At 34.8% G+C, this 72,089-nt stretch overlaps 3 protein-coding genes and 1 long non-coding RNA gene across 4 annotated transcripts; 1 reads left to right on the top strand and 3 right to left on the bottom strand.

The window, feature by feature from the left end:
* Window positions 1-28,949: 28,949 nt before the first annotated feature.
* Window positions 28,950-31,209, bottom strand: LOC139852407 (inositol diphosphatase DSP3-like). Its single transcript, XM_071841695.1, has 5 exons — window positions 30,889-31,209; window positions 30,711-30,804; window positions 29,894-29,945; window positions 29,759-29,802; window positions 28,950-29,514 (listed from the first exon to the last, which is right to left on the bottom strand). Exons 1-5 carry the CDS (start codon window positions 31,107-31,109, stop codon window positions 29,257-29,259), a joined length of 669 nt encoding a protein of 222 aa, XP_071697796.1. The 5' UTR covers window positions 31,110-31,209; the 3' UTR covers window positions 28,950-29,256.
* A 2,127-nt stretch (window positions 31,210-33,336) lies between these two features.
* Window positions 33,337-41,378, bottom strand: LOC139855855 (uncharacterized). The gene is made up of 4 exons (XR_011761584.1): window positions 41,160-41,378; window positions 40,598-40,645; window positions 36,720-36,874; window positions 33,337-33,676 (listed from the first exon to the last, which is right to left on the bottom strand). It is a non-coding gene; the product is annotated as an uncharacterized lncRNA (long non-coding RNA).
* Window positions 41,379-48,029: 6,651 nt separating this feature from the next.
* Window positions 48,030-48,686, bottom strand: LOC139855264 (agamous-like MADS-box protein AGL62). The gene has a single exon (XM_071844501.1). The coding sequence runs from the start codon at window positions 48,684-48,686 to the stop codon at window positions 48,030-48,032; it is 657 nt and encodes a 218-aa protein (XP_071700602.1).
* Window positions 48,687-60,763: 12,077 nt separating this feature from the next.
* LOC139855263 (uncharacterized) lies at window positions 60,764-62,592 on the top strand. Its single transcript, XM_071844500.1, has 2 exons — window positions 60,764-60,843; window positions 60,933-62,592. The coding sequence occupies exons 1-2, from the start codon at window positions 60,764-60,766 to the stop codon at window positions 62,590-62,592; spliced, it is 1,740 nt and encodes a 579-aa protein (XP_071700601.1).
* The last annotated feature ends 9,497 nt before the right edge of the window (window positions 62,593-72,089 follow it).

The following is a 72,089-nucleotide window of genomic DNA, read 5'->3' as shown; positions in this document are numbered from 1 at the left end:
GCTGAAAATGGCAGCAGCAGGGTGGCGGTGATGGTGGTGCTTGGTGGCCTTCGGTCGATCGGAAAAGGGAGAGGGGGAGGGGGGTTTCGGCCACAAGAGGGAGAGGGAGAAGAGAAGAGGTTTTGTGTGTGTTTTTGTGAGGAATGAGGTGAGGGTTAGCTCTCCTTATATAGGGTAGGTGATTAGAGTTAGATTATAACTCAAACTCTTTAAAGAATGATCTAGAATTGTGATTAGCATTAGGATGGATAAATTTGAGTTAGTTTAGGATTAGGATTAACTTAGGATTAGTCTTTATCTTTTATGATTAGGATTAGATTAGTTTTGAACTTGGATAAGGATTGGAGTTAGATTAGGATAAGTGTTTAAGTTTAAATCTAAGCTTTATTTTATTTTAAATTTTAATATATTTATTTATTTATATTTTTTTCCGGTTATTATATATTTTAATTTTTACTAAATTAATTATTGTGCATTTTGGTCCCTGCACATTTTATTCGCATTAGTCCTTCGTTAAATTTTTATTGATGATGACGAGCCATGATCGTTAGTTTAGGTAACCTCGTTACCCATTTCGTTACTTTCAATAGTTTCGGTTTTCTAACCGAGTTTGTTTGCTTTGGACAACCTATGTTTCAAGTTCGTTTGTTATGTATAAAAATGATCGAAAAAGTTGGGGTGTTATAGTACCTACCCGTTATTAGAAATTTCATCCCGAAATTTGGTCGTAGCCGTTAGCTGGCGTTTCATTCGCAAATAGATGAGGATATTTTTCCTTATACTTGGTCTTTACGTTCCTTACATGAACTTAGGTCCTTAATGGGCAAGCTAACAAAGTTTGACAATAGGAATTGTTCTATGTTTGAGTCGTTTGACCTCACGGTCCATATCTTTTCTAGGCTATTCTATGAAGTTCAATTACTCATCAGTTTGTAGTTCATCTAGAGGAATAGCAAGATCCTTTTCCGCTAGGTGTTTCCTTAAAGTTAGATACATGAAACACATCATGTATTCCCACGAGTTGTTGAGATGGTTGTAGTTGATAGGCTACTGCCTAACACATTCGACGATCTTCGAATGTCTCTAAGTATCTCGGACTTCGTTTTCTTCGTTTGCCAAAGCGTATCATACCTTTCCAAGGTTACACCTTTAGCATGACCATGTCATTGGTTTGAAACTCTAACGGTTTTCTTCGGACGTCGGCATAGTTCTTTTGACAACTTCGGGCCATCTTAAGCCTTTCCTTGATTTGCATAATTGTTACGGTGGTTTCATGAATGATCTCGGGACCAACCAGTTTTTGGTCACCTACCTCGTTCTAACATATCGGTGATCTACACTTTCTCCCATAAAGTGCTTCAATTGGTGGAGTGTTAATGCTAGAGTGACAACTATTGCTGTAAGAGAATTAAGCTAATGGTAAGAGTCGATCCCATCCTTGTTTGCTGATGGTATACAGTACTCATGTATAGTTGCATTCTCAAGGCTTCTTGTGAGGATCTCCATAATCGCGAGATAAATCGGCTGTCACGATCAGTTATAATAGATATAGGCACTTCATGCCTTGGCACAACTTTCTTCAAGTATGTTTGTGCCATTTTCTCCATGCTTGTTAGTTTCTTTAATAGTTAGGAATGAGCAAACTTGGTGAGACGATCAACTATCACCCGAATAGTATCATAACCGCTCACAATCTTTGGTAACTTCGTGATGCTACAACATAGGTAGCAATATCCGCTTCCATTCCAGGCCACCAATATAACAATTTCAAGTCATGGTAAATTTTTCGGCACCTGGGTGAATCGAATATCTTATGTGCTTCATCTAGCACCAACTTCCTTAATCCTCCAGCTGTTAGCTGTTAGTACCCAAATTCGTCCAGTGTATTATCGAGTTTCATCACTTTTAACTTCGAATTTCTTCTCCAATCCTTTGATAGATTCATCCCTTTCATTCTCCTTCTTGAGTGCTTCGAGCTGAGCATCTCGAATTCGTGAAGTGAGGTTTGTATAAACTACCACGTTTAGTGCTAGTACTCGTAGTGGTTTTACTCTCTAAAGTATCGGCAATTGCGTTCACTTTTCTAGGGTGAGCCTTTCCGTCTTAAATCATGAGATGTGTAGTTTTGCTCATGAATCTTTGATTGACGTGATGCATAAGCAATGACCTTCTGTCGTTGTATCAATACACAACCAAATCCTTGGCGTGAAGTATCATAATGGAGTCATCATTCCCTTCTGGCAATGATAAAACAGGTGCGAAAGTTAACTTTTTCTTCAGTAGCAGTCTCTTGCTCATTGTAGCAGTCTCTTGCTCATTGGACCATGTATACTTCTTGCCTTTGTGAGTTAAGGCAGTTAATGGTCGAACAATTCTTGAGAAATCTTCAATAAATCTTCTATAGTAACCAATGAGTCCTAAAAATTGTCGTACTTGTGTCGGCATCTTGGGAACTTTCTAATTCTCGATAGCTTCAATATTCGTTGGGTCTACTTGGATTCCTTGATTACTAACTATGTGATCGATAAATTGCACTTTCGATAGCCAAAACTCGCACTTAGAGAATTTAGCGTACACTTTCTCTTTCTCGCGTAGCTCCAATAGTAATCTCAGATGCTCGTCGTTTTTCTTCTCTATTCATTGAGTATACCAAGATGTCATTTATAAATACGATTACAAACTTGTCCCATTAAGGTTTTACATTCTTGGTTCATGAGATCCTTGAACTCAGCGGGTACGTTTGTTAAACCGAATGGCATCATTGAAAAACTCGTAATAACCATAACGTGTTCTAAACGTTGTCTTCAAAACATCTTCCTCACTCACCCTCCATTGGTGATATTCGTATCTTAAGTCTATCTTTAAATAAACAGAAGATCCTTGTAGTCGATTGAACTGATCATCAGTCCTCGGCAACATGTATCTATTCTTGATTGTCGTTTTGTTCGATTCTCTATAGTTGATACACATACGTAGAGAGCCATTCTTCTTCCTAAGGATTGGAGCTTTTCAGGGTGATGAACTTTGTATGAACCCTCCATCCAACAACTCCTTTAATTTTAACAGTGTTATCCTAAAAGGTGATCGAGCAACAGTTGCAGCAGTTGCCGTTCTGGGCATTAATTTCCTCCGATCGATGAGGTGAAAGGCCGGGAAGATCTTCAGGGAAAACATTAAAAAATTCTCTGATGACTGGTACATTCTTAAAGGCGACATGTTTCTTTCAAACAGCACATTACATCAACGTTCACAATCCCGATGAAATTCAAGTATTTATGGAATTTGGAGTAGTTATGAGAAGCAACGAATCGTAACAACTGGTAGTAAATAGTACGGGATAGTGTCAGAGAAACGTATAGTCGTTTAATAAGAACTCTCAGTAGTGCGTGGCAGTGAATAGTGTCAAACAGAGTGGGGTAGTATCGAGTAGTGTTGAAGTGAAAGAAATGTATACAATTAACAAAAAGAATTAAATTTTGACGCACAATTTTAATTATACACAAGTTTGTAAGTTACTATACACAAAACAGTGCCTATTAAATTCCATTCTGCTTTCCATTCCTTATGTTATAATGTCGGAACTTCTATATGAGTCACCGTAATATAATCCCGGTCATTATATTACCCTAACTCATACTTTCATCTCGGCATTACCCCATAAGTTCAAGTCGGCGAGATCCGCCTATGATTAACGACTTATAAGTATCGAAAAACATATGCTTTTATAGACACAAACTGTAAATATGAGGCTCTATGTTATAGATAACTTCATTTTGACACTTTTGACGCGTATTTTAAAACAAACAGGGTTGTACTTATTCTAAAAACATTTTCGAAGTTGACTGAACTTTATTAAATAAAATATATATACTGGAAAAAAATACATATAATTAATAATATATTCTTATAATAATATAGTGTAGTTTCCATTTGACGTTGGTATAATATAAATATCCCACGACTTAGTTTAAATAAATAACAATAGTAGTAATAATAATAATACCAATTGAAATCATGTATTAGGAAAATAAGAAAAACGTAATATCCCAAAATATAAAGAAAATATAAACCTCCCTAAGTGGTAGAGTACCTATCTCAAAAATGAAGGACTAACCGCGTCCGCTAGACCTAACGTAATATCAGGTAAAATAAAGACCTATATGATTGATCCCTATTGGTCGGAACTATTTTCTCCGGAAAGCCTCTACTCTAGGCTGAGTAACCTCATCATAACTAATGACTCGAGTGCAGTCATCTTATCGTGTAGATCATAATTATGCCTTAAACATTTCTACGATCAGTCGATGCAGCCTTACAATTCCTCTCTAAGATAGCGACTTTAAATAACAATTTCTTCACAAACTTCTTCAATTCTTTAACCTCGTTAGTAGGTGAGGTTTTTGTAGCGCTAGTGGATGGTGTATCAAGATGGCGACGAATGACACGGGGTGGTGAAGCATCCAAAACATAATACCGCACAACGTCCTTGTTACCCTGAGGCGCACAAGGGCTAGGTACAACCTTACGCTTACATGGGTTTTCAGGGAGTGAAGGTATACGGGGAAAAAAAGATGTATTAGGTGGAGTAATAGGTGAAATCGAGTCTTGTGGACTTGGTACAGCAGTATGTGCTTCCTCGGATTCTTCTTTATCCTCGGATTCCTCTCGGTCAGGATAATCGCACAAAGGGTTATCCTCTCGTGGAGTAATAGGCTCTTCTTTGGAAGATTCGCTTTCAGAGTCAGAATGACCTCTACATTCGGAGGAACTCATGGGATGATACGCGGGTGAGCGAATAGGACTTTCATTCTCAATGTCCAAAATGACGTTAGGGTTTAGTTGCGACATTTTATCTAAGGAAACATATTAAAGTTCAAGTATAAGCAAGAACAAGTAGTTAGGCAATTTTCTAGATTCTAAGTTATAGATTAGGCTTTCTAATGCATCCTATAGGCAGACACACTAATGCAACCTAATTCCCTATAACTGAGGCTCTGATACCAACTGTAATACCCCGTCAAAATGAAGCTATGACGTGCTGTATTACCAGAGGTAAAAGTCCAGTCTTCGTACTCTATATGCTTTAATCCTTAGTTTCCATGCTTGACCTCTAACATTTATTTTATTGCGGAAGCGTAGCTAAAGTAGATTACCTGAGAATAACATGCTAAAAACATCAACACAAAGGTTGAGTGAATCATAGGTTTAGGTAGTATAAAGTGTAGAGTGTAGACCACAAGATTTTGTTTGCATGCTCGCAAGCACCTTTAAAATTTTAAAAAGATTCTATAAGTTTGAGCACCCAGTAACTAAGCCTTAACGTTTGTTTAGTACCCCTGTTGTTACGTACACCTAACCAAAATGTAGCACCTCAAATAGCATACGCCCGTTAAGTTTAGGTTAGTTTCTAACCCAGACGGACGGGGATGTCAAGCCCTATGGATCCATATACACCTATTTGCGCCCACCAGTTCTTAAACTGATAGTTACTAGTTACCAAAGCTAAGGGATTTTCGGTTATAACTCAACATAGAATGTAAGTTTAGCACTTGTGTCTAAACAGAAAAAGACATGTATTCTCACCCCGAAAACAGTTTATAAAACAATTAAAAAGTTGGGGCTATGACTCACCTTATAAGCACAGTAACAGTGTGATAGCAAATAGCAGCGGTAGTCCAAAGTTGTCAACCTATCATCATTAGGTTTAAGTTAGTTGGATCATCATGGTCTTCATCATCATTATAGTTATGTGTTTGTTATATATGTTCATATATATTACCAGTGTTCCTTTTAAGAGTTTTCAATATTAACTATTCTCACAGTTTAGATGTTGTATAACTCAAACGATCCTCTTTGCTATCAAGTAAGTCAATGGACAGCCAGATGTAACCGGGGGCCAGGACTCTTGATCCGACTTTAAGTCGTGACATTCGAGATCTATAACCATATCCCAAACTGGAAACCTAGACACCATCCATGACCGTAAGTAGCGTTGAGACTCGTGAAAGTCATACATTATCTGTTTGAGATTATGGTTCGTTATATAACTATATAATTCATATGTTTTAATTCTTTTAAATGTGTGTATAAGAATACAACACGATATGTTATATTATAAGTATATAATATTATGATATTATCTTTTAATATTATCACCTCTTTAGTAATATCATATTATTAAGTAAGTTTTTATTCACTTTTAAGTTATTCAAACTTTATCCTACCTCTAATTTAAATTCATCCTTATCATCTTGTAATACTTATCATATTACTTTTATTCTTTTAACTAGGTTTTATATTTTTCATAATCATAATCTTTTCATCTTAGTATTTACTTATTCATACTTATCAAAAGATTATCTTCATTATTGTGTTTAGTAAATCACTAATGTTTATCAAAATCTCATAATCAAAATACTTTCATTCATATCCAAATTACCACTCAATATTATGATTCAAGTTTTATCCTTAAAGTTTCATGTCTTTCACCAACTTTTAATCTACCTAGTTTATTCATGTTCGTAGCTATCATAGTTCATATTAATACTTATCGTCTTTATATTAACCATATTTATATGCATAAACATAAAGAATTTAAATACATGAAAGCATAATTAAATCATTAGGTTTATGGAGTACCTTAAGAGTGTTTTAACAAGGAAAAAGTGATGTTTGATGGTGGTGATAAAACCGACAGCAGCAACAGCAAAACAGGAGCAGTTCGGGACCCAAAAGGTGGCGGTTTGGTGGTGTTTTTGTGGTGGACAGCAGCAGCAAAACAGGCGGCTGCAGGTGGTGTTTTGCGGGCTGTTTTGGGTGGGTTTGGTGGTCGAAAAACAGCAGCAAAGGGCTGCAAAAAGTGGCGGATGTGGGGCTGAAAATGGCAACAGCAGGGTGGCGGTGATGGTGGTGCTTGGTGGCCTTCGGCCGATCGGAAAAGGGAGAGGGGGAGGGGGGTTTCGGTCACAAGAGGGAGAGGGAGAAGAGAAGAGGTTTTGTGTGTGTTTTTATGAGGAATGAGGTGAGGGTTAGCTCTCCTTATATAGGGTAGGTGATTAGAGTTAGATTATAACTCAAACTCTTTAAAGAATGATCTAGAATTGTGATTAGCATTAGGATGGATAAATTTGAGTTAGTTTAGGATTAGGATTAACTTAGGATTAGTCTTTATCTTTTATGATTAGGATTAGATTAGTTTTGAACTAGGATAAGGATTGGAGTTAGATTAGGATTAGTGTTTAAGTTTAAATCTAAGCTTTATTTTATTTTAAATTTTAATATATTTATTTATTTATATTTTTTTCCGATTATTATATATTTTAATTTTTACTAAATTAATTATTGTGCATTTTGGTCCCTGCACATTTTATTCACGTTAGTCCTTCGTTAAATTTTTATTGATGATGACGAGCCATGATCGTTAGTTTAGGTAACCTCGTTACCCATTTCGTTACTTTCAATACTTTCGGTTTTCTAACCGAGTTCGTTTGCTTTGGATAACCTATGTTTCGAGTTCGTTTGTTAAGTATAAAAATGATCAAAAAAGTTGGAGTGTTATAGTACCTACCCGTTATTAGAAATTTCGTCCCGAAATTTGGTCGTAGCCGTTAGCTGGCGTTCCATTTGCAAATAGATGAGGATATTTTTCCTTATACTTGGTCTTTAAGTTCCTTACATGAACTTAGGTCCTTAATGGGCTAGCTAACGAAGTTTGACAATAGGAATTGTTCTATGTTTGAGTCGTTTGACCTCACGGTCCATATCTTTTCTAGGCTATTCTATGAAGTTCAAGTTCTCATCAGTTTGTAGTTCATCTAGAGGAATAGCAAGATCCTTTTCCGCTAGGTGTTTCCTTAAAGTTAGATACATGAAACACATCATGTATTCCCACGAGTTGTTGAGATGGTTGTAGTTGATAGGCTACTGGCCTAACACGTTCGACGATCTTCGAATGTCTCTAAGTATCTCGGGCTTCATTTTCTTCATTTGCCAAAGCGTATCATACCTTTCCAAGGTTACACCTTTAGCATGACCATGTCATCGGTTTGAAACTCTAACGGTTTTCTTCGGACGTCGGCATAGTTCTTTTGACAACTTCGGGCCGTCTTAAGCCTTTCCTTGATTTGCATAATTGTTACGGTGGTTTCATGAATGATCTCAGGACCAACCAGTTTTTGGTCACCTACCTCGTTCTAACATATTGGTGATCTACACTTTCTCCCATAAAGTGCTTCAATTGGTGGAGTGTTAATGCTAGAGTGACAACTATTGCTGTAAGAGAATTAAGCTAATGGTAAGAGTCGATCCCATCCTTTATCAAAGTCAACCGCAAATATGTGCATCACGTCTTCCAATGTTTGCTGATGGTATACAGTACTCATGTATAGTTGCGTTCTCAAGGCTTCTTATGAGGATCTCCATAATCGCGAGAAAAATCGGCTGTCACGATCAGTTATAATAGATATAGGCACTTCATGCCTTGGCACAACTTTCTTCAAGTATGTTTGTGCCATTTTCTCCATGCTTGTTAGTTTCTTTAATAGTTAGGAATGAGCAGACTTGGTGAGACGATCAACTATCACCCGAATAGTATCATAACCGCTCACAATCTTTGGTAACTTTGTGATGCTCCAACATAGGTAGCAATATCTGCTTCCATTCCAGCCACCAATATAACAATTTCAAGTCATGGTACATTTTTCGGCACCTGGGTGAATCGAATATCTTATGTGCTTCATCTAGCACCAACTTCCTTAATCCTCCAGCTGTTAGCTGTTAGTACCCAAATTCGTCCAGTGTATTATCGAGTTTCATCACTTTTAACTTCGAATTTATTCTCCAATCCTTTGATAGATTCATCCCACACATTCTCCTTCTTGAGTGCTTCGAGCTGTGCATCTCGAATTCATGAAGTGAGGTTTGTATAAACTACCACATTTAGTGCTCGTACTCGTAGTGGTTTTACTCTCTAAAGCATCGGCAATCGCGTTCACTTTTCTAGGGTGAGCCTTTCCGTCTCAAATCCTGAGATATGTAGTTTTTGTAGTGACCCGAACTTTTCCATGTTTATATATATTAATTGAGATTGATGTTTACATGATTAAATGTTTCCAACATGTTAAGCAATCAAACTTGTTAAGACTTGATTAATTGAAATAGGTTTCATATAGACAATTGACCACCCAAGTTGACCGGTGATTCACGAACGTTAAAACTTGTAAAAAAAAACTATATGATGACATATATATGGTTATATATATAGTTAACATGATATTATGATAAGTAAACATATCATTAATTATATTAACAATGAACTACATATGTAAAAACAAGACTACTAACTTAATGATTTTGAAACGAGACATATATGTAACGTTTATCGTTGTAACGACATTTAATGTATATATATCATATTAAGAGATATTCGTACATCATAATATCATGATAATATAATAATTTAAAATCTCTTTTGATATTATAAACATTGGGTTAACAACATTTAACAAGATCGTTAACCTAAAGGTTTCAAAACAACACTTACATGTAACGACTAACGATGACTTAACGACTCAGTTAAAATGTATATACATGTAGTGTTTTAATATGTATTTATACACTTTTGAAAGACTTCAATACACTTATCAAAATACTTCTACTTAACAAAAATGCTTACAATTACATTCTCGTTCAGTTTCATCAACAATTCTACTCGTATGCACCCGTATTCGTACTCGTACAATACACAGCTTTTAGATGTATGTACTATTGGTATATACACTCCAATGATCAGCTCTTAGCAGCCCATGTGAGTCACCTAACACATGTGGGAACCATCATTTGGCAACTAGCATGAAATATCTCATAAGATTACAAAAATATGAGTAATCATTCATGACTTATTTACATGAAAACAAAATTACATATCCTTTATATCTAATCCATACACCAACGACCAAAAACACCTACAAACACTTTCATTCTTCAATTTTCTTCATCTAATTGAACTCTCTCAAGTTCTATCTTCAAGTTCTAAGTGTTCTTCATAAATTCCAAAAGTTCTAGTTTCATAAAATCAAGAATACTTTCAAGTTTACTAGCTCACTTCCAATCTTGTAAGGTGATCATCCAACCTCAAGAAATCTTTGTTTCTTACAGTAGGTTATCATTCTAATACAAGGTAATAATCATATTCAAACTTTGGTTCAATTTCTATAACTATAACAATCTTATTTCAAGTGATGATCTTACTTGAACTTGTTTTCGTGTCATGATTTTGCTTCAAGAACTTTGAGCCATCTAAGGATCCATTGAAGCTAGATCCATTTTTCTCTTTTCCAGTAGGTTCATCCAAGGAACTTAAGGTAGTAATGATGTTCATAACATCATTCGATTCATACATATAAAGCTATCTTATTCGAAGGTTTAAACTTGTAATCACTAGAACATAGTTTAGTTAATTCTAAACTTGTTCGCAAACAAAAGTTAATCCTTCTAACTTGACTTTTAAAATCAACTAAACACATGTTCTATATCTATATGATATGCTAACTTAATGATTTAAAACCTGGAAACACGAAAAACACCGTAAAACCGGATTTACGCCGTCGTAGTAACACCGCGGGCTGTTTTGGGTTAGTTAATTAAAAACTATGATAAACTTTGATTTAAAAGTTGTTATTCTGAGAAAATGATTTTTATTATGAACATGAAACTATATCCAAAAATTATGGTTAAACTCAAAGTGGAAGTATGTTTTCTAAAATGGTCATCTAGACGTCGTTCTTTCGACTGAAATGACTACCTTTACAAAAACGACTTGTAACTTATTTTTCCGACTAGAAACCTATACTTTTTTTGTTTAGATTCATAAAATAGAGTTCAATATGAAACCATAGCAATTTGATTCACTCAAAACGGATTTAAAATGAAGAAGTTATGGGTAAAACAAGATTGGATAATTTTTCTCATTTTAGCTACGTGAAAATTGGTAACAAATCTATTCCAACCATAACTTAATCAACTTGTATTATATATTATGTAATCTTGAGATACCATAGACACGTATACAATGTTTCGACCTATCATGTCGACACATCTATATATATTTCGGAACAACCATAGACACTCTATATGTGAATGTTGGAGTTAGCTATACAGGGTTGAGGTTGATTCCAAAATATATATAGTTTGAGTTGTGATCAATACTGAGATACGTATACACTGGGTCGTGGATTGATTCAAGATAATATTTATCGATTTATTTCTGTACATCTAACTGTGGACAACTAGTTGTAGGTTACTAACGAGGACAGCTGACTTAATAAACTTAAAACATCAAAATATATTAAAAGTGTTGTAAATATATTTTGAACATACTTTGATATATATGTATATATTGTTATAGGTTCGTGAATCAACCAGTGGCCAAGTCTTACTTCCCGACGAAGTAAAAATCTGTGAAAGTGTATTTTTGGGATGAGAATACATGCAGGTTTTATAAATGATTTACAAAATAGACACAAGTACGTGAAACTACATTCTATGGTTGAATTATCGAAATCGAATATGCCCCTTTTTATTAAGTCTGGTAATCTAAGAATTAGGGAACAGACACCCTAATTGACGCGAATCCTAAAGATAGATCTATTGGGCCTAACAAACCCCATCCAAAGTACCGGATGCTTTAGTACTTCGAAATTTATATCATATCCGAAGGGTGTCCCGGAATGATGGGGATATTCTTATATATGCATCTTGTTATTGTCGGTTACCAGGTGTTCACCATATGAATGATTTTTATCTCTATGTATGGGATGTGTATTGAAATATGAAATCTTGTGGTCTATTGTTACGATTTGATATATATAGGTTAAACCTATAACTCACCAACATTTTTGTTGACGTTTTAAGCATGTTTATTCTCAGGTGATTATTAAGAGCTTCCGCTGTCGCATACTTAAATAAGGACAAGATTTGGAGTCCATGCTTGTATGATATTGTGTAAAAACTGCATTCAAGAAACTTATTTTGTTGTAACATATTTGTATTGTAAACCATTATGTAATGGTCGTGTGTAAACAAGATATTTTAGATTATCATTATTTGATAATCTACGTAAAGCTTTTTAAACCTTTATTGATGAAATAAAGGTTATGGTTTGTTTAAAAATGAATGCAGTCTTTGAAAAACGTCTCATATAGAGGTCAAAACCTCGCAACGAAATCAATTAATATGGAACGTTTTTAATCAATAAGAACGGGACATTTCAGTTGGTATCCGAGCGTTGGTCTTAGAGAACCAGAAAATTTGCATTAGTGTGTCTTATCGAGTTTGTTAGGATGCATTAGTGAGTCTGGACTTCGACCGTGTTTTCTTTAAAAATGATTGCTTAACATTTTTGTTGGAAACTATATATTTTTAACATATGAATATTATGTGATATATTAATCTCTTAACGTGTTTGATATTATGTGATAGATGTCTACCTCTAGAACAAGTCCCATTGACTCACCTAATAATAATGAAGAGTCAAATGTAAATTGGAATGATTTGTGGACTGATTCACAAGTTCCCGAAGAGGAACCGGAAGAAGAGTCGGAACCGGAAGAAGAATCGAAACCGGAAGAAGAATCGGAACCGGATGAAGAAATAGAACCGGTGGGGGAAATAATAAAACGGTTAAGTAAAAGAAAATCCTCAACCAACCGACCAAAGTTAATTATGGTCAATGGTGTTTCCGCCAAGGAAGCAAAATATTGGGAGGATTACCAATTCTCCGATGAATCGGATTCCGACGAGAATTCCGATGATGTTATAGAAATTACCCCAACTGAATTTAAAAAGGCAAAAGAAAATAATAAGGGAAAGGGCATAAAAATAGAGAAATCTAATTCCAACCCCGATGAACTTTATATGTATCGTCAACCCCCGAAGTCCTTAAGTTGTAACAATGACCCGGGAACCTCTAAACCACCAGGTTTTTCTAAACCAATGTGGACAACGACTGCTCGTATTAGGGGAACATCATATATCCCTAGAAACTTGGCAAAACGAACCAAAACCGAAGAAGAAGAAACGAGCGAGTCGGAATAAGATAGTTGTATTCGTATGGTGTAATATATGGAATATAGTGTTCTTATGCTTTATGATATATGTAAAAATTGCTTGTATTAATAAGTATTTTTTTATGAATCTAACTCTTGTCTATTTTACAGTTTAAAAACACAAAATGGATAGACAACCCAATATTTTAAGAGACCTACCCGGAGACATGATTGATGAAATCTTGTCTAGAGTCGGCCAGAATTCTTCTGCACAACTATTTAAGGCGAGATCAGTTTGTAAGACATTCGAAGAACGTTCCAAGAATGTCTTGGTTTATAAGAGACTTTCATTTGAAAGATGGGGGATATCACATTGGGAAACCCATAAGTTACGATGTGTTTACTTTGACGCATATATTGCGGGGAACCCAAATGCTATTTTACGCAACGGGTTAAGAAATTATTTTGACTCAATATATCCGAATATTGGACTTCGTGATTTAGAAAAAGCGGCTAACATGCAACATAAAGAAGCATGTTATGCTTACGGATTAGTAATGTTCGCTTCTCACCAAAGTGAGAACAAGAACATCGGGCTACAACTATTAAACAAAACATTTCCACAAGTGACGGAGTCGGTAATTGGGGTAAGAAATGAGGTTTTTAGATTATTACGGGACTGTTGGACATTACGTAACCCTCGTCCCTTTGATGACGTTACAACACGCTGTCTTATCAACGGCCATAACGGTTATGTTGCACAAGACCAAGGATGGGAAGTAGTCCTAGTAAAACCAGAATGCATGACTTGTTTCTGGACGTATGAATTACGTGTCTTTATTGCCTTTGCTGAACGACTTGTGTACTAGCTAGAATTGTCTTCACAACTATCTTGTATCAAAGTTATTGTGTGCTATATTTCATGCTTTATGTAAAATAAGCGGTATTGTAAGTTTGTAAAATATTGTATAAAAGTTTGAACGCGAAATATTATTATAATCAGTTTTTCATATAGAATTGTAGTAGTTGAATTGTATATTAGCTACTAAGTATGAACTTAACGGGTAGGTACTACCCGAATTTAAACTTATAAAACGCTAATATGAAGAAAAAGCTTTTATAAATGAGTTCATATTATGCTACGAAATACTATTAACTACTCTTAATATTCTGTATGATTAACTTGTTCCATTTAACTATTTTGAAGGAAATGGCACCGACTACTCGACACACCGTGAATATGAATGAAGAGGAATTCCGTACTTTTCTAGCTTTAAACATAGCCGCAGTACAGGCTGCGCTACATACCAACAATAACCTTGGATCTAGCAGTACAGGAAATCGTGTAGGATGCACCTACAAAGAATTCGCTGCCTGCAAACCTTTGGAATTTGATGGAACCGAAGGACCGATCGGATTGAAACGGTGGACCGAGAAGGTTGAATCGGTGTTTGCCATAAGTAAGTGTACTGAAGAGGACAAAGTGAAGTACGCTACGCATACCTTCACAGGTTCTGCGTTAACATGGTGGAATACCTATCTAGAGCAAGTGGGACAAGATGATGCGTACGCACTACCGTGGTCAGCATTCAAGCACTTGATGAACGAGAAGTACCGTCCCAGAACCGAGGTCAATAAGCTCAAGACAGAACTTAGAGGGTTACGAACCCAAGGATTTGATATTACCACGTACGAAAGACGATTCACAGAATTGTGCCTATTGTGTCCGGGAGCATTCGAAGATGAGGAAGAGAAGATCGACGCGTTTGTGAAAGGATTACCGGAAAGAATCCAAGAAGATATAAGTTCACACGAGCCCGCCTCCATACAACAGGCATGTAGAATGGCTCACAAACTAGTGAACCAGATTGAAGAAAGAATTAAAGAACAGACTGCTGAAGAGGCCAATGTGAAGCAAGTCAAAAGAAAGTGGGAGGAAAACGGTGATAAGAATCACCAATACAACAACAACAGCAATTACAACAATAATCGCAACAATTATCCCAACAATCGCAACATCAATCGCAACTACAACAAACGGCCCAACAACAACAACAACAACAACAACAACAGCAACTACAACAATCATCCCAACAACAATAATAACCGCAACAACAACAACAATCAGAAGCAACTATGCCAAAGGTGTGAAAAGAATCACTCGGGGTTCTGCACCAAATTTTGCAACAAGTGTAAAAGAAATGGTCATAGCGCGGCGAAGTGTGAGGTCTACGGACCAGGGGTTAATAGAACGAAAGGAACAAATGGTGTCGGAACGAGTAATGGAGGAGCAAGTAGTGTCGGAGCAAGTTATGCCAATGTAGTTTGTTATAAATGTGGAAAACCAGGCCACATTATTAGAAATTGCCCGAACCAGGAGAACACGAATGGACAAGGCCGTGGAAGAGTTTTCAATATTAATGCGGTAGAGGCACAGGAAGACCCGGAGCTTGTTACGGGTACGTTTCTTATTGACAATAAATCTGCTTACGTTTTATTTGATTCGGGTGCGGATAGAAGCTATATGAGTAGAGATTTTTGTGCTAAATTAAGTTGTCCATTGACGCCTTTGGATAGTAAATTTTTACTCGAATTAGCAAATGGTAAATTAATTTCAGCAGATAATATATGTCGGAATCGAGAAATTAAACTGGTTAGCGAAACATTTAAGATTGATTTGATACCAGTAGAGTTAGGGAGTTTTGATGTGATAATCGGTATGGACTGGTTGAAAGAAGTGAAAGCGGAGATCGTTTGTTACAAAAATGCAATTCGCATTATACGAGAAAAAGGAAAACCCTTAATGGTGTACGGAGAAAAGGGCAACACGAAGCTACATCTTATTAGTAATTTGAAGGCACAAAAACTAATAAGAAAAGGTTGCTATGCTGTTCTAGCACACGTCGAGAAAGTACAAATTGAAGAAAAGAGCATCAATGATGTTCCCATTGCAAAAGAATTTCCCGATGTATTTCCGAAAGAATTACCGGGATTACCCCCACATCGATCCGTTGAATTTCAAATAGATCTTGTACCAGGAGCTGCACCAATAGCTCGTGCTCCTTACAGACTCGCACCCAGCGAGATGAAAGAACTGCAAAGCCAATTACAAGAACTTTTAGAGCGTGGTTTCATTCGACCAAGCACATCACCGTGGGGAGCTCCTGTTTTGTTTGTCAAGAAGAAAGATGGTACATTCAGGTTGTGTATCGACTACCGAGAGTTGAACAAACTTACCATCAAGAACCGCTACCCACTACCGAGAATCGACGACTTATTTGATCAACTACAAGGCTCGTCTGTTTATTCAAAGATTGACTTACGTTCCGGGTATCATCAAATGCGGGTGAAAGAAGATGATATTCCAAAGACTGCTTTCAGAACACGTTACGGTCATTACGAGTTTATGGTCATGCCGTTTGGTTTAACTAATGCACCAGCTATGTTCATGGACCTTATGAACCGAGTGTGTGGACCATACCTTGACAAGTTTGTCATTGTTTTCATTGATGACATACTTATTTACTCAAAGAATGACCAAGAACACGGTGAACATTTGAGAAAGGTGTTAGAAGTATTGAGGAAGGAAGAATTGTACGCTAAGTTTTCAAAGTGTGCATTTTGGTTGGAAGAAGTTCAATTCCTCGGTCACATAGTGAACAAAGAAGGTATTAAGGTGGATCCGGCAAAGATAGAAACTGTTGAAAAGTGGGAAACCCCGAAAACTCCGAAACACATACGCCAGTTTTTAGGACTAGCTGGTTACTACAGAAGGTTCATCCAAGACTTTTCCAGAATAGCAAAACCCTTGACTGCATTAACGCATAAAGGGAAGAAATTTGAATGGAATGATGAACAAGAGAAAACGTTTCAGTTATTGAAGAAAAAGCTAACTACGGCACCTATATTGTCATTGCCTGAAGGGAATGATGATTTTGTGATTTATTGTGACGCATCAAAGCAAGGTCTCGGTTGTGTATTAATGCAACGAACGAAGGTGATTGCTTATGCGTCTAGACAATTGAAGATTCACGAACAAAATTATACGACGCATGATTTGGAATTAGGCGCGGTTGTTTTTGCATTAAAGACTTGGAGGCACTACTTATATGGGGTCAAAAGTATTATATATACCGACCACAAAAGTCTTCAACACATATTTAATCAGAAACAACTGAATATGAGGCAGCGTAGGTGGATTGAATTATTGAATGATTACGATTTTGAGATTCGTTACCACCCGGGGAAGGCAAATGTGGTAGCCGATGCCTTGAGCAGGAAGGATAGAGAACCCATTCGAGTAAAATCTATGAATATAATGATTCATAATAACATTACTACTCAAATAAAGGAGGCGCAACAAGGAGTTTTAAAAGAGGGAAATTTAAAGGATGAAATACCCAAAGGATCGGAGAAGCATCTTAATATTCGGGAAGACGGAACCCGGTATAGGGCTGAAAGGATTTGGGTACCAAAATTTGGAGATATGAGAGAAATGGTACTTAGAGAAGCTCATAAAACCAGATACTCAATACATCCTGGAACGGGGAAGATGTACAAGGATCTCAAGAAACATTTTTGGTGGCCGGGTATGAAAGCCGATGTTGCTAAATACGTAGGAGAATGTTTGACGTGTTCTAAGGTCAAAGCTGAGCATCAGAAACCATCAGGTCTACTTCAACAACCCGAAATCCCGGAATGGAAATGGGAAAACATTACCATGGATTTCATCACTAAATTGCCAAGGACTGCAAGTGGTTTTGATACTATTTGGGTAATAGTTGATCGTCTCACCAAATCAGCACACTTCCTACCAATAAGAGAAGATGACAAGATGGAGAAGTTAGCACGACTGTATTTGAAGGAAGTCGTCTCCAGACATGGAATACCAATCTCTATTATCTCTGATAGGGATGGCAGATTTATTTCAAGATTCTGGCAGACATTACAGCAAGCATTAGGAACTCGTCTAGACATGAGTACTGCCTATCATCCACAAACTGATGGGCAGAGCGAAAGGACGATACAAACGCTTGAAGACATGCTACGAGCATGTGTTATTGATTTCGGAAACAGTTGGGATCGACATCTACCGTTAGCAGAATTTTCCTACAACAACAGCTACCATTCAAGCATTGAGATGGCGCCGTTTGAAGCACTTTATGGTAGAAAGTGCAGGTCTCCGATTTGTTGGAGTGAGGTGGGGGATAGACAGATTACGGGTCCGGAGATTATACAAGAAACTACCGAGAAGATCATCCAAATTCAACAACGGTTGAAAACCGCCCAAAGTCGACAAAAGAGTTACGCTGACATTAAAAGAAAAGATATAGAATTTGAAATTGGAGAGATGGTCATGCTTAAAGTTTCACCTTGGAAAGGCGTTGTTCGATTTGGTAAACGAGGGAAATTAAATCCAAGGTATATTGGACCATTCAAGATTATTGATCGTGTCGGACCAGTAGCTTACCGACTTGAGTTACCTCAACAACTCGCGGCTGTACATAACACTTTCCACGTCTCGAATTTGAAGAAATATTTTGCTAAAGAAGATCTCACTATTCCGTTAGATGAAATCCAAATCAACGAAAAACTCCAATTCATCGAAGAACCCGTCGAAATAATGGATCGTGAGGTTAAAAGACTTAAGCAAAACAAGATACCAATTGTTAAGGTTCGATGGAATGCTCGTAGAGAACCCGAGTTCACCTGGGAGCGTGAAGATCAGATGAAGAAGAAATACCCGCATCTATTTCCAGAAGATTCGTCAACACCTTCAACAGCTTAAAATTTCGGGACGAAATTTATTTAACGGGTAGGTACTGTAGTGACCCGAACTTTTCCATGTTTATATATATTAATTGAGATTGATGTTTACATGATTAAATGTTTCCAACATGTTAAACAATCAAACTTGTTAAGACTTGATTAATTGAAATAGGTTTCATATAGACAATTGACCACCCAAGTTGACCGGTGATTCACGAACGTTAAAACTTGTAAAAAAAAACTATATGATGACATATATATGGTTATATATATAGTTAACATGATATTATGATAAGTAAACATATCATTAATTATATTAACAATGAACTACATATGTAAAAACAAGACTACTAACTTAATGATTTTGAAACGAGACATATATGTAACGTTTATCGTTGTAACGACATTTAATGTATATATATCATATTAAGAGATATTCGTACATCATAATATCATGATAATATAATAATTTAAAATCTCTTTTGATATTATAAACATTGGGTTAACAACATTTAACAAGATCGTTAACCTAAAGGTTTCAAAACAACACTTACATGTAACGACTAACGATGACTTAACGACTCAGTTAAAATGTATATACATGTAGTGTTTTAATATGTATTTATACACTTTTGAAAGACTTCAATACACTTATCAAAATACTTCTACTTAACAAAAATGCTTACAATTACATTCTCGTTCAGTTTCATCAACAATTCTACTCGTATGCACCCGTATTCGTACTCGTACAATACACAGCTTTTAGATGTATGTACTATTGGTATATACACTCCAATGATCAGCTCTTAGCAGCCCATGTGAGTCACCTAACACATGTGGGAACCATCATTTGGCAACTAGCATGAAATATCTCATAAGATTACAAAAATATGAGTAATCATTCATGACTTATTTACATGAAAACAAAATTACATATCCTTTATATCTAATCCATACACCAATGACCAAAAACACCTACAAACACTTTCATTCTTCAATTTTCTTCATCTAATTGAACTCTCTCAAGTTCTATCTTCAAGTTCTAAGTGTTCTTCATAAATTCCAAAAGTTCTAGTTTCATAAAATCAAGAATACTTTCAAGTTTACTAGCTCACTTCCAATCTTGTAAGGTGATCATCCAACCTCAAGAAATCTTTGTTTCTTACAGTAGGTTATCATTCTAATACAAGGTAATAATCATATTCAAACTTTGGTTCAATTTCTATAACTATAACAATCTTATTTCAAGTGATGATCTTACTTGAACTTGTTTTCGTGTCATGATTTTGCTTCAAGAACTTTGAGCCATCTAAGGATCCATTGAAGCTAGATCCATTTTTCTCTTTTCCAGTAGGTTCATCCAAGGAACTTAAGGTAGTAATGATGTTCATAACATCATTCGATTCATACATATAAAGCTATCTTATTCGAAGGTTTAAACTTGTAATCACTAGAACATAGTTTAGTTAATTCTAAACTTGTTCGCAAACAAAAGTTAATCCTTCTAACTTGACTTTTAAAATCAACTAAACACATGTTCTATATCTATATGATATGCTAACTTAATGATTTAAAACCTGGAAACACGAAAAACACCGTAAAACCGGATTTACGCCGTCGTAGTAACACCGCGGGCTGTTTTGGGTTAGTTAATTAAAAACTATGATAAACTTTGATTTAAAAGTTGTTATTCTGAGAAAATGATTTTTATTATGAACATGAAACTATATCCAAAAATTATGGTTAAACTCAAAGTGGAAGTATGTTTTCTAAAATGGTCATCTAGACGTCGTTCTTTCGACTGAAATGACTACCTTTACAAAAACGACTTGTAACTTATTTTTCCGACTAGAAACCTATACTTTTTTTGTTTAGATTCATAAAATAGAGTTCAATATGAAACCATAGCAATTTGATTCACTCAAAACGGATTTAAAATGAAGAAGTTATGGGTAAAACAAGATTGGATAATTTTTCTCATTTTAGCTACGTGAAAATTGGTAACAAATCTATTCCAACCATAACTTAATCAACTTGTATTATATATTATGTAATCTTGAGATACCATAGACACGTATACAATGTTTCGACCTATCATGTCGACACATCTATATATATTTCGGAACAACCATAGACACTCTATATGTGAATGTTGGAGTTAGCTATACAGGGTTGAGGTTGATTCCAAAATATATATAGTTTGAGTTGTGATCAATACTGAGATACGTATACACTGGGTCGTGGATTGATTCAAGATAATATTTATCGATTTATTTCTGTACATCTAACTGTGGACAACTAGTTGTAGGTTACTAACGAGGACAGCTGACTTAATAAACTTAAAACATCAAAATATATTAAAAGTGTTGTAAATATATTTTGAACATACTTTGATATATATGTATATATTGTTATAGGTTCGTGAATCAACCAGTGGCCAAGTCTTACTTCCCGACGAAGTAAAAATCTGTGAAAGTGTATTTTTGGGATGAGAATACATGCAGGTTTTATAAATGATTTACAAAATAGACACAAGTACGTGAAACTACATTCTATGGTTGAATTATCGAAATCGAATATGCCCCTTTTTATTAAGTCTGGTAATCTAAGAATTAGGGAACAGACACCCTAATTGACGCGAATCCTAAAGATAGATCTATTGGGCCTAACAAACCCCATCCAAAGTACCGGATGCTTTAGTACTTCGAAATTTATATCATATCCGAAGGGTGTCCCGGAATGATGGGGATATTCTTATATATGCATCTTGTTATTGTCGGTTACCAGGTGTTCACCATATGAATGATTTTTATCTCTATGTATGGGATGTGTATTGAAATATGAAATCTTGTGGTCTATTGTTACGATTTGATATATATAGGTTAAACCTATAACTCACCAACATTTTTGTTGACGTTTTAAGCATGTTTATTCTCAGGTGATTATTAAGAGCTTCCGCTGTCGCATACTTAAATAAGGACAAGATTTGGAGTCCATGCTTGTATGATATTGTGTAAAAACTGCATTCAAGAAACTTATTTTGTTGTAACATATTTGTATTGTAAACCATTATGTAATGGTCGTGTGTAAACAAGATATTTTAGATTATCATTATTTGATAATCTACGTAAAGCTTTTTAAACCTTTATTGATGAAATAAAGGTTATGGTTTGTTTAAAAATGAATGCAGTCTTTGAAAAACGTCTCATATAGAGGTCAAAACCTCGCAACGAAATCAATTAATATGGAACGTTTTTAATCAATAAGAACGGGACATTTCAGTTTTGCTCATGAATCTTCGGTTGACGTGATGCATAAGCAATGACCTTCTGTCGCTGTATCAATACACAACCAAATCCTTGGCTTGAAGTATCACAATGGAGTCATCATTCCCTTCTAGCAATGATAAAACAGGTGTGAAAGTTAACTTTTTCTTCAGTAGCAGTCTCTTGCTCATTGTAGCAGTCTCTTGCTCATTGGACCATGTATACTTCTTGCCTTTGTGAGTTAAGGCAGTTAATGGTCGAGCAATTCTTGAGAAATCTTCAATAAATCTTCTATAGTAACCAATGAGTCCTAAAAATTGTCGTACTTGTGTCGGCGTCTTGGGAACTTTCCAATTCTCGATAGCTTCAATATTTGTTGGGTCTACTTGGATTCCTTGATATGTGATCGATAAATTGCACTTTCGATAGCCAAAACTCGCACTTAGAGAATTTAGCGTACACTTTATCTTTCTCTCGTAGCTCCAATAGTAATCTCAGATGCTCGTCGTTTTTCTTCTCTATTCATCGAGTATACCAAGATGTTGTTTATAAATACGATGACAAACTTGTCCCATTAAGGTTTTACATTCTTGGTTCATGAGATCCTTGAACACAGCGGGTACGTTTGATAAACCGAATGGCATCATTGAAAAACTCGTAATAACCATAACGTGTTCTAAACGTTGTCTTCAAAACATCTTCCTCACTCACCCTCCATTGGTGATATTTGTATCTTAAGTCAATCTTCAAATAAACAGAAGATCCTTGTAGTCGATTGAACTGATCATCAGTCCTCGGCAACATGTATCTATTCTTGATTGTCGTTTTGTTCGATTCTCTATAGTGATACACATACGTAGAGAGCCATTCTTCTTCCTAAGGATTGGAGCTTTTCAGGGTGATGAACTTCGCATGAACCCTCCATCCAACAACTCCTTTAATTTTAACAGTGTTATCCTAAAAGGTGATCGAGCAACAGTTGCAGCAGTTGCCGTTCTGGGCACTAATTTCCTCCTATCGATGAGGTGAAAGGCCGGGAAGATCTTCAGGGAAAACATTCAAAAATTCTCTGACGACTGGTACATTCTTGAAGGTGACATGTTTCTTTCAAACAGCACATTACGTCAACGTTCACGATCCCGATGGAATTCAAGTATTTATGGAATTTGGAGTAGTTATGAGAAGCAACGAATCATAACAAGTGGTAGTAAATAGTACGGGATAGTGTCAGAGCAACGTATAGTCGTTTAATAAGAACTCTTAGTAGTGCATGGCAGTGAATAGTGTCAAACAGAGAGGGGTAGTATCGAGTAGTGTTGAAGTGAAAGAAATTTATACAATTAACAAAAAGAATTAAATTTTGACGCACAATTTTAATTATACACAAGTTTGTAAGTTACTATACACAAAACAGTGCCTATTAAATTCCATTCTGCTTCCCATTCCTTATGTTATAATGTCGGAACTTATATATGAATCACCGTAATATAATCTCGGTCATTATATTACCCTAACTCATACTTTCATCTCGGCATTACCCCATAAGTTCAAGTCGGCGAGATCCGCCTATGATTAATAACTTATAAGTATCGGAAAACATATGCTTTTATAGACACAAACTGAAAATATGAGGCTCTATGTTATAGATAACTTCATTTTGACACTTTTGACGCGTATTTTAAAACAAACAGGGTTGTACTTATTCTAAAAACATTTTCGAAGTTGACTGAACTTTATTAAATAAAATATATATACTGGAAAAAAATACATATAATTAATAATATATTCTTATAAAAATATAGTGTAGTTTCCATTTGACGTTGGTATAATATAAATCCCACGACTTAGTTTAAATAAATAACAATAGTAGTAATAATAATAATACCAATTGAAATCATGTATTAGGAAAATAAGAAAAACGTAATATCCCAAAATATAAAGAAAATATAAACCTCCCTAAGTGGTAGAGTACCTATCTCAAAAATGAAGGACTAACCGCGTCCGCTAGACCTAACGTAATATCAGATAAAATAAAGACCTATATGATTGATCCCTATTGGTCGGAACTATTTCCTCCGGAAAGCCTCTACTCTAGGCTGAGTAACCTCGGCATAACTAGTGACTCGAGTGCAGTCATCTTATCGTGTAGATCATAATTATGCCTTAAACATTTCTACGATCAGTCGATGTGGCCTTACAATTCCTCTTTAAGATAGCGACTTTAAATAACAATTTCTTCACAAACTTCTTCAATTCTTTAACCTCGTTAGTAGGTGAGGTTTTTGTAGCGCTAGTGGATGGTGTATTAAGATGGCGACGAATGACACGGGATGGTGAAGCGTCCAAAACATAATACCGCACAACGTCCTTGTTACCCTGACGCGCACAAGAGCTAGGTACAACCTTACGCTTACATGGGTTTTCGGGGAGTGAAGGTATACGGGGAACAAAAGATGTATTAGGTGGAGTAATAGGTGAAATCGAGTCTTGTGAACTTGGTACAGCAGTATGTGCTTCCTCGGATTCTTCTTTATCCTCGGATTCCTCTCGGTCAGGATAATCGCACAAAGGGTTATCCTCTCGTGGAGTAATAGGCTCTTCTTTGGAAGATTCGTTTTCAGAGTCAGAATGACCTCTACATTCGGAGGAACTCATGGGATGATACGCGGGTGAGCGAATAGGACTTTCATTCTCAATGTCCAAAATGACGTTAGGGTTTAGTTGCGACATTTTATCTAAGGAAACATATTAAAGTTCAAGTATAAGCAAGAACAAGTAGTTAGGCAATTTTCTAGATTCTAAGTTATAGATTAGGCTTTCTAATGCATCCTATAGGCAGACACACTAATGCAACCTAATTCTCTATAACTGAGGCTCTGATACCAACTGTAATACCCCGTCAAAATGAAGCTATGACGTGCTGTATTACCAGAGGTCAAAGTCCAATCTTCGTACTCTATATGCTTTAATCCTTAGTTTCCATGCTTAACCTCTAACATTTCTTTTATTGCGGAAGAGTAGCTAAAGTGGATTACCTGAGAATAACATGCTAAAAACGTCAACACAAGGGTTGAGTGAATCATAGGTTTAGGTAGTATAAAGTGTAGAGTGTAGATCACAAGATTTTGTTTGCAAGCTAGCAAGCACCTTTAAAAATTTAAAAAGATTCTATAAGTTTGAGCACCCAGTAACTAAGCCTTAACGTTTGTTTAGTACCCCTATTGTTACGTACACCTAACCAAAATGTACCACCTCAAATAGCATACGCCCGTTAAGTTTAGGTTAGTTTCTAACCTGGACGGACGGGGATGTCAAGCCCTATGGATCCATATACACCTATTTGTGCCCACCAGTTCTTAAACTGGTAGTTACTAGTTACCAAAGCTAAGGGATTTTCGGTTATAACTCAACATAGAATGTAAGTTTAGCACTTGTGTCTAAACAGAAAAAGACATGTATTCTCACCCCGAAAACAGTTTATAAAATAATTAAAAAGTTGGGGCTATGACTCACCTTATGAGCACGGTAACAGTGTGATAGCAAATAGCAGCGGTAGTCCAAAGTTGTCAACCTATCATCATTAGGTTTAAGTTAGTTGGATCATCATGGTTATCATCATCATTATAGTTATGTGTTTGTTATATATGTTCATATATATTACCAGTGTTCCTTTTAAGAGTTTTCAATGTTAACTATTCTCACAGTTTAGATGTTGTATAACTCAAACGATCCTCGTTGCTATCAAGTAAGTCAATGGACAGCCAGATGTAACCGGGGGCCAGGACTCTTGATCCGACTTTAAGTCGTGACATTCGAGATCCACAACCATATCCCAAACTGGCAACCTAGACACCATCCATGACCGTAAGTAGCGGTGAGACTCTTGAAAGTCATACATTATCTGTTTGAGATTATGGTTCGTTATATAACTATATAATTCATATGTTTTAATTCTTTTAAATGTGTGTATAAGAATACAACACGATATGTTATGTTATAAGTATATAATATTATGATATTATCTTTTAATATTATCACCTCTTTAGTAATATCATATTATTAAGTAAGTTTTTATTCACTTTTAAGTTATTCAAACTTTATCCTACCTCTAATTTAAATTCATCCTTATCATCTTGTAATACTTATCATATTACTTTTATTCTTTTAACTAGGTTTTATATTTTTCATAATCATAATCTTTTCATCTTAGTATTTACTTATTCATACTTATCAAAAGATTATCTTCATTATTGGGATTTGTAAATCACTAATGTTTATACAAATCTCATAATCAAAATACTTTCATTCATATCCAAATTACCACTCAATATTATGGTTCAAGTTTTATCCTTAAAGTTTCATGTCTTTCACCAACTTTTAATCCACCTAGTTTATTCATGTTCGTAGCTATCATAGTTCATATTAATACTTATCGTCTTTATATTAACCATATTTATATGCATAAACATAAAGAATTTAAATACATGAAAGTATAATTAAATCATTAGGTTTATGGAGTACCTTAAGAGTGTTTTAACAAGGAAAAAGTGATGTTTGATGGTGGTGATAAAACCGACAGCAGCAACAGCAAAACAGGAGCAGTTCGGGACCCAAAAGGTGGCGGTTTGGTGGTGTTTTTGTGGTGGACAGCAGCAGCAAAACAGGCGGCTGCAGGTGGTGTTTTGCGGGCTGTTTTGGGTGGGTTTGGTGGTCGAAAAACAGCAGCAAAGGGCTGCAAAAAGTGGCGGATGTGGGGCTGAAAATGGCAGCAGCAGGGTGGCGGTGATGGTGGTGCTTGGTGGCCTTCGGCCGATCGGAAAAGGGAGAGGGGGAGGGGGTTTCGGCCACAAGAGGGAGAGGGAGAAGAGAAGAGGTTTTGTGTGTGTTTTTGTGAGGAATGAGGTGAGGGTTAGCTCTCCTTATATAGGGTAGGTGATTAGAGTTAGATTATAACTCAAACTCTTTAAAGAATGATCTAAAATTGTAATTAGCATTAGGATGGATAAATTTGAGTTAGTTTAGGATTAGGATTAACTTAGGATTAGTCTTTATCTTTTATGATTAGGATTAGATTAGTTTTGAACTAGGATAAGGATTGGAGTTAGATTAGGATAAGTGTTTAAGTTTAAATCTAAGCTTTATTTTATTTTAAATTTTAATATATTTATTTATTTATATTTTTTTTTCCGGTTATTATATATTTTAATGTTTACTAAATTAATTATTGTGCATTTTGGTCCCTGCACATTTTATTCGCGTTAGTCTTTCGTTAAATTTTTATTGATGATGACGAGCCATGATCGTTAGTTTAGGTAACCTCGTTACCCATTTCGTTACTTTCAATAGTTTCGGTTTTCTAACCGAGTTCGTTTGCTTTGGACAACCTATGTTTCAAGTTCGTTTGTTAAGTATAAAAATGATCGAAAAAGTTGGGGTGTTATACATCAAACTTATCAATCTTCACATCACTCTTTTCCGCCATCGTTCCCGTGAAACCGAACCGAGGCTTTGATACTACTTGTTAGGAATAAAACGTGAGCCTTAATAAGACTTGATAACCCAAGGTTATCAAACCCATTTACAATAAACGAAAATAGTTGATGTATACGAAGAAACTAGCAAAAACGATAAAGACAAGAGAATTTAACGAGGTTCTATGTAATCACGAATGATTACTTTAATCCTCGGCCACCAAAGAGATTTCTTTTATTGATAATTTTCGTGGATACATGTATGTGTTACAATATGATGCTTAAATTGGCAAAACTCAACAAAGAAATAGCTTTGGGAACAAGAAAACGCGATTCTAGAAACTTATCCCTGTCAGACCCGAGTCGCAGTCGCAACACATGCATCGCTGTCACGATGCAGGCTTCTCCAGAACATTCTTTTTGTTGTCCTCCCATCGTTGTTGCAATGACCCTGTTGCGGTCGTGATGCAGCTGTTTTCAGCAACCTTCAATTTTCGTTTTCCGATTCCTAGTTTAACTCGCTTCACACTCCTAACAATATCTAATTGCACACCTCCCGATTCGGAGAATCTTAAGAAACAAAAGAAGGATGAGAAGAAAAAGTTAGTTCAAAGGGGCGGAAATGATGGCTTTGGTGTTTTTATTAAAAACGTTTGATTCCTCGGTCGAATGTAGTTTGGCCTTCTTCCGTTCGTCTTTGTTAGTATGATATGTAGATGAGCTTTAATCTTCCGTTTTCGTCGATTAGATTGTAGAACTTCTCTGTCATGTTTGTTGTGAACTTAGTACTTTTTGTTTTGGTCTTATATAGTTTAGCTCGGTAATTCGATTTGTACGTTTCTTGATGGTTTCATCTTTTAGATGAACTTCCTCGTGTTTCTAATGTTAATTCGTTTTTTTCGCTAAAAGAAAAATACCACGCCTTTTTACCACCTTTTGCTGACACACTACTACACGTGGTTTTAGCCGTATGTTTTGTTTCAGCCATGGTTTCAGTGTCACCGAATAAGAAGTGTTAAACTATGTGTGGTTTAAAAAACTGTGAACTACCAAGAAAAATACTTGGTATCAAATCACAAGCTGTATTGAGTTTTTTGTCGGTCACGTGGACGGATCTTGTAGACAAACCGGACCTAGTGTTCCTTAAACATATATACGGAGTACATTCTAATTCCGGAATCTATTGTTATAAATTTTAGATTAATCAGGTTCAATTGCATTATATTATTATTGTCATGTCATATTAGTTGTTGCATTATAATTAAAAACACATAGGTCTATTTTTATTCCTATCTGTATTCGTATTAGTATACGAACGAAACCAAGCATGAAGGAGAAAGATATATGTCCTGTTGATCGTATATGAATTCATTCAAATTCAATTCACCTAACAATAAATAAGTTCTTGAATATCTTGTATCATTCAATGAACTTGATCTCTTATAAGGAAGTATATGTTTATACAAATATAGGCAAATTGACCGATTACACGGTTGTAAATTCACATGTCCTTCTAAAACACTAGACGACTTCTCTTAATAAACCAAGTGAAAAACCGATATTGATGATCGCGAAGTATTTATCTTTCAACAAAAACTACACAACGTCCTACAAACAGAAAATGAAGAGAAAAAAAAAAAAAAAGAACTTAATGGGTCACAAAAAGAATCGGTGCATGACAAATCTGTTTAAAAAGGATGATTAGATCTAAACAGAAGTAATTCGCGGTTTATGCTGAACGTCTTCTTTGTAGAGCAAACGTCTCTTCTTATAACCATATCCATGATACTGATATATGATGCTATAAAGGCATTGTCTTAGGTATGAAACATCATACGTCTCCAAAAACCTCAAATCCATCTCTCTTGATTTTTCACCTGCGTAAAGCTTGTATTCCTCCAAAACCGAAGATAAACACCAATTTTGTAGCTTCCTTAAGCAGCCAACAAAACACCCTGTTCGATGCTGCCAAAGGTGAAACATTATGTGAGATTTTAAAATCAAGATACTTACCATATAATGCTAGAAAATCAAATAATCATATAGATATAGACTTTTAGTAATTCTAGTCGTTTATTTATAATGCAATAAATCCGATAAGTACTTCAGAAGTCATGTCCAAACAACGCCTAAATGAGTGACTTAAGTGATGCCGATTTGGCCTACTATGCAAAATGAATTTGTATAGATAAGAGGATATGTGACATACTTTTCCTCGTTTGCAGTGTATCAAAACGGGATGATTTCTAACGTCTGCAATACAAGTATATGGTAAAAGATTAGTGTCTTGAAAAACAAAAGGTAGGAAATTAACGTTATAGCATAACAAAAGGTGATCCATTACCGATTAAAACTTTCAGAGCATCCGTAATAACACTCTTGGGAATGGGTGTATCCTGCATATAAATAAAAATTTCAGTTTAATGGAAGGTTTTCGAAAGGAACATAAATTAAACAAAATGGGAACCCTAAACCAAAAACAGGGGCAGTACATCCAATAGTTTAGCCCAAATGGCAATAACAGACCTTAACAGTAACCATTTCATACAAAAACTTTAAACCATCTATTGTTGCAGGACCTTTAATATGCAATCGAAACCCTAATCCCAAAGTTTTATGATCATTTACACCTGCAGAATATGAGAATATCTCATCCTACATTTTAGTGATAAACATCCATTACTTTCTCTTGATGATTCTAAAATCGTTGACTTCATCTTCAATCGAACAAAAATTAAAAAAAAAAAAAAAGTTGACCCACAACCTCATGATTGTAAGGGTAAGCACGATTTATTCTTTATTGCCTAATTCACACTTTTCTATCTTTATTTAGTTCGAAATACTTGCAAATAGCAAGAAAACAGAAATTTACAAAACCAGTTAGCAAAATAAATAAGTAATTTATTCAGAACAACAATGAAGTAGAGTACAAATTAAAATCCGCAGAATACTTAAACTATGCATGACTGGATATACATATAAGGTTAGATCAACTAGGCCATATCAAATATTCAAAAGCATGCACCTTTTATCAATAATCAATAACCAATAACTTTCAAAAGTATGCACCTTTTATCTAACAATAATCAATAACTTGCATAATATAAGATACCCGCATTTCAATTTTAATTTTACAAAATAAGGTAAACAAAAACAAATACCTTAGTGCCATCAATTCCAAATTGAAAGAGGCGAATATTATGAGAATTCAAAAACTCCAAATTCTCTTCTGGGTATGATTCCGTACACAAATATCTACACCAAGATTTCAATTCAAACATCAATTCAGTGAATTACCAACACCAATTAAAAATTTATCACAATTATAAAAAAACCCACATGACAGATCGAAGATTTAGGGTTTCAAGAAAGGGGAAATTAATAGGTTTAGGAAACCCGGATCTATAAATTCGATCTTCAACAGTGGCGAAGTTGATCGGCGGACGGTTGTCCACTGTGGCCACCGGATCACCACCGATGCCGTCGCCGTTCCCGGTGCCGGCGCTGTTGGTTAGTTGTTTGTGTTGTATAGGGAGGTTCATGATCATGTGAAGAGTCATTAAAGAATTGATGATGAGTGAATGTAATGTTGCATGTTTCTTTGGGGGTATTTGTGGGGGAAGTTTTGAAGGAACGAAAGTGGAAGGAGAAGGAGACACAAATTTGTTTTTGCACGACTTCCAAAAAGATTTGATGTTGAATTCAACTGAAGTTTGCTTTTCTTTTCTTTCTCTTTTTTTAATTTTATTTAATTATTTAACTTATTAGACCAAAATTTAACCCCGATAGACAAGGAGTTTACTTTTTGGTTAAAAAGTGCAAAATTGCACTCTGTATATAACGTGTCAATGACAAAGTTTGATCATCAATAATCCAAAATGTTAAGCCTTTGTGTCAAATTCGAGTAAGTCCACATAATAAACACTAATAATTTAATATTCATAAAATAATTTTAAAAAAATACATATAACTTCGAAAAAAATGCAAAAAAATAAAAAATAAACAGAACATAAAAAAAAAAAAACTGCAGAACATAAAAAAATGCATTCGGAAATAAATAAAAAATATTTGTTCTTTTCGCATGAATCATTTTGTTGTGGCGGCGGTGGTTCGACCAAAAACTTGTATTTGTCGAGGAAAACCTTTTTGAAGCCCTTCAATCAATTCTTTGCGAACTTGGTCATTGATTTTCGAGGGATAGATGGCTAAAGTGCTAGCACCTTGAAAAGCGGTTCAGAGCCTTTCTTCTTGTTTCAAATCTCTAATACCCGATGTTCTTTCCGCCTTATGATTTCAAATAGCTTCCAAAATCTCATTCGCTTTTGATGAACGAGATGAAGAACGAGTTGTGTCGGTATTTGATCATACCTTCTTTTTTGCCCTATCTCAGCCCACTGGCCTTGAAAAATGATTGTCCTCAAAAAGATCGTTTTGAGAAAGTGGAATCTCAAACCCCTCATCGTCGACATCTAAAGAAGCATGACTACCCGAGCCGGGAACGTACCACTTTGACTTGTCTTTCAAAACTCGTCAAGCATCAATCATATTAAATTTTTTCCCATTGTTATTTAGTAGAAATATTTCATGGACTCTATTCTCAACGTCGAGATCGCTCGCTCCACTTCCCCAATTGCGTTGGGCTAAGCGGCTTGAAACTCCATACAAGCTTTGTTGACGTTTCTCTATTTTGAGGACAATTGGTCGCCGTCTTTTAGCCACCCGTTGTTGTAGTTATTAAATTTCTCGTAAATCGTACCCCACAACGAGGCAAACTTCTACGAATTCCCCTTTCAGGAATCCTCAAACGAATCGACCCAACGATGCACCAACCACGATTTGCAATTTTTATGAATCGGTTGTTCGGTACCTACTACAAAATATATACATATTTTATATATAAAATGACTTATGTATAAAAAAATATTGTACCTTGTTTTTTTATGTTTTCGTTGTTTACGTTCTTGGATTTTCGAAACAGTATCAACTTGAGTTTTCGGACGCGGTGTCATCAGAGTTTGGAAATTATTTTGTCTAGCTTTTTCCAAAATTTGGTTTTGTGGCAACCATACTTGATGTTGTTTTTCGGGTGTCATAGGACGATAATGAGGCAAAACTATAGGAATCTGTTGTAGATGGCTCGGGTTTGATAAACCTTGACTGAGATAGATTCCGTACCTCATCCAATCGTTGAAATTTCCAAATTCTTTTGGATTTGGTGTTCTTTGATTCGGGTTTCCGAATTCGTTTGGAGTTGGTGGTCTTTGATTTGGGTCCGACTTTCTTTAAAAAAAATAATAGAAGAGAAAATATTGATAAAAATGGAGTTTGATGATGAAGATGAAAAGAACGAAGTGGATGTGTATATATAGAGTTAAAATAATTTAAAAATAAAGTAATTTTCATTTTTTTAATATACAAAAAACGTTCATATAGCCATTCTGGTTCGCCCTAGCCAATTAAATAGTGCCACATGTCCTTTGATGTTTTTCCCTGAAACGCCCTTAAACTCGTACCATAAAACGACAATTTTTTTTTTACACTGGCACGTCGTGCCACATTTTAGCATGTCGTGCCAAATCAGGTCTGATCAAATCATAGGTCAAGTGGCACGCCGTGCCACATTTTTGGCACGCCGTGCCAGTTCAGGACTGACGAAAAACAAGTTCAAGTGGCACGCTTGGCCACCCTTTTGGCACGTCGTGCCATATCTGGTGAATCGCAACCCTTTTCATCCGGTTAACTGCTTAATTATAATCATTCAAATACAATCGCAATATATATCTTGGTCATGAAAGACCCCCTTTACACAAACTTAAACAAGTAGTCAAACTCGACCCATTTCACCTTATATGTCAATCTTGACCCATTTCATCTTATATGTCAATCGACCCATTTCAACTTAATAACATTACAATCACCAATAATCCTTTCAACAATTTTATAACTTGACACATCTTATTTCATGATTGATCATAACCTTATTTTGAACTTACTTAAATCCTTGAATAATCGGTACTTTCTTGACATTTGCTATATACCTTTAGGAAGCTTGCGAGATTCGTTTCCTTTACTTCATCCAATACTTTCGAGTGAGTCCACTTGCAATCTCACGCCGCTTCCCAAGAATCTACAACATATCAACAACTAAAAAGGGTAAGCATTCTGCTTAGTGAGGAACACAAGAGTTAATATACTGTTAATCATAATTATGGCATAAAATGAATAGCAATGAATTCCATTTGTGACTCGTCTTCTTGGTAACTAATCTCTTTAGCGGAGATAGTAACCCTTGATCTTTTCTGCATGCCGCATGACATATCATACTACATTATATCTAAACGTACTAAATAATAGATCCCATAACGTAATTACATGTATGTAAACGATACAATATTTCTTATATCAATATTCATGAAAACTTACCTCACTTACCCATTTTAAGAGCTACATAAGATGTATTCCCACATACCTCCTTTGGTCTCCTTAATTGGCATGTCCTCTCGGTACTACTTCGATATTTAGTCTATCCTAGACTCATGATTCATTAATACACCCTGAAGATCTTCGTGTCTCAATTCTTTAAAGAATCCTCCATCATCTTAACGATTTAATTAGTAAATACAATACACATAAATATCTTCTAACATATTCTTCACTAATTTTACGCTATCAATCGTACCTTAATAATTTAAGTATCTTAATATCCATCTATGAACACACGAGTTCGTCGGTAAAATCATTTACAATTGCCTTAACCGCACTTAAAACTCTACATAACGATATCACAATCATACTACACATTCGTATCATACTAGAACTACACATAATAATCTTCAAACAATATTGTCATATTCATTCATCAATAAAAGAACTAAATAAACAAATATTACAATAGACATGAAACACATAACACATTAATTCTTAATTTGTCAAAGAAGCGTTTCTTTCTCAAATTCACAATCTTACTTAAACTAACCAATTAAATTTTCAATAAAATCTTCACCTTATTCATTAACCATAGAATTACTTATTTAGTTCAACAATAATATTTATGAGCATATGATCAACACATCATAATAACAAAATACAATTATCACATTAATTTAGTATATAAAATTACCTATGAAACTCACCTTGCGACGATGGACTAGCTACCATGATCTCTCGTACCCGAATAACACCTATCAAAATATCGATATTCCATAAATCATTTATAAACAACTAAACATACATACACTTTAACTCATAAGAGTTAATCACTCCATACTTCTTTTACTTAACAGTTTAAATTCATCATAAATATTAGCTAACCAACACTTCTATTTGTTAACTAGCTTCAAAATCATACTTCTACTTTCATTGTGACATTAACACAAACACCTTGTGTGCATTAGCTAATTTTTACCATTATCAACATTAAAAACCATCATCTCTTCCATAATACTTGTTCTTTAACAAGTTCATACATAAACACACATCTTATCATTATACAATCTCACTTCATACAAGAATTTTAGCACTAACCCATTTTAAATCAAACCCCCACTTCATGTATTTACTAAAATTCAACTTTGATTTATGCCATAGCTTCTAGATCCGAATTTTGACAAGTAGTAACCATAAACCATACATAAAAACATGAATTAAACACATATTAAACCTTAACCAATTTCAAGTATTCAAGTCATACCTTAATTTCTCTTAGAAACTCTATCTCGAATTCGAGCTAAAAGATGATGAAAGTGATGATACCCTTGCTTCCACTATGGTGCATATACTCCTAATTGCCTAAATTTCGATTTGCATGAGGTTTAAATCACTAGATTATAAAAACCCTAGCTTCTTGTTTCTTCACAATCGTTATTCTCTTCTTCTCTTTTCTTTCTTCAATTTTTGTCTCTAAACAAAATGAACTAGAAGTTCCATCTAACTTATTTTATTAAAATAACTATGGCATAATGGCAACTTAAGTCCCTCCCCATCATAATATGATAAAGAGAGTCCTAATTTTAACTTTCAATTGAAGTCCTTTGTTAGTTCCAACCAACTATCTTATTTCTTTTTACTTAAAATATATATAAAACTTTAACAATTAAAATAATTAATTAATACCTTTAATTTTGGGGTGTTACAACTCTCCCCCCGTTATTTTCGTTCGTGTCCTCACGAACAAATCATAACACCGGTTAAAACTATCCGTTATTCACTAAACATAATCTAAATAAAATTATAGCTCTTTTTGTACATAAATATTCGTTCGTCAAGATAGTAGCAACCCTTCAGTGTGCTAGATATGATTTATCCGCCTTAAATGTTTCTTCTTATCCTTCCTCTTTATCTATCTCTAATCTTATTTAGCAGTTTATTTTCATCATTAATGCATTTCCTAGGAAAAACACATGGAATGTGTCATAAAAGACGTTTGGTAAGGTCATACCTTAAACAACTTATCACCATGTGATTATAGCTTTAACAACTCTATATAACTTAGTTTGTGACTTTTCTTACTTTTGGAAGCGTGCATTCATCTCACTTTACCTTCTAGCAATTATTCGCGTATAATTGGTTTACAACTCTTTGGTCTATCATCCTTGAATTCGTTTTATGAAAATAGAATCGTTAAAGTGACTTCTTGCCTACTCTTACTTATCTTCAACTCATTACATCTAACCATATTTAATTATGGAACCATTGTTTTCTTTTTGGCTTCATCATGTGGCCTTTCGTGACAATGTCAACATTCTTATTTATCAAAGAAAATCTATCGAGCTACTTCCACGTCATCTAAACACTAAATGTGTAGACATAAAATAAGGGCACTTATCATAGCATCTTGTCATACTTACTCACGTATTTATTTTAATTTCATCATTGTCGTTAATCACACTAAATCTTTTTAACATTTGTAACCTATAACACTTGTGGAATAACATTCATCATAATCACAATTCCCAGTTTTTTTTTTTTAATCAACATAAACATATAATCAACATTATATATAAAATAAATATCACTTATCTTGTCAGTACATTGATTGTACCAAGCATACATATTCACCTCCACTCAGTCATTGAAGGTTTCTATCTTGGTGATTTAATGACCATTATCTAAACTTCTCAATAATATCATCATTCATATAAATAATTAACATAACTTACCAGAAAACAAACCTTGCTTAATGTGTGTAGGGTAAGAAATTGGTAGTCCTTCATTACCATTTCTTCAACATTTAGAGTAGGGCTCTTTCAAATATTGACGTTTTGATCGATATAGTCCATTTCACTGCATCGTGTCTTTTATCTATCACATGTGCATTTCATAGTCCCTGCGACTTACAGTAATCATATTATAAATCTTTGATATAGCACTTAAATTTTATCAGTCACATAAATATAAATCAACGATCACATTAATATTTACTTTTCATGTAGTCATAAGTAATCTCTTTCTCAGTGCAATCTGGAGACTTAAGCCCGCAATGTATTCTTTATATTTTTGCAACTTTAACTTTTCTCAAACATATAAATTTTAACTCGTTTCATATTTCTTATCGCCTCGATCTTAACATCATTTGACTAAGTTAAAACTTGTTTTCGCATTAATGTAATTTCATTTTAGTCATCATCATATCATATGAAAGTTTCAATTCATTTTTAATCATGCACATATGATAATTATTACGAGTCATAAATCTCGCCATATCAACGTGATATGTCTCATGTGAAGTCAATTATCTATTATGTAACAATTGACGTGCCCCACGTAAAGACTTATGCTTCATTATTATTAATTTGCTTTGTCTCGCGCTAAGTCTTACAACTATTCATACGGTTGTTCATCTTAAACTTTGCAGCTTACATCATCCTATATAAACTCGTGATCAAGGCTTCAAATGAAATCCTATAATCAAGGGAGTCCTCATTTATAACATGGTTTGTGACCATGAGAAAACCCATGGACATTCTTACATCACATAACTCGTGATCATGGATACTCATGAGTACTCTTAACATAAACACTATCATAAACATAACCTTAACTTTTCAACCCGAATGTTGCTTTCTTAAATTGGATCCAATCATAACATACCTTAGATACAAGGTCTAAGCTTATCATCATTAACATGGACATAAGTCTAAGCTCATCATCATTAACATGGACATAAGTCCAAGCTCATCACTTAGTGATCATGATCGTCACCCTCTTGCACGGATGCAATCTGGGAGCACCAAGCCACTTTTTAAATCATTTCTCATTACAAGTGCATAGTCCTCTCGGAACTAGCCCCTTGCATCATTCATCATTCATTACCTTGCAAGTGCATAGTCCTCTCGGAACTAGCCTCTTGCATCATTCATCATTCATTACCTTGCAAGTGTATAGTCCTCTCGGAACTAGCCCCTTGCATCATTCATCATTCATTACCTTGCAAGTGCATAGTCCTCTCGGAACTAGCCCCTTGCATCATTCATCATTCACTTATTCGGATCCGATTCATCTTTCTTACAAGGGCTTGACCAAAGTCTTGCCACATGCATCATTACACTTACAAAATTTTGACCGAAGTCTTGCCTCTTGCATCATCAATCTTACAAGGGTTTGACCGAAGTCTTGCCTCTTGCATCATAAATCTTACAAGGGTTTGACCAAAGTCTCGCCACTTGCATCATCAATCTTACAAGGGTTTGACCGAAGTCTCACCACTTACATCATAAACCTTACCCTATGCGCACTCATAAACATAACATGACACAATAACCATTCTTTTCTCGTATGGTTTATAGGTGACCTCTTGCACGGGTGCAATTCGGAACACATAGAACCACTTCATTACCGCCCAAACTACCCCATGCAACTCATTCTATTGTAATTATTCTTTCCCTATATTCATATAATGCATACTTTTATTAACATGAACATCATGCATACAATTCACTTAATAATCACGTAAGCATTCACTTCATGTTATCATCACATAGTCATATATCATACTAGTGTAGGCTACTCTTGGTAATCACAAATCATCACTAATAGTAATCAAGCAATCACATGCGTTAATCATAGATCTACTTGGGTTTAAGTCTAGATAATTCTAAGATGGATTATCTAAGTCTCTTAAACCACCACTCTGATACCAACTTGAAACGCCCTAAAACGCGTACCATAAAACGACAATTTTTTTACACTGGCACATCGTGCCACATTTTGGCATGCCGTGCCAAATCTGGTCTGATAAAATCATAGGTCAAGTGGCACGCCGTGCCACATTTTTGGCACGCCGTGCCAGTTCAGGACTAACGAAAAACAAGTTCAAGTGGCACACTTTGCCACCCTTTTGGCACGCCGTGCCATATCTGGTGAATCGCAACCCTTTTCATCCGGTTAACTCCTTAATTATAATCATTCAAATACAATCGCAATATATATCTTGGTCATGAAAGACCCCCTTTACACAAACTTAAACAAGTAGTCAAACTCGGCCCATTTCACCTTATATGTCAATCTTGACCCATTTCATCTTATATGTCAATCTTGACCCATTTCAACTTAATAACATTAAAATCACCAATAATCCTTTCAACAATTTTATAACTTGACACATCTTATTTCATGATTGATCATAACCTTATTTTGAACTTACGTAAATCCTTCATCACTTTTATACAAATTCTTTGACCACTCGGTTTAATCCAAAACATTTAGCTAACATAAACTCAATGTGTCAATACATGCAATATTTCAAGCATGACTCAATTAAAGACTTACATACTTAGATACTTATGCTCACATTTAGAAATCCATAATCACTTGCCGCATAGTAAAGAGTGACACATTCAAATAATAATAATGATAATAATCATAAATGCAAGACTTAATTGCGTGAACTTACTCGAACTAGCTTCATACTTAAATTACTTGCATAATCGGTACTTTCTTGACATTTACTATATACCTTTAGGAAGCTTGCAAGATTCGTTTCCTTTACTTCATCCAATTCTTTCGAGTGAATCCACTTGCAATCTCACACCGCTTCCCAAGAACTTACAACATATCAACAACTAAAAAGGGTAAGCGTTATGCTTAGTGAGGAACACAAGAGTTAATATACTGTTAATCATAATTATGGCATAAAATTAATATCAATGAATTCCATTTGTGACTCGTCTTCTTGGTAACTAATCTCTTTAGCGGATATAGTAACCCTTGATCTTTTCTCCATGCCCCATGACATATCATACTACATTATATCTAAACGTATTAAATAATAGAACCCATAAAGTAATTACATGTATGTAAACGATACAATATTTCTTATATCAATATTCATGAAAACTTACCTCACTTACCCATTTTAAGAGCTACATAAGATGTATTCCCACATACCTCCTTTGGTCTCCTCAATTGGCATGTCCTCTCGGGACTACTTCGATATTTAGTCTATCCTAGACTCATGATTCATTAATACACCCGGAAGACCTTCGTGTCTTAATTCTTTAAAGAATCCTCCATCATCTTAACGATTTAATTAGTAAATACAACACACATAAATATCTTCTAACATATTCTTCACTAATTTGACGTTATCAATCGTACCTTAATAATTTAACTATCTTAATATCCATCTATGAACTCATGAGTTCGTCGGTAAAATCCTTTACAATTGCCTTAACTGCACTTAAAACTCTACATAACGATATCACAATCATACTACACATCTGTATCATACTAGAACTACACATAATAATCTTCAAACAATATTGTCATATTCATTCATCAATAAAACAACTAAATAAACAAATATTACAATAGACATGAAACACATAACACGCTAATTCTTAACTTGTCATAGAAGCATTTCTTTCTCAAATTCACAATCTTACTTAAACTAACCAATTAAATTTTCAATAAAATCTTCACCTTATTCTTTAACCATAGAATTACTTATTTAGTTCAACAATAATATTTATGAGCATATGATCAACACATCATAATAACAAAATACAATTATCACATTAATTTAGTATGTGAAATTACCTATGAAACTCACCTTGCGACGATGGACTAGCTACCATGATCTCTCGTACCCGAATAGCACCTATCAAAATATCGATATTCCATAAATCATTTATAAACAACTAAACATACATACACTTTAACTCATAAGAGTTAATCCCCCCGTACTTCTTTTACTTAACAGTCTAAATTCATCATAAATATTAGGTAACCAACACTTCTATTTGTTAACTAGCTTCAAAATCATACTTCTACTTTCATTGAGACATTAACACAAACACCTTGTGTGCATTAGCTAATTTTTATCATTAACAACATTAATAACCATCATCTCTTCCATAATACTTGTTCTTTAACAAGTTCATACATAAACACACATCTTATCATTATACAATCTCACTTCATACAAGAATTTTAGCACTAACCCATTTTAAATCAAACCCCCACTTCATGTGTTTACAAAAATTCAACTTTGATTTATGTCATAGCTTCTAAATTCGAATTTTGACAAGTAGTAACCATAACCATACATAAAAACATGAATTAAACACATATTAAACATAAACCTTAACCAATTTCAAGTATTCAAGTCATACCTTAATTTCTCTTAGAAACTCTATCTCGAATTTGAGCTAGAAGATGATGAAAGTGAAGATACCCTTGCTTTCACTATGGTGCATATACTCCTAATTGCCTAAATTTCGATTTGCATGAGGTTTAAATCACTAGATTATAAAAACCCTAGTTTCTTGTTTCTTCACCATCGTTATTCTCTTCCTCTCTTTTCTTCAATTTTTGTCTCTAAACAAAATGAACTAGAAGTTCCATCTAACTTATTTTATTAAAATAACTATGGCATAATGGCAACTTAAGTCCCTCCCCATCATAATATGATAAAGAGAGTCCTAATTTTAACTTTCAATTGAAGTCCTTTGTTAGTTCCAACTAACTATGTTATTTCTTTTTACTTAAAATATATATAAAACTTTGACAACTAAAATAATTAATTAATACCTTTAATTTTGGGGTGTTACATTTCCCGTTAGAACCTCGACTAACGCCCCTGTCGCGTTAGCCCAGAAGCTGAGTTACTGACGGCAGGAGGCATCAACGATCGTCAGTGCGTATGTCGGAACCTTTTTGACGCCGCGTAAACAACAACTAAAGAAAACAACTCTGCAGCTAAGCGCGGGCACGTTTTACTCGTTTAAGACCATTGAAGGTTTGGAGCTGTCGAACAATCCTAATTCGTGGGTTTGGATGGATAACACCGATGATAACTATTCTGTTAGCGAAATTAGGAATTTTGTAGACGATGTTGTGCTTCCTATTGCTGCAACCTTTACAAGATGGGAGAAGGTGTTACCGAGGAAGATTAATGTTTTTTTGTGGAGGCTCGCTTTGGACAGGCTTCCTACTCGCCTTAATTTGTATAGCAGATGTATCGACATTCAAGTTATAGGTTGTGCTTCTTGCAGCCATAGTATCGAATCGCTTCATCAGTTCATCATGTCATGATCGGAAGCAATGTGGCGGTTGATCTTTGGGGAAGAGTTCGGTCATGGGTTGAGATCCCGCTCCCTATTTTTTAGAATGGTCCGAATGGGTTTGTTGATTCAAGGATTGGATAGCGTGTTCCGAGATGAAGACAAGACTTTATGTAATCGTGGCATCGTTAGTGTGGCATATTTGGAGATTCGGAAACTGCACCATCTTCAACTCTAAAGTGCTCAAGAAAAATGTTTTGTTTGATTTTGTTTGTAATTTTGCTTTTACTTGAACGAAAAGTTGAGATAAAAGGAATATAAATTGGAACTTAGGGGTAGTTTTTATATAAAGTTTTTTTGTTGTTCTATAAAAAAAAATTGAAGGTTTGAACAACCGTAAATAAAAAGTGCGGACCAAAGAAGGTTCTACTTGTAGGCCCAGTCATCATTGTTGTTCGTTATTGACTTTGTTTATTAGTCAAAGTTTTATTTTTTCAATTTAAGGTTTGCAAACTTAATGCTTCTAGATTATGATTACCGTTGTTAGATTGTATACAAAAACGTGACCCGATGTCACCCATAAAAAGCCCATGATATACAATATGGAAATGGCTACAAAACTAGAATTTTGAACAAAAATACAAAAAGAAAATGTGTGCTGCTTTTTGTTTTTGATCATGGGCATCATGAAGGGAGTTTGGACCATCATGAAAGTTGCTCATATTTATCCGATATTATTTTTTAGGCATGTGTTTATTTTTGATCATGTGACATTATGATTTTTTTTACCAGTACAATATAGCTTAGTGGTATAAAAGTTATGTTTAATTCTCACTAATAGTGTATTTTGAGGTTAACATAAAAAAAAGTCGAAAACAGTTATGAAATAATCCAGCTAAACCGCACATATTTGTGTTAAAAATGCTCCTTCTATAGAGAAGTCCTAAACAGAGAGAATATTATTCGTCCATCCGTATCCAAGTTATTTTTTTAGGCCAATAACGTTTTTGAGGCAAATGATTCAATGATTTTTCGTTTAGTTTTAATTAGACCATTTTTAACGCGGCGTCAGATGGGTCCAGTAAGACACGCCGGCGACGGGTGACGCCCTCTGACGTCTCTAACGGGGCGTCACGTGTGACGATTTTGGGACGTCAGTTAAAAATTAAACAGAAAAAAATCGTCAAATGTACGTGACAACTTGTGATTGGTCCGCATTTAAAGCTGTTGGGCAACGGCTATATGCCATTTTTTTAGTTTTTTTTTATTTATTTAAATAATTTATATATTTATCTATATAAACCCATACACAATTTCATTTTTGAGACACCAAAACACAATACTTTCTATCATTTTTACACTTTCAATCCTATTTTTTTATAATTAACTAGCATTGTATTTACTTAATTCCGAATCCGATTCGAAAGACGAGCGTATTATTGCACTAATCCGATTTGAAAGTTTCCGTTCACATTCCACACTATGAATTAGTTTATTTCATATTTAAATCGTATTATTAAATTTATATAATGTTTAAATTTTATGTGTTGTTGAATTATATTATGAAATATTAATTTATGACTTTTTTATATTTTATATGTATTTTATTTTATGTAATATATTTTGCATTCATATTACCATATTATCTAATAGACAAAAGTTATGAATAGTACTGAGGGTATTTTCGAATTTTCACCTTTTTTTAACTAAATTTCATTTCACCAACAATGCCCCCCACACTTTTTTCAAAAATTCAAATCGACACCCAAAACAGAGGTGTAAAGTGTCAAATAACTATTCTCATAAAAAATCTTAAATAAACTCCACTCAAATATTCAACGAGTCATTTCACCAACAAAGCCCCCCACACTTTTTTAACTAAGTTTCTTTTTTTTTAAAATAAAAGAAACTAATTCCACCTGAATTTATAACGGGCCATATCTTCTCGCTCGGTGCGAGTTAAATTTTTCCGAGACCACCGTTATATTCGGAAAAATCTTACGACCCCAACGGGACTAACTATATGCGAAACGGACAATTTTAAAAAAACGCAAACACAACGACAACCTGTATCTTCCCGCTCGCCACGAGTTAAATTTTTTCGAAGGCAGCGTCAGACTCGAAATAATTTTATGAACAAAACGAAACTAACCACGTTCGAAACGGACACTTTTTAAAAAACGTTAAACACAACGACAGCCCGTATCTTTCTGCTCGCCGCGAGTTAAATTGTTCCGACAACACCGTTACACTCGAAAAAATTTATTGAATAAAACAAAACTAACTACGTTCAAAACGGATACTTTTTAAAAAAACGCTTAACACAACGACATCTAAAACGGCACTTAACACATGAGCCGTGTTCCCCTCTGTAAATACACAACGCTACGTTAAATATGAATACGCAGCCCGGAAGCCCCTGCCGCAACGCGCGGGCCGGTCCGAACTAGTTTTCTATTAAACACGATTATATAAATATAAATGAGTAATAATATTACACAGGGAAATGTTATTTTAATTAACTCTAGCTAACACTATTCATACCTTTGTGCTAGCCATATGATGATATGATTTCCGCACAAGTAAAGTAATGCTACAAATCATAATACTGATCCTATATATATCAACGAATAATCAATTTGACTCAAACGGATACCCATTTTCCTTCAATTTGACCTAATCCCTTCTCATGTTTTCATTGATTTCATCATCTTTTGGATCATTGTGTATGTCAAATGATTTACACACTGCAACCAGATGTTAGATGAGAACTCAATCGTGAAACCACATATATAGTTTATGACAAGAACTTAACGTTTATATATGTTGAAATTTAAGCAATTTGTCTATTCTTCTAAATCTGACGTTCTAGAAACACGTCTTATGGCATGTTTCTTTGCACAAAAGTGCAAGTATAACATATAAGTAATTCCATGTTCACGTTTTTTTTTTTTTTTTTTTTTTTTTTTTGACAACGAATAGGATCACCCGAGAGGGACTAATCTACCCGTTGCGATCATTTCCCGTTTCGACTATACCGATGCAGCAATAATAACCCCACCCCCATCGTTGCCCGGGAGGAAACCTTGAAACCAATCCAAAGGCACGGCCAAGCAAAACCCCCCTCCCCTTTACCCCCAAACGATATGGGAAAGGTGCCATGAATAGATACTTCATGGTAGAGATGAAATTGTGTTTTAAATATGTAGTCAACGGGGGTCGAACTCCTGACATCTCCTAAAAGAGGCAGACCACCAACCGCTGAGCCACATTACAACTTCTCAATGTTCACGTTATCATGGGAGGACGTATTTTTAATCACATATAAACGGATTATCAGGGTTATCTCATGATGTGATCATGTGATCCTTTTCTTGCGCATACCTAGATATGCTACTAGTGAATTTTTTTATTCTAAGATCGATAGCGTTCAATAAATTTTTTTAGACTGAGAAAATATGTTAGCCACAATAATCAAATACAAACAAGGCCAACAAACATACAACAGGCTACCAACATACAAAACAAACAAAACTATGAAACATCAACTGTTAAAATACAATGCAAATTTAGTATAATAAGAAATTAGTATATATGAGGAAAAATATCTAGATATTAATATGTTAAAGGAAATAATTTAGATATTTGTATATGGTAGGAAAAATCTAGAAATTTGTATTTGATAGGAAAAATCTAGATATTTGTATGTGTAGGAAATATCTAGATATTTATCCATAGAAATATCTAGTTTCTAGAATGTTCCATGAAGTAATATAAATATGGGTGATGAGTAGTTCATTTGTGTAAAAGTGTGAGTAAGTGAATTGTGAAGTAGAGAAGAAGTAAGAAGTGAAGAAGAGTTAGAAGTAGAAGTTGTGAAGAAGTAAGAGTGTGAGTTAAGTCCATAATATTGTAATTGTTTCTTTGTATTAATAAAACTGTTCTTTGTTAAGTTTCCCGGTTAAGCCTTAGTTCGTGTTTGAGTTCTTAGTGCACTTGTGTTATTTTTATTATATGATCGGCTCTGCCGCCTAAGTGATATATGGTCGGTTATACCGCCTGAATGATATATGGCCGACACTGTCGCCTAAATATTATTGTGCACTAAGGATTTATAAAATTAAAGGCTAACCAACGTCAAAGTGTTGGTCTAGTGAGTGAGTATAACATAGGTCCTCTATAGTGGGTGTGTTGAGCTCGTCGAAGCTTCCAACATCAACATCAAACTCAAACCTATTCTTTTCTCACTTCATCTTCAATTCCATATCTTCACAGCTTTCAAGTTGCCATTGACTTTTTGACTTTCAAGTCAACCAATTTCAAATTGATTGTTTTAAACAATTACTTTAGCCAAATCTTCCTACATTCAATTTTAACGATTAAGAAATTAACAATTTAATGATTGTCATTTTAAAGATGGTCAAGTTCTTTTGATCAGTTAATTGAGACCAATTTTAATTAAATATTACATTGTCAAGAATGTGGCTTCAAGATGCCTAACATACTAATCTACTCTTGGTATCCAAATATCATATTCCAAAAAGGTAAATTAATTCTCGTTATTTGAGAATATACGTTATCAAGTTATACAAGATGATATTAACAAAGCAAATAAATAGTACTCCGTATCGATGTACTTATGCAATGCACAAAATGATTGTCCCTGTAAACGCGTTAACTACAATCAAGATCTGTGGTCAATACTTGATAAATGCGCGTTCGTGTAGTGCACAAGAAACAGAATGATCAACTAATTATACGTAAGAATCACATGATTATATCCATTTGGTATAAACTACTCACGTGTTGCAGATTTGCTTCTAACTAGTATTTTCTGGCAACCTCTTATATTGTCAAAATTTTCTATTTTTTTCTGTTCGGTCGCTTATATAACGACCCGATTGAAAGGGAAGTAAATGTTATTTGGATTCTGCTTTCGGACCGAGTGAAAGCACATAAAAGCGCTTTAGGCTATAGCGAATCAAGAAATGCTAAAGGTAAGTAAATAGCAAAAGCATTTATGATATTAAGTCTTAGAAAGTTTAAACATCAAACAACAAAACAAAAACATCCATAACAAAGAAATGTAAAATCACTTCAAAAACTGAAAGTACACCAGCAACTTCATACTTCCAAATCATTCTTGAAATTTTCGAATCAATCTCCACATGTGAAATTGAACCCTGGTCACAAAACTAACAGTTTTGATTTAAAATTTCAACTAGGATCGTTCAAAGGCTTTACACTATTCAAGTAACTCGTAGATGGTACATCAACAAACATATGATTGCCAAAGTGTTTCAAATGGCCTAAAACATGATATAATATCAAGGTTACATTTGATATTTCCTGCCCTCATAGTCTCATATCAAGGTCGCATATATTATTTTCTTTATTTTTTTAGTTAGATACACTCGTTCCTTAATAATCTTCCATGTATGACTCGGAATTTTTTTAAAAATTAATATAATCGTTCCATTCCAAACAAGCCAAACACAATCTTTTAGTTAAAGGAAACCATTTGAATACCTTGAGTTAAATAATTATTTTTAGGGTTTTGCCCACGTCGCTAATATGACACACGTTGTATTTAATGAACATATTATTCAATTAAATGTCGGAATTTGTAACTAATACACGTATAAAAAAGGTAAACACGATTGAAATAATGAGTATTAAATACATATTCTAATACTAAAGTAAATTTCGAATTAATTAAATACAACTAAAGTGTGTCATATGAGCACACGTTAGCAAAACCCTTATTTTTATCGTATTTTGGTTCTAAAAGTCGGTATGGAGGTGTAACGTAATGTTCTTATAAACAAACAATATTCGTCTCCTATCAAGATAGGCAAACAATTCAACAATCATACAAGTAACATTACTACTCGGATTTCAATATATCTAAAGCCTTTTTTTACTATCTTAAGAAACACAAACAAATCATAATAAAGGAAATAAACAAACCGACCTGATTCAACGATTGAAATGGCCATACCCCAATACATATCCACGAGGCGTCATGGATAATTCAAGTCCTGACCCCTTCGCTTCACGAGTGTAGTCACCATTGATTCCCATTAAACCAACTGCGGGTGCATTTGGAATTGGGTTAGCCATCACCGCCATATGCCTCTTCTTTTGCTCTTCAATTTTATGTTTTAACCCTTCCATTGCTCCCTTTAACACCTCGAGTTCGTGCATCCTTAGGCTCTCTATAGGACCCTCCCACCATTGACCCTGTTGGCGTTCTTTCCTCATCTTGTTTAGTTGTTCGCTATTGTTTCTCTCAACTTGCAAATGACTAATCGCGCAAGTGAGTTGCCTATTTAGTTCATCAATATTGGCCTCACGATGCGCCTTCATAAGTTGAGAAGTGCTTGAATTTAATGGAGGATTTTGTGTAAAAAAGCGATCAACGATCATCTCAACAGATGGATGACCAAATGAGAACACTTTTTTACCTGGGGAGAAAACTACGATAGCGATTTCTACCCCACACAAGATTGAAAGCTCGCTTGCCTTTTTGAAAAGGCCAGAGCGACGTTTGGAGAACGTAACCATTAAATTACTTTCTTTCTCCATTTTTTCCATTTTGATTTTTTGACGACCTTTGCTCTTTTTAGGCGTCATTGGCATATCTTTTCACTAAGAACAACCAAAGTAATTTGAGGGTTTTGTTCCTGAGGTATATGAAAAACTTGAAGGATATATAAGGGGCGCTCATCTTGCTATAGAGTTGGCATCATATGGATGTATACACTAATAATAATGCCACTAAATGTATTCCCATTTCTGTTTTACTGACATTTGAAATGTACGAGTAATAAACTTCTATATCGATCGTGTTTAAATAATTTTCCAGAGTGGATATCAAATTGCATTATTTCTTGGTCAACATGAGATATTCGCATATTTCGTTTTGAAAACAAAAGTGAATCAAAGACAAATTGGTAAGAAGTTTAATTTAAAAATACGCCTCAAGAATTGAACAAATCATTTTACACGTTTACCTAAACCGGTTTGAATACTTATAACTCGACTAGCCATTTATCAATCTGTTATGATAATCAGTTAAATACTGTTGCATCGTTAGTCCTTCGTTAACTCCATTGTTATATATCCGTTTATTAGGCACATGACATGCACGTGTGTCATTTAAATGAATAAGAGGAGGGAGTCTCGTGAAAGGCACGTGCGTCTTCTACACCTGATCTGAACTGGATCGGTGATGAGCTCAATTGTATATAGACGAGATTAGATTCTGTTAGAGTTAGTTATCAATTGTTGTAACAAACATTTCTCCCTCAAAGTTGTGATCTTGACACGATCAATTGTGAATTGAACTCGACTCCATTGCTGTTCTAATTCGTAAGCAATTAGGTTGATTTCTTTTGTTTAACTGCGAATTAACGTTCTAGGTTAATCATAACATTGGTATCAGAGCATAATCCTGCGAATTTGTGACCTAATTTCACCTAATTTCAGGAATTATGGTGGTAGCAACTCGCCAAAATCCCGGAGAGGGGAATCTGGCAGAGTTCATGAGGACAGTCATCGCCGATTTGAATAGGATCATCTCCGTGAAATGTCCCATTCTTATTGATTAAAAACGTTCCATATTAATTGATTTCGTTGTGAGGTTTTGACCTCTATATGGGACGTTTTTCAAAGACTGCATTCATTTTTAAAACAAACCATAACCTTTATTTCATAAATAAAGGTTTAAAAAGCTTTACGTAGATTATCAAATAATGATAATCTAAAATATCCTGTTTACACACGACCATTACATAATGGTTTACAATACAAATATGTTACAACAAAATAAGTTTTCTTGAATGCAGTTTTTACACAATATCATACAAGCATGGACTCCAAATCTCGTCCTTATTTAAGTATGCAACAGCGGAAGCTCTTAATAATCACCTGAGAATAAACATGCTTAAAACGTCAACAAAAATGTTGGTGAGTTATAGGTTTAACCTATATATTATCAAATCATAATAATAGACCACAAGATTTCATATTTCAATACACATCCCATACATAGAGATCAAAATCATTCATATGGTGAACACCTGGTAACCGACATTAACAAGATGCATATATAAGAATATCCCCATCATTCCGGGACACCCTTCGGATATGATATAAATTTCGAAGTACTAAAGCATCTGGTACTTTGGATGGGGTTTGTTAGGCCCAATAGATCTATCTTTAGGATTCGCGTCAATTAGGGTGTCTATTCCCTAATTCTTAGATTACCAGACTTAATAAAAAAGGGGCATATTCGATTTCGATAATTCAACCATAGAATGTAGTTTCACGTACTTGTGTCTATTTTGTAAATCATTTATAAAACCTGCATGTATTCTCATCCCAAAAATATTAAATTTTAAAAGTGGGACTATAACTCACTTTCACAGATTTTTACTTCGTCGGGAAGTAAGACTTGGCCACTGGTTGATTCACGAACCTATAACAATATATACATATATATCAAAGTATGTTCAAAATATATTTACAACACTTTTAATATATTTTGATGTTTTAAGTTTATTAAGTCAGCTGTCCTCGTTAGTAACCTACAACTAGTTGTCCACAGTTAGATGTACAGAAATAAATCGATAAATATTATCTTGAATCAATCCACGACCCAGTGTATACGTATCTTAGTATTGATCACAACTCAAACTATATATATTTTGGAATCAACCTCAACCCTGTATAGCTAACTCCAACATTTACATATAGAGTGTCTATGGTTGTTCCGAAATATATATATATGTGTCGACATGATAGGTCGAAACATTGTATACGTGTCTATGGTATCTCAAGATTTCATAATATACAATACAAGTTGATTAAGTTATGGTTGGAATAGATTTGTTACCAATTTTCACGTAGCTAAAATGAGAAAAATTATCCAATCTTGTTTTACCCATAACTTCTTCATTTTAAATCCGTTTTGAGTGAATCAAATTGCTATGGTTTCATATTGAACTCTAATTTATGAATATAAGCAGAAAAAGTATAGGTTTATAGTCAGAAAAATAAGTTACAAGTCATTTTTGTAAAGGTAGTCATTTCAGTCGAAAGAACGACATCTTGATGACTGTTTTGAAAAACATACTTTCACTTTGAGTTTAACCATGATTTTTGGATATGGTTTCATGTTCATAAGAAAAATCATTTTCAAAGAAGTATAGCTTTTAAATCAAAGTTTTTCATAGTTTTTAATTATCCAAACCAAAACAGCCCCCGGTTGTAACTACGCCAGCGTAAATCCGGTTTTATGGTGTTTATCGTGTTTTCGGGTTTTAAATCATTAAGTTAGCATATCATATAGATATAGATCATGTGTATAGTTGATTTTAAAAGTGTAGTTAGAAGGATTAACTTTATTTGCGAACAAGTTTAGAATTAACTAAACTATGTTCTAGTGATTACTAGTTTACCACTTCGAATATGATAGCTTTTTTATGTATGAATCGAATGATGTTATGAACATCATTACTACCTTAAATTCCTTGGATAAACCTACTGGAAAAGAGAAAAATGGATCTAGCTTCAACGGATCCTTGGATGGCTCGAAGTTCTTGAAGCAGAATCATGACACGAAAACAAGTTCAAGTAAGATCATCACTTGAAATAAGATTGTTATAGTTATAGAAATTGAACCAAAGTTTGAATATGATTATTACCTTGTATTAGAATGATAACCTACTGTAAGAAACAAAGATTTCTTGAGGTTGGATGATCACCTTACAAGATTGGAAGTGAGCTAGCAAACTTGAAAGTATTCTTGATTTTATGTAACTAGAACTTGTAGAATTTATGAAGAACACTTAGAACTTGAAGATAGAACTTGAGAGAGATCAATTAGATGAAGAAAATTGAAGAATGAAAGTGTTTGTAGGTGTTTTTGGTCGTTGGTGTATGGATTAGATATAAAGGATATGTAATTTTGTTTTCATGTAAATAAGTCATGAATGATTACTCATATTTTTGTAATTTTATGAGATATTTCATGCTAGTTGCCAAATGATGGTTCCCACATGTGTTATGTGACTCACATGGGCTGCTAAGAGCTGATCATTGGAGTGTATATACCAATAGTACATACATCTAAAAGCTGTGTATTGTACGAGTACGAATACGGGTGCATACGAGTAGAATTGTTGATGAAACTGAACGAGGATGTAATTGTAAGCATTTTTGTTAAGTAGAAGTATTTGATAAGTGTCTTGAAGTCTTTCAAAAGTGTATGAATACATATTAAAATACTACATGTATATACATTTTAAATGAGTCGTTAAGTCATCGTTAGTCGTTACATGTAAGTGTTGTTTTGAAACCTTTAGGTTAACGATCTTGTTAAATGTTGTTAACCCAATGTTTATAATATCGAATGAGATTTTAAATTATTATATTATCATGATATTATGATGTATGAATATCTCTTAATATGATTTATATACATTAAATGTCGTTACAACGATAATCGTTACATATATGTCTCGTTTCAAAATCATTAAGTTAGTAGTCTTGTTTTTACATATGTAGTTCATTGTTAATATACTTAATGATATGTTTACTTATCATAATATCATGTTAACTATATATGTATCCATATATATGTCATCATATAGTTTTTACAAGTTTTAACGTTCGTGAATCACCGGTCAACTTGGGTGGTCAATTGTCTATATGAAACCTATTTCAATTAATCAAGTCTTAACAAGTTTGATTGCTTAACATGTTGGAAACACTTAATCATGTAAATAACAATTTCATTTAATATATATATATAAACATAGAAAAGTTCGGGTCACTACAGTACCTACCCGTTAAATAAATTTCGTCCCGAAATTTTAAGCAGTTGGAGGTGTTGACGTATCTTCTGGAAATAAATGCGGGTATTTCTTCTTCATCTGATCTTCTCATTCCCAGGTGAACTCGGGTCCTCTACGAGCATTCCATCGAACCTTAACAATTGGTATCTTGTTTTGCTTAAGTCTTTTAACCTCACGATCCATTATTTCGACGGGTTTTTCAATGAATTGAAGTTTTTCATTGATTTGGATTTCGTCCAACGGAATAGTGAGATCTTCTTTAGCAAAACATTTTTTCAAATTTGAGACGTGGAAAGTGTTATGTACAGCCGCGAGTTGTTGAGGTAGCTCCAGTTGGTAAGCTACTGGTCCGACACGATCTATAATCTTGAATGGTCCAATGTACCTTGGATTTAGTTTCCCCCGTTTACCAAATCGAACAACGCCTTTCCAAGGTGAAACCTTAAGCATGACCATTTCTCCAATTTCAAACTCTATATCTTTTCTTTTACTGTCCGCGTAGCTCTTTTGTCGACTCTGGGCGGTTTTCAATCTTTGTTGAATTTAGATGATTTTCTCGGTAGTTTCTTGTATTATCTCCGGACCCGTAATCTGTCTATCCCCCACTTCACTCCAACAAATCGGAGACCTGCACTTTCTACCATAAAGTGCTTCAAACGGCGCCATCTCAATGCTTGAATGGTAGCTGTTGTTGTAGGAAAATTCTGCTAACGGTAGATGTCGATCCCAACTGTTTCCGAAATCAATAACACAAGCTCGTAGCATGTCTTCAAGCGTTTGTATCGTCCTTTCGCTCTGCCCATCAGTTTGTAGATGATAGGCAGTACTCATATCTAGACGAGTTCCCAATGCTTGCTTTAATGTCTGCCAGAATCTTGAAATAAATCTGCCATCCCTATCAGAGATAATAGAAATTGGTATTCCATGTCTGGAGATGACTTCCTTCAAATACAGTCGTGCTAACTTCTCCATCTTGTCATCTTCTCTTATTGGCAGGAAGTGTGCTGATTTGGTGAGACGATCAACTATTACCCAAATAGTATCAAAACCACTTGCAGTCCTTGGCAATTTAGTGATGAAATCCATGGTAATGTTTTCCCATTTCCATTCCGGGATTTCGGGTTGTTGAAGTAGACCTGATGGTTTCTAATGTTCAGCTTTGACCTTAGAACACGTCAAACCTTCTCCTACGTATTTAGCAACATCGGCTTTCATACCCGGCCACCAAAAATGTTTCTTGAGATCCTTGTACATCTTCCCCGTTCCAGGATGTATTAAGTATCTGGTTTTATGAGCTTCTCTAAGTACCATTTCTCTCATATCTCCAAATTTTGGTACCCAAATCCTTTCAGCCCTATACCAGGTTCCGTCTTCCCGAATATTAAGATGCTTCTCCGATCCTTTGGGTATTTCATCCTTTAAATTTCCCTCTTTTAAAACTCCATGTTGCGCCTCCTTTATTTGAGTAGTAAGGTTAGTGTGAATCATTATATTCATAGATTTTACTCGAATGGGTTCTCTGTCCTTTCTGCTCAAGGCGTCGGCTACCACATTTGCCTTCCCCGGGTGGTAACGAATCTCAAAGTCGTAATCATTCAACAATTCAATCCACCTACGCTGCCTCATATTCAGTTGTTTCTGATTAAATATGTGTTGAAGACTTTTGTGGTCGATATATATAATACTTTTGACCCCATATAAGTAGTGCCTCCAAGTCTTTAATGCAAAAACAACCGCGCCTAATTCCAAATCATGCGTCGTATAATTTTGCTCGTGAATCTTCAATTGTCTAGACGCATAAGCAATCACCTTCGTCCGTTGCATTAATACACAACCGAGACCTTGCTTTGATGCATCACAATAAATCACAAAATCATCATTCCCTTCAGGCAATGACAATATAGGTGCCGTAGTTAGCTTTTTCTTCAATAACTGAAACGCTTTCTCTTGTTCATCCTTTCATTCAAATTTCTTCCCTTTATGCGTTAATGCAGTCAAGGGTTTTGCTATTCTGGAAAAGTCTTGGATGAACCTTCTGTAGTAACCAGCTAGTCCTAAAAACTGGCGTATGTGTTTCGGAGTTTTCGGGGTTTCCCACTTTTCAACAGTTTCTGTCTTGAGCTTATTGACCTCGGTTCTGGGACGGTACTTCTCGTTCATCAAGTGCTTGAATGCTGACCACGGTAGTGCGTAAGCATCATCTTGTCCCACTTGCTCTAGATAGGTATTCCTCCATGTTAACAAGAACCTGTGAAGGTATGCTTAGCGTACTTCACTTTGTCCTCTTCAGTACACTTACTTATGGCAAACACTGATTCGACCTTATCGGTCCACCGTTTCAATCCGATCGGTCCTTCGGTTCCATCAAATTCCAAAGGTTTGCAGGCAGTGAATTCTTTGTAGGTGCATCCTACACGATTTCCTGTACTGCTAGATCCAAGGTTATTGTTGGTATGTAGCGCAGCCTGTACTGCGGCTATGTTTGAAGCTAGAAAAGTACGAAATTCCTCTTCATTCATATTCACGGTGTGTCGAGTAGTCGGTGCCATTTCCTTCAAAATAGTCAAATGGAACAAGTTAATCATACAGAATATTAAGAGTAGTTAATAGTATTTCGTAGCATAATATGAACTCATTTATAAAAGCTTTTTCTTCATATTAGTGTTTTATAAGTTTAAATTCGGGTAGTACCTACCCATTAAGTTCATACTTAGTAGCTAATATACAATTCAACTACTACAATTCTATATGAAAAACTGATTATAATAATATTTCGCGTTCAAACTTTTATACAATATTTTACAAACTTACAATACCGCTTATTTTACATAAAGCATGAAATATAGCACACAATAACTTTGATACAAGATAGTTGTGAAGATAATTCTAGCTAGTACACAAGTCGTTCAGCAAAGGCAATAAAGATACGTAATTCATACGTCCAGAAACAAGTCATGCATTCTGGTTTTACTAGGATTACTTCCCATCCTTGGTCTTGTGGAACATAACCGTTATGGCCGTTGATAAGACAACGTGTTGTAACGTCGTCAAAGGGACGAGGGTTACGTAATGTCCAACAGTCCCGTAACAATCTAAAAACCTCATTTCTTACCCCAATTACCGACTCCGTCACTTGTGGAAACGTTTTGTTTAATAGTTGTAGCCCGATGTTCTTGTTCTCACTTTGGTGAGAAGCGAACATTACTAATCCGTAAGCATAACATGCTTCTTTATGTTGCATGTTAGCCGCTTTTTCTAAATCACGAAGTCCAATATTCGGATATATTGAGTCAAAATAATTTCTTAACCCGTTGCGTAAAATAGCATTTGGGTTCCCCGCAATATATGCGTCAAATTAAACACATCGTAACTTATGGGTTTCCCAATGTGATATCCCCCATATTTCGAACGAAAGCCTTTTATAAACCAAGGCATTCTTGGAACGTTCTTCGAATGTCTTACAAACTGATCTCGCCTTAAATAGTTGTGCCGAGGAATTTTGACCGACTCTAGACAAGATTTCATCAATCATGTCTCCGAGTAGGGCTCTTAAAATATTGGGTTGTCTATCCATTTTGTGTTTTTATACTGTAAAATAGACAAGAGTTAGATTCATAAAAAAATACTTATTAATACAAGCAATTTTTACATATATCATAAAGCATAAGCACACTATATTACATATATTACACCACACGAATACAACTATCTTATTCCGACTCGCTCGTTTCTTCTTCTTCAGTTTTGGTTCGTTTTGCCAAGTTTCTAGGGATATATGATGTTCCCCTAATACGAACCGTCTTTTTCCACATTGGTTTAGAAAAACCTGGTGGTTTAGAGGTTCTCGGGTCATTGTTACAACTTAAGGACTTCGGGGGTTGACGATACATATAAAGTTCATCGGGGTTGGAATTAGATTTCTCTATTTTTATGCCCTTTCCCTTATTGTTCTCTTTTGCCTTTTTAAATCCAGTTGGGGTAATTTCTATAACATCATCGGAATCCTCATCGGGATCCGATTCATCGGAGAATTGGTAATCCTCCCAATATTTTGCTTCCTTGGCGGAAACACCGTTGACCATAATTAACTTTGGTCGGTTGGTTGAGGATTTTCTTTTACTTAACTGCTTTATTATTTCCCCTACTGGTTCTTCTTCCGGTTCCGATTCTTCTTCCAATTCCGATTCTTCTTCCGTTTCCGACTCTTCTTTCGGTTCCTCTTCGGGAACTTGTGAATCAGTCCACGAATCATTCCTATTTACATTTGACTCTTCATTATTATTAGGTGAGTCAATGGGACTAGTTCTAGAGGTAGACATCTATCACATAATATCAAACACGTTAAGAGATTAATATATCACATAATATTCACATGTTAAAAATGTATAGTTTCCAACAAAATTTGTTAAGCAATCTTTTTTTTTTTTTTTTCAAGTAAACACGGTCGAAGTCCAGACTCACTAATGCATCCTAACAAACTCGATAAGACACACTAATGCAAAATTCTGGTTCTCTAAGACCAACGCTCGGATACCAACTAAAATGTCCCGTTCTTATTGATTAAAAACGTTCCATATTAATTGATTTCGTTGTGAGGTTTTGACCTCTATATGAGACGTTTTTCAAAGACTGCATTCATTTTTAAAACAAACCATAACCTTTATTTCATAAATAAAGGTTTAAAAAGCTTTACGTAGATTATCAAATAATGATAATCTAAAATATCCTGTTTACACACGACTATTACATAATGGTTTACAATACAAATATGTTACAACAAAATAAGTTTTCTTGAATGCAGTTTTTACACAATATCATACAAGCATGGACTCCAAATCTCGTCCTTATTTAAGTATGCAACAGCGGAAGCTCTTAATAATCACCTGAGAATAAACATGCTTAAAACGTCAACAAAAATGTTGGTGAGTTATAGGTTTAACCTATATATTATCAAATCATAATAATAGACCACAAGATTTCATATTTCCATACATATCCCATACATAGAGATCAAAATCATTCATATGGTGAACACCTGGTAACCGACATTAACAAGATGCATATATAAGAATATCCCCATCATTCCGGGACACCCTTCGGATATGATATAAATTTCGAAGTACTAAAGCATCCGGTACTTTGGATGGGGTTTGTTAGGCCCAATAGATCTATCTTTAGGATTCGCGTCAATTAGGGTGTCTGTTCCCTAATTCTTAGATTACCAGACTTAATAAAAAAGGGGCATATTCGATTTCGATAATTCAATCATAGAATGTAGTTTCACGTACTTGTGTCTATTTTGTAAATCATTTATAAAACCTGCATGTATTCTCATCCCAAAAATATTAGATTTTAAAAGTGGGACTATAACTCACTTTCACAGATTTTTACTTCGTCGGGAAGTAAGACTTGGCCACTGGTTGATTCACGAACCTATAACAATATATACATATATATCAAAGTATGTTCAAAATATATTTACAACACTTTTAATATATTTTGATGTTTTAAGTTTATTAAGTCAGCTGTCCTCGTTAGTAACCTACAACTAGTTGTCCACAGTTAGATGTACAGAAATAAATTGATAAATATTATCTTGAATCAATCAACGACCCAGTGTATACGTATCTCAGTATTGATCACAACTCAAACTATATATATTTTGGAATCAACCTCAACCCTGTATAGCTAACTCCAACATTTACATATAGAGTGTCTATGGTTGTTCCGAAATATATATAGATGTATCGACATGATAGGTCAAAACATTGTATACGTGTCTATGGTATCTCAAGATTATATAATATACAATACAAGTTGATTAAGTTATGGTTGGAATATATTTGTTACCAATTTTCACGTAGCTAAAATGAAAAAAAATTATCCAATCTTGTTTTACCCATAACTTCTTCATTTTAAATCCGTTTTGAGTGAATCAAATTGCTATGGTTTCATATTGAACTCTATTTTATGAATCTAAACGGAAAAAGTATAGGTTTATAGTCGGAAAAATAAGTTACAAGTCATTTTTGTAAAGGTAGTCATTTCAGTCGAAAGAACGACATCTTGATGACTGTTTTGAAAAACATACTTTCACTTTGAGTTTAACCATGATTTTTGGATATGGTTTCATGTTCATAAGAAAAATCATTTTCCCAGAAGTATAGCTTTTAAATCAAAGTTTTTCATAGTTTTTAATTATCCAAACCAAAATAGCCCTCGGTTGTAACTACGACGGCGTAAATCCGGTTTTATGGTGTTTATCGTGTTTTCGGGTTTTAAATCATTAAGTTAGCATATCATATAGATATAGATCATGTGTATAGTTGATTTTAAAAGTGTAGTTAGAAGGATTAACTTTATTTGCGAACAAGTTTAGAATTAACTAAACTATGTTCTAGTGATTACTAGTTTACCACTTCGAATATGATAGCTTTTTATGTATGAATCAAATGATGTTATGAACATCATTACTACCTTAAGTTCATTGGATAAACCTACTGGAAAAGTGAAAAATGGATCTAGCTTCAACGGATCCTTGGATGGCTCGAAGTTCTTGAAGCAGAATCATGACACGAAAACAAGTTCAAGTAAGATCATCACTTGAAATAAGATTGTTATAGTTATAGAAATTGAACCAAAGTTTGAATATGATTATTACCTTGTATTAGAATGATAACCTACTGTAATAAACAAAGATTTCTTGAGGTTGGATGATCACCTTACAAGATTGGAAGTGAGCTAGCAAACTTGAAAGTATTCTTGATTTTATGTAACTAGAACTTGTAGAATTTATGAAGAACACTTAGAACTTGAAGATAGAACTTGAGAGAGATCAATTAGATGAAGAAAATTGAAGAATGAAAGTGTTTGTAGGTGTTTTTGGTCGTTGGTGTATGGATTAGATATAAAGGATATGTAATTTTGTTTTCATGTAAATAAGTCATGAATGATTACTCATATTTTTGTAATTTTATGAGATATTTCATGCTAGTTTCCAAATGATGGTTCCCACATGTGTTAGGTGACTCACATGGGCTGCTAAGAGCTGATCATTGGAGTGTATATACCAATAGTACATACATCTAAAAGCTGTGTATTGTACGAGTACGAATACGGGTGCATACGAGTAGAATTGTTGATGAAACTGAACGAGGATGTAATTGTAAGCATTTTTGTTAAGTAGAAGTATTTTGATAAGTGTCTTGAAGTCTTTAAAAAGTGTATGAATACATATTAAAATACTACATGTATATACATTTTAACTGAGTCGTTAAGTCATCGTTAGTCGTTACATGTAAGTGTTGTTTTGAAACCTTTAGGTTAACGATCTTGTTAAATGTTGTTAACCCAATGTTTATAATATCAAATGAGATTTTAAATTATTATATTTTCATAATATTATGATGTATGAATATCTCTTAATATGATTTATATACATTAAATGTCGTTACAACGATAATCGTTACATATATGTCTCGTTTCAAAATCATTAAGTTAGTAGTCTTGTTTTTACATATGTAGTTCATTATTAATATACTTAATGATATGTTTACTTATCATAATATCATGTTAACTATATATGTATCCATATATATGTCATCATATAGTTTTTACAAGTTTTAACGTTCGTGAATCACCGGTCAACTTGGGTGGTCAATTGTCTATATGAAACCTATTTCAATTAATCAAGTCTTAACAAGTTTGATTGCTTAACATGTTGAAAACACTTAAGCATGTAAATAACAATTTCATTTAATATATATATAAACATGGAAAAGTTCGGGTCACTACACTCCGATCTAAGAGTAGATCTGAACAACAGAATTGAAGGTATGAGCACACAGATCAATGATCGGATTGATAATGTGGTCCTACAGCAACAAATCATCTCAAATGATTCTCAAAGGTTTCGAAATGGAGAAGGAACTGTATAGAGAGGTCATCAACAAATATCTAGGTTATCAAGAATTGATTTCCCTAAGTTTGAAGGGGATGATGTTACTGGATGGCTGTATAGGTGTAAACAGTTTTTCAGTGTTGATAAAATTGAAAAAGAAGATAAGGTAAGAATAGCATCCATACACATGCTTGGCAAAGCATTAATCTGGCATCAGAATTATGTTAAAATTCACGGCGAAGATGTGGAATGGAACTTGTATGAAGAAGCTATTCTCAAACGTTTTGGCACAAGTATAGAAGATCCTTTAGCAGACTTAAAGAATCTGAGGCAAACTGGATCTATACAGGTGTACTATGATGAGTTTGAAAAGTTATTGATTAAGGTGGATATTAGCCTTGAGCAAGCTATAAGTTTGTTCTTGGCAGGACTGCAAAAGGAAATAGAGTTGCAGGTGAGAATGTTCAGGCCTAAATCACTGGAAGATGCTTTTGGTTTAGCCAAATTACAAGAAGATACCATAGCCACTACAAAGAGAAGGTATTCTTCATTGTTACCTACACCAAAAACTGTGAACAACACTTACTCAAAATCCACTACATATACACCATACACTACATCTGTTAACAAAAATGTAACAACACCTCATACCACAACACAATTAGCTTTACCCAGCCCCACATATACTTCAAGAAACAATAGTAGGAAGTTGACACATAAAGAATTAGAGGAAAAAAGGCTTAAGGGATTGTGTTTTTACTGTGATCAAAAGTATGTGCCTGGTCACAAATGCAGTGGTCAAGTCTTTTCTTTAGACGTAATTGGAGAGGGGTGTATGAATGATGATAGTGTAGGCACTGAATTGGAGGAGAATGAACATTTTAGTGATGCTAATGACACTTACTTGGATGAAACACCACAAATATCACTGAATGCTTTGACTGGGACTAGTGCCTATCAAACAATGAGAATCACAGGGCATGTGAAAAAACAAAGGGTCCACATTTTGATAGATTCTGGAAGCACACATAACTTCCTAGATATAGAAATGGCCAAAAGATTGGGGTGTCAGCTGAAAGACATTGCTCCAGTGCAAGTGATGGTACCTGGGGGACACAAGATCACTACTACTAAATTTTGTAACTTTGAGTGGAGGTTAAGTGATGCTGTGTTCAATAGCAGCATGGTGGTTATTCCTCTAGGTGGTTGTGATATGGTATTAGGCATTCAATGGCTTAGTACATTAGGAGAGATAAGGTGGAATTTTGAAAAACTAGTGATGACTTTCTCCCATAATAATAGAAAGGTGGAACTTAGATGCACTAAGAAACCATTGACTCAATGGATAGAAGGCAGAAAGATGGTCAAAAGCTTGGGCCAACACCAAGCTCAATTGTCATCTATGTTTCTATATGTATATCCAGTGGCTTTGTGCAACATGACTGTTGATAAGGTTGACAATAATGATAAAGGGAAAATTCATCCAAGGATTGAGTTATTATTGTCACAATTTGAGGACATATTTGCTGCACCAACCGAGTTACCACCAAGAAGGGCTCATGATCATAGAATTCCTCTCAAAGAAGGTACACAACCCATAAATGTTAGACCCTATAGGCACCCACCCACCCAAAAGAATTCCATTGAAGAAATGGTTGGGGAATTATTGGGTACAGGGGTGATTAGACCTAGCCAAAGTCCTTTTTCTGCTCCTATTGTTATGGTCAAGAAAAAACATGGTAGCTGGAGGATGTGTGTTGATTACAGAAAGCTCAATTAATACACAGTTAAGGATAAATTTCCAATTCCCATTATTGAAGAATTGATTGATGAGTTACATGGTTCTAAGGTGTTTTCTAAGTTGGACTTAAGATCAGGTTATCATCAAATAAGGATGTATCAAAAACTGCCTTTAGAACACATGAAGGGCATTATGAATTCCTTGTCATGCCTTTTGGCCTCACTAATGCTCCATCTACATTCCAGTCACTCATGAACCTGGTGTTTAAGAAGTATCTAAGGAAGTTTATTCTAGTATTTTTTGATGATATCTTGATATATAGTGCTACTATGGATGAACATGTTCAGCACTTGAAATTGGTTATGATGACTATGAGAGAAAATACTCTATTTGCAAAGAAATCCAAGTGTGTATTTGCTACTGACCAGGTGGAATATTTGGGTCACATCATATCCAAAATGGGGGTATCTACATATCCTAGTAAGATAGAAGCTATGAGGCAATGGCCCATTCCTAAAAGTCTCAAACAATTAAGAGGGTTCCTAGGGTTAACTGGCTATTACAGAAGATTTGTTCAAGGTTATGCAACCATAGCACAACCTTTAACTAATCTACTCAAGAAAGATGCATTCCAATGGATTGATCAAGCTACTATAGCATTTGAGCAGCTGAAGGATGCAATGCAGAAGGCACCAGTATTGGGATTACCAAATTTTAAAAAGGAGTTCATTGTGGAAATAGATGCCTCATGTGCAGGTATTGGTGATGTCTTGATGCAGGAGGGTCACCCCTTGGCCTACTTGAGTAAAACATTATCTAAAAGGCATCAATCATTATCTACTTATGAAAAGGAATTCCTAGCTATTATAGTAGCACTAGAAAAGTGGAGGGGGTATTTACTGGATAGGCATTTCAAGATTAAGACTGATCATATTAGTCTTAAATATTTGTTAGACCAAAGGATCTCAACTCCTACTCAAATGAAGTATTTACCTAAGTTGATGGGATATGACTATGAAATCCTATATAAGAAAGGCAGTGAGAATGTTGTAGCTGATGCCCTATCAAGAATACAAGGTATGGGGCAGTTGTGTCAGATTCATGTGACTACAATTTATGATGAGTTGCAGGATGATGTCATCAAGAGTGTGCAGCAAGATGTAGACCTGCAACAATTCATTACAAAGCTCAATAAGGGTGAAGTGAAATCCAAGTCTTATGTGCTCAAAGGTGAAGTATTATACAGGAAGGGTAAATTAGTGGTTGGTGCAGATCACAGTTTAAGGCAGAAGTTGATGAATCATTTCCACTGTGACCCAATTGGTGGCCATTCTGGTGTCCAAGCTACTATCAAAAGAATTGCTGTGGGTTTTTATTGGAAGAAAATGAAGAAACATGTGGAGGATATGATAAGAAATTGTGCTGTGTGCCTGCAAAATAAGGTTGATTTAACCAAATACCCAGGGTTGCTTCAACCTTTGCCTATACCACAAAGAGTTTGGACTGAAATCTCTATGGATTTCATTGAGGGATTGCCCATGTCACAGGGAAAAAGTGTTATTTTAGTGGTGGTGGACAGGCTTAGCAAGTATGCACATTTCTTACCCCTTGCTCATCCTTTCACAGCAATACAGGTGGCTCAAATCTTTTTAGATAACATATACAAGTTGCATGGCCTACCACAAGTAAAAGTCAGTGACAGAGACAAGGTTTTTACTAGCAGGTTCTGGCACGAACTATTTCAAAGATTGAAGGTTAAATTGTGTATTTCCACTGCTTACCATCCTCAAACAGATGGACAAACAGAAATTGTTAATAAATGTGTTGAGGGTTATCTCAGATGTATGTGTGGTGAAAAGCCAAGAGACTGGTTAAGATGGTTGGCATTGGCTGAACATTGGTACAACACTAGTTATCATACTGCAATTCATACAACACCTTAAGAAGTGGTGTATGGCCAACCTCCAATTGACATGGTAATGTACTCCAAAGGTTAAAGTGTAGTTTACTCTGTGGATAGATCTTTGAATGCAAGAATGGAGGTGATAGCTATGCTTAAGTATCATTTGAAAAGAGCTCAAGAGAGAATGAAGCACTATGCTGATAAACAAAGAACTGAGAAGGAATATCAAGTGGGTCAATGGGTTTATGTCAAACTGCAACCCTACAGACAGATGACCTTGAGGCAGGGTGCATTTCATAAGCTTTCTCCTAAATATTATGGTCCTTTCATCATTAAAGAGCGTGTGGGATTGGTAGCATACAAGTTACAATTGCAAGAGACCTCACAAGTTCATCCTGTATTCTGTAATGACCCAAACTTTTCCATGTTTATATATATTAATTGAGATTGATATTTACATGATTAAATGTTTCCAACATGTTAAGCAATCAAACTTGTTAAGACTTGATTAATTGTAATATGTTTCATATAGACAATTGACCACCCAAGTTGACCGGTGATTCACGAACGTTAAAACTTGTAAAAACTATACGATGACATATATATGGTTATATATATAGTTAACAGGTTTTTATTATAAGTATGTATCTCATTAGGTATTTTAACAATGAGTTATATACATAAAAATGAGACTATTAATTTAAGAAACTCGAAAACGATATATATAACGATTATCGTTATAACAACGTCTTACTAGGTACATATGAATCATATTAAGATATTGATACACTTGGTTAATTATGTTAAATGATAATTAAATATATTATTAAGTGTATTAACAATGAAATACATATGTAAAAATAAGACTACTAACTTAATGATTTCGAAACGAGACATATATGTAACGATTATCGTTGTAACGACATTTAACTGTATATACATCATACTAAGATATATTATATATCATAATATCATGATAATATAATAATTTAACATCTCATTTGTTATAATAAACAATGGGTTAACAACATTCAACAAGATCGTTAACCTAAAGGTTTCAAAACAACATTTACATGTAACGACTAACGATGACTTAACGACTCAGTTAAAATGTATATACATGTAGTGTTTTAATATGTATTCATACACTTTTGAAAGACTTCAATACACTTATCAAAATACTTCTACTTAACAAAAATGCTTACAATTACATCCTCGTTCAGTTTCATCAACAATTCTACTCGTATGCACCCGTATTCGTACTCGTACAATACACAGCTTTTAGATGTATGTACTATTGGTATATACACTCCAATGATCAGCTCTTAGCAGCCCATGTGAGTCACCTAACACATGTGGGAACCATCATTTGGCAACTAGCATGAAATATCTCATAAAATTACAAAAATATGAGTAATCATTCATGACTTATTTACAAGAAAACAAAATTACATATCCTTTATATCTAATCCATACACCAACGACCAAAAACACCTACAAACACTTTCATTCTTCAATTTTCTTCATCTAATTGATCTCTCTCAAGTTCTATCTTCAAGTTCTAAGTGTTCTTCATATATTTTACAAGTTCTAGTTACATAAAATCAAGAATACTTTCAAGTTTGCTAGCTCACTTCCAATCTTGTAAGGTGATCATCCAACCTCAAGAAATCTTTGTTTCTTACAGTAGGTTATCATTCTAATACAAGGTAATAATCATATTCAAACTTTGGTTCAATTTCTATAACTATAACAATCTTATTTCAAGTGATGATCTTACTTGAACTTGTTTTCGTGTCATGATTCTGCTTCAAGAACTTCGAGCCATCCAAGGATCCGTTGAAGCTAGATCCATTTTTCTCTTTTCCAGTAGGTTTATCCAAGGAACTTAAGGTAGTAATGATGTTCATAACATCATTCAATTCATACATATAAAGCTATCTTATTCGATGGTTTAAACTTGTAATCACTAGAACATAGTTTAGTTAATTCTAAACTTGTTCGCAAACAAAAGTTAATCCTTCTAACTTGACTTTTAAAATCAACTAAACACATGTTCTATATCTATATGATATGCTAACTTAATGATTTAAAACCTGGAAACACGAAAAACACCGTAAAACCAGATTTACGCCGTCGTAGTAACACCGCGGGCTGTTTTGGGTTAGTTAATTAAAAACTATGATAAACTTTGATTTAAAAGTTGTTATTCTGAGAAAATGATTTTTATTATGAACATGAAACTATATCCAAAAATTATGGTTAAACTCAAAGTGGAAGTATGTTTTCTAAAATGGTCATCTAGACGTCGTTCTTTCGACTGAAATGACTACCTTTACAAAAACGACTTGTAACTTATTTTTCCGACTATAAACCTATACTTTTTCTGTTTATATTCATAAAATAGAGTTCAATATGAAACCATAGCAATTTGATTCACTCAAAACGGATTTAAAATGAAGAAGTTATGGGTAAAACAAGATTGGATAATTTTTCTCATTTTAGCTACGTGAAAATTGGTAACAAATATATTCCAACCATAACTTAATCAACTTGTATTGTATATTATGTAATCTTGAGATACCATAGACACGTATACAATGTTTCGACCTATCATGTCGACACATCTATAGATATTTCGGAACAACCATAGACACTCTATATGTGAATGTTGGAGTTAGCTATACAGGGTTGAGGTTGATTCCAAAATATATATAGTTTGAGTTGTGATCAATACTGAGATACGTATACACTGGGTCGTGGATTGATTCAAGATAATATTTATCGATTTATTTCTGTACATCTAATTGTGGACAACTAGTTGTAGGTTACTAACGAGGACAGCTGACTTAATAAACTTAAAACATCAAAATATATTAAAAGTGTTGTAAATATATTTTGAACATACTTTGATATATATGTATATATTGTTATAGGTTTGTGAATCAACCAGTGGCCAAGTCTTACTTCCCGACGAAGTAAAAATCTGTGAAAGTGAGTTATAGTCCCACTTTTAAAATCTAATATTTTTGGGATGAGAATACATGCAGGTTTTATAAATGATTTACAAAATAGACACAAGTACGTAAAACTACATTCTATGGTTGAATTATCGAAATCGAATATGCCCCTTTTTATTAAGTCTGGTAATCTAAGAATTAGGGAACAGACACCCTAATTGACGCGAATCCTAAAGATAGATCTATTGGGCCTAACAAACCCCATCCAAAGTACGTGATGCTTTAGTACTTCGAAATTTATATCATATCCGAAGGGTGTCCCGGAATGATGGGGATATTCTTATATATGCATCTTGTTAATATCGGTTACCAGGTGTTCACCATATGAATGATTTTTATCTCTATGTATGGGATGTGTATTGAAATATGAAATCTTGTGATCTATTATTATGATTTGATATATATAGGTTAAACCTATAACTCACCAACATTTTTGTTGACGTTTTAAGCATGTTTATTCTCAGGTGATTATTAAGAGCTTCCGCTGTCGCATACTTAAATAAGGACGAGATTTGGAGTCCATGTTTGTATGATATTGTGTAAAAACTGCATTCAAGAAACTTATTTTGTTGTAACATATTTGTATTGTAAACCATTATGTAATGGTCGTGTGTAAACAGGATATTTTAGATTATCATTATTTGATAATCTACGTAAAGCTTTTTAAACCTTTATTGATGAAATAAAGGTTATGGTTTGTTTTAAAATGAATGCAGTCTTTGAAAAACGTCTCATATAGAGGTCAAAACCTCGCAACGAAATCAATTAATATGGAACGTTTTTAATCAATAAGAACGGGACATTTCAGTTGGTATCAGAGCGTTGGTCTTAGAGAACCAGAATTTTGCATTAGTGTGTCTTATCGAGTTTGTTAGGATGCATTAGTGAGTCTGGACTTCGACCGTGTTTACTTGAAAAATGATTGCTTAACAAATTTTGTTGGAAACTATATATTTTTAACATGTGAATATTATGTGATATATTAATCTATTAACGCGTTTGATATTATGTGATAGATGTCTACCTCTAGAACAAGTCCCATTGACTCACCTAATAATAATGAAGAGTCAAATGTAAATTGGAATGATTCGTGAACTGATTCGCAAGTTCCCGAAGAGGAACCGGAAGAAGAGTCGGAACCGGAAGAAGAATCGGAACCGGAAGAAGAATCGGAACCGGATGAAGAAGTAGAACCGGTGGGGGAAATAATAAAACGGTTAAGTAAAAGAAAATCCTCAACCAACCGACCAAGGTTAATTATGGTCAATGGTGTTTCCGCCAAGGAAGCAAAATATTGGGAGGATTACAAATTCTCCGATGAATCGGATTCCGACGAGAATTCCGATGATGTTATAGAAATTACCCCAACTGAATTTAAAAAGGCAAAAGAAAATAATAAGGGAAAGGGCATAAAAATAGAGAAATCTAATTCCAATCCCGATGAACTTTATATGTATCGTCAACCCCCGAAGTCCTTAAGTTGTAACAATGACCCGGGAACCTCTAAACCACCAGGTTTTTCTAAACCGTTGTGGAAAACGACAGTTAGTATTAGGGGAACATCATATATCCCTATAAACTTGGCAAAACGAACCAAAACCGAAGAAGAAGAAACGAGCGAGTCGGAATAAGATAGTTGTATTCGTGTGGTGTAATATATGTAATATAGTGTGCTTATGCTTTATGATATATGTAAAAATTGCTTGTATTAATAAGTATTTTTTTTAATGAATCTAACTCTTGTCTATTTTACAGTTTAAAAACACAAAATGGATAGACAACCCAATATTTTAAGAGACCTACCCGGAGACATGATTGATGAAATCCTGTCTAGAGTCGGTCAGAATTCCTCGGCACAACTATTTAAGGCGAGATCAGTTTGTAAGACATTCGAAGAACGTTCCAAGAATGTCTTGGTTTATAAGAGACTTTCGTTTGAAATATGGGGGAGATCACATTGGGAAACCCATAAGTTACGATGTGTTTACTTTGACGCATATATTGCGGGGAACCCAAATGCTATTTTACGCAACGGGTTAAGAAATTATTTTGACTCAATATATCCGAATATTGGACTTCGTGATTTAGAAAAAGCGGCTAACATGCAACATAAAGAAGCATGTTATGCTTACGGATTAGTAATGTTCGCTTCTCACCAAAGTGAGAACAAGAACATCGGGCTACAACTATTAAACAAAACGTTTCCACAAGTGACGGAGTCGGTAATTGGGGTAAGAAATGAGGTTTTTAGATTGTTACGGGACTGTTGGACATTACGTAACCCTAGTCCCTTTGACGACGTTACAACACGCTGTCTTATCAACGGCCATAACGGTTATGTTCCACAAGACCAAGGATGGGAAGTAATCCTAGTAAAACCAGCATGCATGACTTGTTTCTGGACGTATGAATTACGTGTCTTTATTGCCTTTGCTGAACGACTTATGTACTAGCTAGAATTATCTTCACAACTATCTTGTATCAAAGTTATTGTGTGCTATATTTCCTGCTTTATGTAAAATAAGCGGTATTGTAAGTTTGTAAAATATTGTATAAAAGTTTGAACGCGAAATATTATTATAATCAGTTTTTCATATAGAATTGTAGTAGTTGAATTGTATATTAGCTACTAAGTATGAACTTAACGGGTAGGTACTACCCGAATTTAAACTTATAAAACGCTAATATGAAGAAAAAGCTTTTATAAATGAGTTCATATTATGCTACGAAATACTATTAACTACTCTTAATATTCTGTATGATTAACTTGTTCCATTTGACTATTTTGAAGGAAATGGCACTGACTACTCGACACACCGTGAATATGAATGAAGAGGAATTCCGTACTTTTCTAGCTTCAAACATAGCCGCAGTACAGGCTACGCTACATACCAACAATAACCTTGGATCTAGCAGTACAGGAAATCGTGTAGGATGCACCTACAAAGAATTCACTGCCTGCAAACCTTTGGAATTTGATGGAACCGAAGGACCGATCGGATTAAAACGGTGGATCGAGAAGGTCGAATCGGTGTTTGCCATAGGTAAGTGTACTGAAGAGGACAAAGTGAAGTACGCTACGCATACCTTCAAAGGTTCTGCGTTAACATGGTGGAATACCTATCTAGAGCAAGTAGGACAAGATGATGCGTACGCACTACCGTGGTCAGCATTCAAGCACTTGATGAATGAGAAGTACCGTCCCAGACCCGAGGTCGATAAGCTCAAGACAGAACTTAGAGGTTTACGAACCCAAGGATTTGATATTACCACGTACGAAAGACGATTCACAGAATTGTGCCTATTGTGTCTGGGAGCGTTCGAAGATGAGGAAGAGAAGATCGATGCATTTGTGAAAGGATTACCGGAAATAATCCAAGAAGATATAAGTTCACACGAGCCCTCCTCCATACAACAGGTATGTAGAATGGCTCACAAACTAGTGACCCAAATTGAGGAAAGAATTAAAGAACAGACGGCTGAAGAGGCCAATGTAAAGCAAGTCAAAAGAAAGTGGGAGGAAAACGGTGATAAGAATCACCAATACAACAACAACAGCAATTACAATAATAATCGCAACAATTATCCCAATAATCGCAACATCAATCGCAACTACAACAAACGGCCCAACAACAACAACAACAACAACAACAACAACAACAACAACAACAACAACAACAACTACAACAATCATCCCAACAACAATAACAACCGCAACAACAACAACAATCAGAAGCAGCTATGCCAAAGGTGTGAAAAGTATCACTCGGGGTTCTGCACCAAATTTTGCAACAAGTGTAAAAGAAATGGTCATAGCGCAGCGAAGTGTGAGGTCTACGGACCAGGGGTTAATAGAACGAAAGGAACAAATGGTGTCGGAACGAGTAATGGCGGAGCAAGTAGTGTCGGAGCAAGTTATGCCAATGTAGTTTGTTATAAATGTGGAAAACCGGGCCACATTATTAGAAATTGCCCGAACCAGGAGAACACGAATGGACAAGGCCGCGGAAGAGTTTTCAATATTAATGCGGCAGAGGCACAGGAAGACCCGGAGCTTGTTACGGGTACGTTTCTTATTGACAATAAATCTGCTTACGTTTTATTTGATTCGGGTGCGGATAGAAGCTATATGAGTAGAGATTTTTGTGCTAAATTAAGTTGTCCATTAACACCTTTGGATAGTAAATTTTTACTCGAATTAGCAAATGGTAAATTAACTTCAGCAGATAATATATGTCAGAATCGAGAAATTAAGCTGGTTAGCGAAACATTTAAGATTGATTTGATACCAGTAGAGTTAGGGAGTTTTGATGTGATAATCGGTATGGACTGGTTGAAAGAAGTGAAAGCAGAGATCGTCTGTTACAAAAATGCAATTCGCATTATACGAGAAAAAGGAAAACCCTTAATGGTGTACGGAGAAAAGGGCAACACGAAGCTACATCTTATTAGTAATTTGAAGGCATAAAAACTAATAAGAAAAGGTTTCTATGCTGTTCTAGCACACGTCCAGAAAGTACAAACTGAAGAAAAGAGCATCAATGATGTTCCCATTGCAAAAGAATTTCCCGATGTATTTCCGAAAGAATTACCGGGATTACCCCCACATCGAT

Source organism: Rutidosis leptorrhynchoides, chromosome 6 (assembly GCF_046630445.1).
Source record: "Rutidosis leptorrhynchoides isolate AG116_Rl617_1_P2 chromosome 6, CSIRO_AGI_Rlap_v1, whole genome shotgun sequence".
NCBI lineage: Eukaryota > Viridiplantae > Streptophyta > Magnoliopsida > Asterales > Asteraceae > Rutidosis > Rutidosis leptorrhynchoides.
This window is presented reverse-complemented; position numbering and strand designations above follow the sequence as displayed.

Coding starts and splice junctions, on each gene's coding strand:
- LOC139852407 (XM_071841695.1), bottom strand. CDS start 31,109: ATGACTCTTCACATGATCATGAACCTCCCTATACAACACAAACAACTA. Junction 30,805..30,888: donor CTAAATCTTCGATCTGTCAT/GTGGGTTTTTTT, acceptor ATCTTGGTGTAG/ATATTTGTGTACGGAATCAT. Junction 29,515..29,758: donor TACACTGCAAACGAGGAAAA/GTATGTCACATA, acceptor CACCTTTGGCAG/CATCGAACAGGGTGTTTTGT.
- LOC139855264 (XM_071844501.1), bottom strand. CDS start 48,686: ATGACGCCTAAAAAGAGCAAAGGTCGTCAAAAAATCAAAATGGAAAAA.
- LOC139855263 (XM_071844500.1), top strand. CDS start 60,764: ATGATCGGATTGATAATGTGGTCCTACAGCAACAAATCATCTCAAATG. Junction 60,844..60,932: donor TTCGAAATGGAGAAGGAACT/GTATAGAGAGGT, acceptor ATGGCTGTATAG/GTGTAAACAGTTTTTCAGTG.